Source organism: Pinus tabuliformis, chromosome 8 (assembly GCF_031772625.1).
Source record: "Pinus tabuliformis cultivar Carrire ecotype Pingquan chromosome 8, CPIR1, whole genome shotgun sequence".
In the NCBI taxonomy this organism is placed as follows: Eukaryota; Viridiplantae; Streptophyta; class Pinopsida; order Pinales; family Pinaceae; genus Pinus; species Pinus tabuliformis.
Window position 1 is genome coordinate 902199737 of NC_142294.1, and position 72089 is coordinate 902271825.

Here is a 72089-nt window from a genome sequence, read left to right on the forward strand (position 1 = left end):
TATTTGTTGTTTAAAATATATTTTTGAATGCATAAATGGATTAACACTCTCAAAAACCCCAATGACACTCAAATTTTACAGATTAAACAATTTGAACTTGAATTTTTAAAAATCTTTGCTTGATTTTGGTTAAATTAACTTAAAAAATATTAGAAAAAAATCATTTTACAAATTAAATTAGGCCATTAATTATATCAAATTAAAATTATTCTCATAAATTATAAATTCAAAATTTAATTAAAAACATACCAATTTCATTTTTTAACTATTTAAAAAATAATAATAAAATAATTTTAAAATTTTTTGAATATCTCAAAAAAAGAGAATACTAAATTAATATTAAGTTAAACTCAAGTGAAAACCATTATACCTACGAAAATATAGATAATTTATTCAATTATCATATAAATATAGACTACAGATCCATTCAATAACTTTTATATATATATATATATATATATACACTACAGATCCATTCAATAACTTTGCCTCTTTTTCACGGCATGAACATGCGGTTTCTCAACTTCCGGGCATCTGATTCCGAGATTATCGCAGCGGGCACCCGGCCAGACGCCCACTTTCCCGTAAAATTTGACTCTTTATGGCCGTCTAATAACAATTAGACTGTTTTGTATTTTTAATTATAGAAATTTTGATAAGGTTTTGATAAAATTAAGTTGGGATGTTTGTAAATTTAAATTGCAGTTAATAAAAATTGGAGTTTTCTAACGAGGTGGAGGAATTGTTTGGACGGCCAAAAGTGGCCGGAATCTGAGCAAAAAAAATTTAAAAAAATCTTGTAGAGGCAGTATTTGAATCGTGTTTTTGATGGTGGACATGGATTCAACACCATCAAAAACTTCTAGGACACCTAAAATTTTGAAGTTTAATAACTATAACTTGGATTTACAAAATCTTTGCCGGATTTTCTTTAAATATAACCAGAATTTCCATAACTTTCCCGGCCTCATTAAACTACGTGATAAAAATTAAGATTTTAAATGTTTAAATTTTTTGGTGATATTAAATCTATTTCTATTATTAAAAATATAGTTAAAACACTATTATGATAAAATTTCTTACAATTATTTTTATCCAAATTCCAACTACTTTGGACTATTCAAACAATTGCTCTCGTCAGTAAACACATTCCTTCCCTATAATACACGCAAACTTTATGCTGTGAACATGGGAAAATATAGCTAGTGCCTTTCTCGTGGGGATGTAAGGTGTTTTAAATATTTTTGGTAAGTTTAGGTTTTTCAAAAAGTTATTATTGCAGCAGATATTTTTATTCAAGGATGTATATACTTTTAATACTTCGATTTTTGGTCGAGGATGCTTGTACTTTAATTTTGGGATTTAAATTTGTAATCTTTATGTATATATAATGATGGAATTTAATTAAATATGTATTTAAAAAATTTAAGTTTTATAAAAATAATTTTTTATAAATTTAAAATTAAATATAATTTATATTTTTTTTTTAAAATAAAAATTTTACAAATAAAAAATAAAATGTGAAAGTGATATCCAGAGAATTATGGAGAAAGATTGAGCAAATCCAGAAGCGTTTTATAACTTATAACCTAAAAATTAAAGGTAATAGGCTTTATTCTATTCTTCTTATAGAAGCAGGGCTTTCCCCTATTGAGAGCTTAGCTATGCTTAGATTTCTGTTGTACAAGCACAAACTCAATAACATAGACGATCATAGACTTCCTAAGCTAGCTTTAAATTCCAGCCAAAACCACCTAAGGCTCAATCTAGGATGGCATAAAGACACAAGGGCCTAGTTAAACTACTGGAGATCAACGAGAATGATGCATTGCAAAATATAAATAACATTAAAGATATTGTTACTTCTAAGTTCAAAGAAAAATTGTGGTGTGAGAAAGATTTAGCCACTAAAAGAAAATTAAGTTATTATAAGAAGGTCATCAACCCCACCCTAGAAGATCAAAAGTATCTCTCTATTTTAACTAGCTCAAAGAAGAAAATTAATATAGCAAAGATTAGAACGAATTCTCATGAGCTCCATAGTGAAACAGGTTCCTAAAACGCCATGGATGGAAAGGATCTGCCATATATGTGAGAATAAGAGCATCGAGGATGAAAACCACTTCCTCTTAGAGTGTCCTGCATACAACCACATTAGATCTCAGTTTCACAATCTTTGTTACAATACTGACCTTCCTAGCCTTTTACAATGTCAAAATTATAGTGAGCTCGGGAGGCTTCTCTCCAAGCTTTTTAAGCATAGGAATAAAATCTTAAATCAAAATAAATAATATGTTTATTTAGGTCCGATAGATCATTGTTTGGTCTCACCGGACATCATCCATCATCTCATCATCATCAACAAATTTTGTAAATAAAAATTAAAATGTGAATGTGAGCATGTATTTCCTTGAATATCATATTTTACAAATAAAAATAAAAATATGAATGTGATCTATATTATAAATAAATGTTTGAATATTATACAATCTGAGTCTGCCTAATGGTTAAGAGTATGTGTTTCCTCCTAAGAAATCACAGGTTCAAAACCAGAGAGAATAGAGTATTTATGTCTTTGTAGACTTTAGTATGTATACCTTGTCTCACAAACAAGAAATCTCATACACCAATATGACGAGTGCCTTGTCTCACCATATATAATAATAATCAAAACATGGGACCAATATAATGAGATAGATACTTTCTCTCAAAAATATATAATAATAATATACATATTTTTTATAAATTAATAATATTTAAAAACAATATAAAACATTATAAATTTTTATTTTAATTCCAATTAATTTAAATTTAAATTTAAATGTAAATTACTTAACAAAATAAATAAAAATAAACTACCACATTATCAATTTCCTTATATATATAGATATGGATGGCGTCCACTATTAAAACAAACATAAGGTGCTACGGATTTTAAAAAATTCATCCCATTGCTATCACATCCAAATGAGTGTACACTTAGAGTATAAAGTTGAATGGTATTTAAAAAAGATTTTTTCTAGCATATATTTATATGCTAAACTATCTTCAAATTATTATTATTTATTTATTGAAAATTTAATTTTTAATTTTTATTCATCCCATTGCTATCACATCCAAATGAGTGTACACTTAGAGTATAAAGTTGAATGGTATTTAAAAAAGAATTTTTCTAAGATATATTTATATGCTAAACCATCTTCAAATTATTATTATTTATTTATTGAAAATTTAGTTTTTAATTTTTATTTATTTTTAATTAATTTAGCCAATTATATTATAAATTAGAAATCTACTTATATAAGAAACTATTATGTGGAAACTATTATGTGGTTTCGTCATTAAGATACCTCAGTTCAGTGTTTGTGTCACTTTGCCTAGCCTACTAAAAAGAGTGTAGTGGGGAACAAGCGGCTTCGCACCTTTGCTAACTGGATCCCGCCATAAGAATGCATAGAAGTAGCTACTGGTTGCAGATTTAAGACTACCCAAATCATTAATTTCTTCTTTTAAATAATTAAGACGACTTACCAAAAAAAACAAAGAAAGCTCATTGAAAATGAAACGATTGAAACAATTTGAAGGTTAGAGTGTCCACCACTCTTAAAACAATTTGAATGTTACATAGTCCACCCCTTAACATCCTGGACACCTCCTTTTCACACAACTCGACGTAGATGGTAGGGTGGAGTCATGGGCCGGCTAGTTATTATAGTTATTGTCTCATATAAATTTAACATTTTTTTTTTGGTAAAATCATATTTTTATATTATTTAAATTTATAAATTAATTTAACATCATTAAAATTTCTAAAACATTTTAATTATATAATATTAATATTTAAAAGGTATGATTACAAAATTTTAATAACATTAATATTTTTTAAATTAAAAAATAAAAATATTTAAACTTCACATTATCTCATATTTTATAGGTGTCTAAGATTACAGAGTTATTTTTAGTGTGATTTTTGGATTTTTGGTTGTCAGATTTTCTCTGGAAAAAATTGAGGTGAAAAATTAGTGTTATTTAAATTGGTATTTTGATTGTATATATGGATTTAGTACCCTAAAAAATCTTTAGGGCACTTCAATTGTGCACGGGTTACCATCAAGCTTGTGATTCAATAAATTCCTACCTTATTTTAGAGAAATTAGACCAAAAAAATTTCCAAAAAAATCTCACTAAAAACAACCTCTAAAATTACAATATATATAGATATCTTAAAAAAAGAACAGCAAACCAAAATAGTGCCAGAAAAATTTGCCCACATACATAAATTATAAATAATTTTATATCAATATTCTTAAAAAAAAACTATATTCTGTTTATATTTATGTTGTTATACCTTAATTTTATGCTAGTGTAATGGACCTAATAGTGCTATTGACATTTTTTCCAACTTAAAGAAAGGTTGAGGAGGCCTCTTGAATTCAGCGTTCTGAAAAATTTATAAATACATATATATATTAAGTTAATAAGCTATTTTTTGTTTGTTTGTTTCGATTTGTTTTTTTAGATTTTTTGGAAGTTTTTTCAATCTAATTCTTCTAAATATAATAAGAATTTATTGAAATCACAAGTTTGATAGGTAACTCCTGTGCAATCAAAGTGCCTTAAAAAGTTTTCAAGGTGTTAAATTCATATATATATATATATATATATATATATATCAAAAAATCAGTTCAAATAACACAAATCAAAATTTCACTTCAAAATTTTCTATCAAATTTCAACAATAAAAAATCGAAAAAATGAAAATAAAAACAATTCCTATTTTTTTTTTCCTTCATATATAATAAGTAGTAGAATATTAATTCACTTCCTTCCATTTTGTCCGAAGCGGTTTCCTTCGCTTCTAATATTGAATAATTAATGCTAATATTTACGTTGTGAGATGATTCATGTTTAATTGGGTTTCACAACATTTCTAATATTTATACATGCTTTCAACAATAATTATAATTATTTGTGAAAGTTTTGTTCAGTTCGGTAAGAGATTCGATTAAAGTAGTTGTTGGTCTCCAGAATTGGTAACCATAAAGTATTTATTATATGTATTTATTTAGTATTAGAATCAGAAGAAAATCGAGTGTAAATTTTAACTCATTATTATATTATTGGATTTTTTTTTATGGATCTGTTATTATTTAACATATTTATTGATAACAGAGATTTTATATCATAATTATTAGTTGATGGAATGATCTGGATTGGATCATTATAATGTTTGTTATTTATCTTTATGTTTTTAAAGTGAAAAAAGTGGAATAAGCAATTCATAAGACCATGGCATCATTGTTAAGGATTGCAGATTCAGACAAAGATTATCTGGTTTGTATAGATACCTATAAGGAGGGGCTCGGTGGAGTGTTGATGCAAGAAGGAGAGATAGTTTTCCACGGGTCACGAAAGCTAAATGAACATAAGGCAAACTATGTAACTCATGATTTGGAGTTAGCTTCCATTATTCATGCATTGAAAATGTTGTTATCTCCTCGGCATAAGATTTATGCTTATGACAAATCATGGGGAACTAAAATATTTATTTGATCAACCAAAGTTGAACGCGAGACAAGCTAGGTGGTTGGCCACACTTAGCGAGTTTGAATTTGAAATCAAGTACAACGAGGGCAAAGAAAACAAGGTTGTTGATACACACAGTAAAAAGGATTCAGTTGAATCACCTGACAACCATAAGTTCTTATGGATTGGACCTAGTAGGACAGGTCAAAAGTGCAAGGCATGATGAGAAATATCAACACATAAAGGAAAGGCTACAACAAGATGGTGAGGGTGGAAAAGATGAATAATATCATCTTACAAATGATGGTCTAGTCAAATTCAAGAATATAATTTATGTGTTCAACAATGATGATTTGAAAAGGCTCATAATGAGAGAGTTCATGAGAAACCATATTCTGGTCACCCAAAATACCAAAAGACTCTAATGGCCAGCAAAAAGTTTTATTATTGGCCTAATTTGAAAAGAGAAGTAGCTGATTTTGTTGATAAATGCATAGAATGTCAACAAGTGAAGGTCAAATATAAACATCAATTGGTTTATTACATCCCATTCCTATTCCAGAATGTAAGTGGGAAGTGATATCCATGGATTTCATTACCAGTTTTCCAAGAACCTCCAAACAACATGATGCAATTATGGTGGTCATTGACAAGTTGAGCAAAGTGGCTCATTTTGTAGCAGTCAAGTCCACCAATTCAGCTAGTGAGGTGGCTCAAATCTTCATAAAGGAGATTGTGAGGTTGCATGGAGTTCCCAAGAAAATCATTTCAGATAGAGATGCCAAGTTCACTTCAAGGTTTTGGAAGGAACTATTTCTAGGATTGGGGACATAATTGGCCTTCAATATAGCTTATCATCCATAAATGGATGGAAAAACAGAGAGGACAAATAGAATCCTCAAAGACATGTTGAGGATGTATGTGATGCACCAGCCAAAGAAGTGGGAAGAGTATCTTCCACTTGTAGAGTTTGCATACAACAATGGGTACCAAGAATCTATAAAGATGAGCCCATTTGAGGCACTTTATGGAAGGAGTTTCAATACTCCTATCAACTGGAGTGATCCAATGAACAAAGTCCTTATTGGGGATGATATGCTAAAGGAAATGGAACAAAAAATGCAAATCATCAAACACAACTTAAAGGTAGCTCAAGGCAGGCAGGAAAGATATGAAAATCAACATAGATTGCATAAGGAGTTCCAAGTTGGGGAACATGTTTACTTAAGAGTTAGACCCAAGAAAAGTTCCTTGAAGATTGGGTCATGAGCCAAGTTGGAACCATGGTGTTTTGGACCTTTTGAGATACTTGAAAGAATTGGAATAGTTTCCTATCGGTTGTCCTTACCTCCATTAGTTAAACTCCATGATGTTCTTCATGCTTCTTTACTTAAAAGATATTTACAAGACTCTAATCATGTGATTGACTGGTTGTGCTATAGGTGGAACAAGAGGGAGAGTTTTAGTGGGAGTCACTATGCATCCTAGATTGGAGGAGCCTCATGCTCCAAAATTGAACAATAGAGTAAGTCAAATTGCAGTGGAGGCACTTTGGGCTGAAGGAATCCACTTGGGAAATGGCTAATAAAATGTGGGCATCATATCCTTTTTTGTTTGCTAGATAAAGAAAATGTACATAAAATTGTAAATATTGTACAAAGTTATAAATATAAAGCTCCATGAAATAATATGTTTGTTTTTAAATGTGTTTTCTATGTTGTATATGGACAAAGAACACTAAGGACGGTGTTCCCCCAAGGGGGAGGGGTTTGTGACAACCCCAATTATTTTGTACTTGTGAAGGCATTGTAAATATTTCATGTGTTGTATTTACAAAAAAAAATGGGTTGAGTTAAGGAACACAAATTTCAAAGGCTAAGGAGGGTTACTTTCCTTCCTTGCAATAGGAAATATGAATTGTTTTTACAACCATTGAAGGTTAAGTTGGAGTGCTTTTAATAGACTGGGTTTTTTGAATTTATTGAGTTGAAGCATAAGGATGAAGACCATTATATTTTGGAAAATAGGAAAGGAAAAAGGATAGAAAATTTATGAGAACGGGTTGCACTGACAACAAGGGGGATAGGGGAGGTCAACCATTGTGCATTAAAAAATAGATTTGGGAAAAAAAGGGAGGAGAGGCATTTTTTAACAGAGAGAATGAAAGCACCCAAGGAGAAAAGAGAGAGGGAGCATAAAACACACAAGCATGATCACTCATAACAAAATACAGTAGTCTAAAGGTGAAAGGCGAATGTTGAAGGAAGAAACATTCAACAATACATATAGTTTCTACAAGGGGAGCGACGTGGAGGTGTTTTTCACATCTATAGCACTCAAAGAAGATCTACATATTGGTTGAACATTAGGAGCATGAAAATAATTTCCTGCAGGTGAGGATACGTCTCTAGATTCCTTGGGGGTTGAAAGGTGGAGATGGTCTTCTCTAGATTCCCTTGATAGCTTGGGGTGGAGTCTTAGTCCTTGGATTCTTTGCAAGGGAAAGTTCGTAAGTCTCATTTTCTTGTTTCATTTGGTTTGAGAAGTGAGTTTTGGATTCCCTTTGTTGGGTGGAACCACTGTGTTACATAGAGTGGTGGTGAAGCCTCTAGATCCCTTAGAAAGTATTTGTTGTTAAACAATTAAAGGGTGGAGGAAGTAAGCCTTTGGAATCCCTATGCATTTTGTTAACTTCTAAATAGTTGGTGGGTGGAGGTGAGAGAACCTCTAGAATCCCTATCTCAACCAACAATTGGTGCTTAATCCCTTGAGAAAAACCACCTCGGTCTCTAGAATTTGGCTCGGGGGACGTGACAACTGCCTGCAAGGACTGGTTGTGGCTTCTCTATGGTTGGGTGAAGAGTCGTCGATCCTAACTCAGTTGCCCAAATTCAATCCAAGGTAAGTGTTTTCATATGTATTCCTTGCCATTAAGTTCATGTTGGACTGTTAAATGAATCTGTATTGGTGGCATGAAAGGTTCACGTTTTCCTTGTGGTTATGAGGATAAAGTTCTGACAATCTTCCCTATATGAATGTGAATGAATGGTTCCTTGTGTTAATGGTTTTGCACTAACATTCTTTATGCAGGGCCAGGAGACATGTACATAAACATAAATATTTATGTAATGGTGTATGCAAATAATGGTTATTATTGTGTTCTTTGTGTAAGAAAGCATGAGGCACATGTATACAAGCTTGTAGTAATCTAGTTGATACCATAACTTGACTAATGAACTAAACCATTGATAGTTCAAGGGTACAATAGACCTGTAAAGGAAATCGGTATCATTCTCATGGTACTAGTAATTTCAGTGATATAGTTGTTTCAATGAGATGTATAAACCTCACACAAATGAATGTAATAGTGCATGGAAAATTTTAACTAGTCATTATAATGCAAAAGGAGAATACATATAACCTATAGATAAATATGTGTATAAATATATACATGTGTAAATGGCAATTCAAGTGCTGAGTTGTTTAGGTTTTGGGTTTAATGCGTAAGATATTCAATCATGGTTACATGGTCAGTTGAATCTATTATGTTAATGGTGGAGGGCTCAACACTACAACTGGAATGGCCTTGCAATGTTATTTTAGCCTATAGGATTATGCCGAGAGATAAGGGCTCGTGCACAAGCTTTTTCAATGTATGAGTCCATGTTTATCTCACACAATATATATATATATATATATATATATATATATATATATATATATATATATATATATATATATATATAACAAGTGTTGAAGGTCTAAGGGGCACTAGGGGTTGAGGTCAAGGCCAAACTTGTGTTTGTGCCGGGATGGAGACTTAAGCCTTGAGGGTCGGGCTTTTACACCATATCACCATGTACACACCGAGTCAGAGGTTGGAGCCTTTCCCTTGTATCACACTATGATCGAGAGTAGAAGCTATTTTGAATGAATGAAAGATATTTGCTAAGGAAAATCAACAGTAGATAAAGAGAGCGAAACCCCCCTTGTGACATCGGTGGGGGTAGAGGTGGGGGAGGGTGGGTAGTGTTATTGAACATTGACTGTCGAATGAGATGAAGGGTATAGGACTATTGGATCACATGCTAGAACCATGAAGTGAAATATTGATAGTGCGACCCTTCGCCCCCTTGTGATGTCAGTGGGAGGGGGGGTGGTGTTATTGGTTATTAGTCATCGATTGTCTTGTTGGATGTGGACCGTTAAATGGCAGGGGATCACAAGGGGGTTATGCCTTAGATTATTGACCGTATATTGATTTCATGTAATGTGGGTTGTCAGATGGCATGAAGTGGAGTTAAGGCCCAACATTAGGTCGGGGTTCGAGGATCGACCCTTGTTGACAATATTTAAGCTTCGGGGGTTGGGAATAGGCCAACCTCCAATTGCTCAAAGGAACATGCCTGCTCACATGGATTGTCCACGATGGTGGGGGTAGGCAAGTATATCTATATCTATATATATAATATCGTAAGGGGTGCGCCGCCCTAAGGTATGGTTGGTTATATATTTAAATATATATGTTTTGATATAGGAGGAAGATACACAACATGCAATGGTGTGGTGTAAAACAAGAAATGAGGAAATGAGACATGCCACGTGGGCACCACATGGAAGTAAGGAGAGGTGGTGCTATTTAAATTAATCAAATCATAAGGGATATAACTTGTGACCCAGGAGTCCAAATTGGACAAACATTATGTCGTTGGAATAGTCTCACCAAGACAAATAGGTTGATGACATCCAAAATTAGGTTTTGGAATCTGGGAAGAAAGTAGAAAAAAATTATTATTATTATCACCCCATTTCTCTAACTGTACTAGGGAATTTGGGTTATCAGCGTGAGCACATCCCTTAGGGTAAGGGGGTGTGTTTACATGTAATTTTCTTTCTAGTTTTACATCTTTTAATATTTCTTCCATTTGTATATTTAGCAATCAAGAGCAGACTTATTAGTGAATGTAGCTTCTATATTGATTCCTATTGAAGGCTTTGGACCTAAATCTTTTTCTGTTGAGTTGATTTATAGACTGTCCATTCCTTTTAACATTACTAATTGGTGTGTCTTTGATAATGAATGGTATATCATTGACTTCTTCCACATGGAAGATAACTTCTAATATGCATTGATTAATGAGCTTACGCATGACAAAAATATTTGAAACTTCTCGCAAGACCAAAAATGTAGTAAACTTGACCCCTAAAAATGTTCTGAGATTGGAAAATTTTTATGATTTCCATCATAAATTTAAAAGGGTGGTAAATTCCAAGGCTAACAGTTCCGACATGAAATATGAAATCATTAATTTAGGAAGTCAATCTAACACCTAGAACATTAATTTAGGGACAGACTGTATCCCAAAACAAAGATCATATTTTATTCATCTTTTCAGGGAATACAAGGATGTATTCGCTTAGACACACAATGACATGAAGGCTTTTGATCCCAATGTCAGGCTACATGTCATCCCATTGAAACCAAAAACCAAGCCTTTCCAACATAAATTAAGGAGGATGAACCCTAATTAGAACTTGTTGTGAATGTTGAATTGAATAAACTGCTTGTAGCCTGAATAGTCTTACATGTTCGTCATACCTAATGAGTTGCCAATTTGGTACCCATGAGGAAGAAGAACATATGTATTCGGTTGTGTGTCGATTTCCAAAATATGATTAAAGACTTTGATAAGGATAATTAGTTTGTTCCACTATAACAACCCAGGTTAAAAGTTCATGTAATAAAGTTAATAAAGGAAAAATAAGACCAAGGTCATGGGACACTTATTCATTGAAGTTGAATGTTGGGCAAAACATCCTAGCGGGCATCACTTGTTGTTTATTATGGCTAAGGAAATTGGACAAATCAATGGCAAAGCCATTGAAAAGGCAAAGAGGCATTATTGGCATTTATTTATGAAAATAAAGGAAAATAGGAAAAAAGGGAGATTAAATGTCACAGGTTTGAATGAGCAAAATTGAAGGAAAATAGAGGGAAAATGAAGAAATTAGAGGCATCAATAATAAAAAGGCTTCTGAGGAGTAGGTCAAAACATTTTGTCAGCCATTTTATCAATTTAGCTTTGGAATTGGTTTCAGAGAGGAGACGTGCACCAAGAGGAGGAAGCAAATGAAGGACAAGGAAGAAAAGGAAAGAATGGATCAAGCAAGGAAGAGTTGGATCAAGCGATTACAAAGGGATCGCATTACAAGTATCACATTACATGTATGATTTCCTTTCTAGTTTTGGAATGCATGGTACTTGCATGTGTGTATCTAGTTCATTTGATGTCATGGGCATGGGTTTTGTTGGGTTTGATAGTGGTTTCAACCTTGCCTTGCCAATTCTTGGATAGTCATGGTGTGATGGGATTCATTCTTGGTTGAGCTTTGGGTTGCCATAAGGATTTAGATCCGGGTGAGGTGGTTTCAGGAAAATCACAAGGGTTGGGTGTGGAGATGGTTTTCCTCGGGAATCCCTCAACAGGTGGGTGGAGAGTAGAAAATTACTCAAGGGATGGTGGAGGAATTCTAAGGCGTCCAAGCTTGGTTTGGTTTTATGATCTCGGGACCATTTTAGGTGAGATCATGGTAGTGTGAGGGTGGAGGTGGTTTAACCTTTGGATTCACTTGGTTGTTTATGAATTGATTTATCCCATGAGATCCCACATTCATGCTTGGAATATGGCACGTGGGTGATTGGCTGAAAGAAAGATTTAGTTCAATCCAATCTATGGTTGGGTGGTACATGGAAGTCCCTGACTTGGTCGGATTTTTCATATGTTAATAAGAGTTCATTTCCTCTTGTATTTTATGAGTAAATGTACTAGTTATGATGTGGGTTTGATGGATGTTCTATCATAATTATGCTAGTTATAAGCATGGTTTTATGACAGATTCTAGTCATGGATCTTACCATGTTTTGATTGGTAAATGAATGGTTATTGAATGCATGACCTAATAGTGTTATTGCATCTATTGTGAGAGGGTTTTAGATCTTCTTGATGATTCTCAGATAAGTATTAGACCCCTATGTTCAGATATGCATCCATGACATGTATATTACATGTTTGCCATATGTTTGATGAAATGCTTATCTTGGTCAAGCTTTGTTAGGTCAAGTCCTTGATCAAGTTTTGTTTCAGAGGCCTTTTATTTGTGTCATTTATTGTTCTGGAAAGTATCATCAAGTTATGGGCAATGGTCTGGAGACTAGCCCTGAAAAAGTGGTTTAGATTCTAAGGTTGCATGCTCATACTGGGAAATTTGGACTGTAGTCTCTAGGAGACAAAGTTATCCATGTGACTAGAGGGTTACAACTAATGGATTGCCTTGTTATGCAAGCAAATGGAAGACCAGATCACTAAAAAGGAAATTTAGCTAAGGTTTTGGGTACCTGGAGTGGTTGTTTAGCTCCTTGGGGTCCTATAATTTCTGAGGAAGGTCAGTAAAGTTTTAATTTGTCGATTCCACTTCCTTAATTTCACTTAGGAGGTTGAGTCATGTCATTGTAGCCCTCAACTCATGTTTACCCCAACAAGCTTGTGAAAGTGGGTAAGTGTGGGAGGGGAAGTTACAAATTGGTATTATAGGAGGTTGCGCTCTCTTTGGGTAATGTATAATATCACAGATTCGTATCAGAGCATGGTTTAGACACTTGGAATGGATGGGCTAGATGCATGTTGGTATGCATGCATTGTTATGGTTGCCATGCATGAGGTCATGGTATGCAGTTGGTATTGTCATGCATGATGTCGGTATATTGATATGATTATGATTATACAATTATCTACTAATGTGGACTGATTTTGTAGATGAGATAAGCCTCCCCTGAATGTCATTGAGGTATGGTTTTGATTATGTTATCTATTTGGTTTACCTGACATGGTATGGTTGCAAGAAGAAGAGGATCAAAGATGACAAGAAAAATGGCAGCTACAATTCAAGTGACTCTCCTTACAGATAAGTTAAACAACAAGGAGATGTGTATTTTGTTGATATATCAGATACGTTGAGGAGTTTAAAGGCAAAGATCAAAAGTTTCAACGCAGAAAATCATGAGTTGGTTGACACTCTGGAAAGACTTATAAGGGCTCAGGAAAAGTAGGCAGAGGTCAATATAGTCATCCTTCAGAGTTTTTCAGAATTACAAAGATAGGGATAGTTGAGGATTAGTCAAGAATGGGAAGAGAAGAGTAATGGGGCATATGGAAGCAGGTCTCAGTCAAGATAAAGGTTAGATAGAGGGGACATAGTCAGAGGTGGAAGATCATTGGGTACACCTGAAAGGAGGAATGGTATGTATGGGTTTCATTCTAGTTCCTCGTATAGGAGACATCATCACCATCATCACCACCATCATCCTTATAGGAGGAGTGAGTACTTTCCTGAGAATTTCAAGAAAGTCAAGCCCCCTACATATGATGGAGATATGAAGAAGTCAGAAGATGCAAAGGCATGGTTTCTTGGGATGAAGAAATTATTTAAATCGCACAACTATTCAGAGAACATGAAATCCAAAATAAGTACCTTTAGTCTTAAAGGGAAAGTGTATATTTGGTGGGAAGATGTGAAGAATGTCAGAGGCATTCAAGAGGAGGAGCTGATTTGGGATGAATTCAAGAGACTCTTCAAGAAGAAGTACATATCTGAGAGATATTACAATGATAGAGCTAAGGTGTTTTATGAGCTGCAGATGGGTTCTATGATAGATGATGAGTATACTAGTAGGTTCTTGGAACTACTGACATATGTGCCTTACCTCAAGGATGAGAAAGAAAGGATTCAAAGGTTCATCTGTGGGTTTCCAACAACATATAGAGACCGGATTGAGTTTGATGAGCCTCGGTTGTTGGAGGAAGCCATAAGGAAACTGAAGCATTGTTATGAGAAATCAAAGTGTAAAGCTGAGCCTAAGCGTGATTTGAAGAGGAATGAGAAGGTTACAGGGAAGTGGCTACCGAAGCGAGGAAGACCTCGAGATGTAGGAGAGAAATAAAATGTTTCTCCTTACAAGAAGTTTAATGTAATTGAGAAGGGACATGTGTCACAATCTAGAGAGAAGCATAATAGAGGTGATGGTAGGGTACTGTTGCAGTATTAGATTTGTGCAAATATCATTGCAAGAAGGAATGTCCATTGCACCAAGGTGTCATGCCTACACTCTACAGTGCTCAAGAGGCAAAGAAAGTTGGTGATGTTGGCGATAACATTCCTCAGATTTGTGCAGTTGTGGATAACAAGAAAGCAGATCACCAGGCATCCATTATTGAGATGGAAGGTAAGCTCTGTAATCGAGTTGTTTATGTTTTGATTGACCTTGGATCCAATTATAGTTATGTTAATCCTGACCTGGTGGATAAGTGTGGTTTGCGAAATAAGTGCATGCAGAGTCTTGGTTGGTGCAGTTGGATACATTTAGTAAGAAGGGAGTTCATAATTGGGTAAGAGCTTTTTCATTTGAGTTGAATGGTATGCCTACATCAACACATCTAAATATTCTTCCTTTGGGATCGTATAATATGCTTTTGGGTATGGATTGTTAGGACTAAGGTGGATTGTTATGACAAGGCTATTAAATGCCTGGGTGATAATAGGGAAAAGAGAATATTGCAGGGAATGAAGAAGCCTACATAAGCTAGAATGGTTATAATAATGCAAGTGAAGCGTAGCAGCATGAAACGATGTGTGTTATTTACAATTCATATCTCCAGCGATAAAGGTAATGACGTTGATGGTGCAAAAGTCTTGAAGAGGTACTTGGTCTTGCAACAGTTTCAGGATTTATTTACAACAGAGATTTCAAAGGTGCCTCCCCATAGGGAAGTGGAATTTTCTATTGAGTTGGTACCAAAAGAAGCTCCAACATCAAAGGCACCTTACAGGATGAGCACTCTAGAGTTAGAGGAATTGAAGTTGTAGTTGAAGGAAATGCTTGATAAGGGATACATTAGGCCAAGTGTATCACCTTGGGGTGCACCACTTTTGTTTGTGAAGAAGAAGGATGGTACCCTTAGATTTTGCATTGATTACAGGTAGTTGAACACAGTAACCATCAAGAATAAGTATCCATTTCCAAGGATCAATAACTTGTTTGATCAGTTTTAGGGAGAAATAGTGTTCTTGAAGATTGATTTGATATTAGGATATCATTAGGTATGCATCAAGGAAGAGGATATCTACAAGAGTTCTTTTCAGACTAGGTATAGACATTATGAGTTTGTTGTGGTTCCTTTTAGTTTGACTAATGCTCCAACAAATTTCATGTGCTTGATGAATAGTGTGTTGCATCCTTATTTGGTCAAGTTTGTGATTATATTCATTGATGATATATTGGTATATTCTAAGAATGAGGAAGAGCATATCGAAAACTTAGTCATAGTGTTGAGATTGCTTAGAGAGCATCAGCTGTATGCCAAGCTTAGTAAGTGCATTTTCTTTTAGAAAAAGGTGCAGGGACATGTTGTTTCCAAGGAAGGTATAATAGTGGACTCGAAAATATTAGAGCTATCATGGAATGGGCAGCTCCTAAGAATGTGGATGAGGTCAAATCATTCATGGGGCTAGCAAGTTACTATAGGTGGTTCATCAAGAACTGCTCATGGATTTCCTACCCTATTATGTCATTGTGGAGGAAAGGAAAGAGATTTCAATGGATAAAGGAATGTGCAACGAGTTTTGAGCAATTGCTTACAAATGCTCTAGTTTTAAAGATTGCAGATCCAGACAAAGAGTTCGTGGTGTGTGCATATGGTTGCAAGAGGGTAATTGGTGGAGTCTTGATGCAGGAGGGATAAGTGGTGTGCTATGAGTCAAAGAAACTGAATGAGCATGCGCAAGACTATGTGATTCATGACCTTAAGTTGGTAGATATTATTCATGCTTTAAATATGTGGAGGCATTATCTTCTTGGTAGGAGGTTTATTTTGATGAGTGACCATAGGGGACTGAGGTATCTATTTGACCAACCTAATTTGAATTCTAGACAATCTAGATGGTTGGCTACCCTCAGTGAGTTTTAATTTGAGATAACATACATTAAAGGAAAGGAGAACATGGTTGTAGATGTTCTTAGTAGAAGAGTACAGGTAAATCACATATCAGCTATGAGTTCATATGGGACAAATTTACAAGATCAAATCTTACAGGTTGGACAACAAGATGATAGGTACATGGAGCTTACACACGGGTTATAACAACAGGGTACAGGTGATCAGGATGTGGATTATCATCTCACAACAGATGGTTTGGTGAGATTTAGGGACATGGTCTATGTTTCAGACAACAGTGAGCTCAAGAAGCTTATCTTGCAGGAATTTCATGTTAAGCCATATTCAGGCCATCTAAGATATCATAAGACTCTAACAGATGTGAATAAGTTCTACTATTGGTTGAATCTGAAGAAAGAGGTAGTTGAGTTCGTCATAAGATGTTTGGATTGTTAATATGTAAAAGTATAATGTAAGCATCCTGGTGGTTTAGTACAGCTGATTCCAATTCCGAAGTGGAAATGGGAGGTCATTTCCATGGATTTCATTATAGGTTTTCCGAGGACATCGAAGCAGCATGATTCCATCATGGTTGTGTTTGATAGGTTGAGTAAGGTAACTCACTTTATTATAGTGAAGACTACTAATTCAGCTAGTGAGGTAGCTCAGATATTCATTAGGGAAATAGTGAGATTGCATGGTATTCCTAAGAAGATCATATCAGATAGAGATGCCAAGTTCAATTCTAGGTTTTGGAAGGAGTTGTTTGTAGATTTAGGTATATAGTTGGCCTTCAGTACAACTTATCATCCGTAGTCAGATGTATAAACACAGAGGGTCAACAAGATACTAGAGGATATGTTGAGGATGTATGTCATGCACCAGTAGAGGAGGTAGGAGGAGTATCTTCTACTGGTGGAGTTTTCTTACAACAATGGTTATCAGGAGTCACTAAGAATTGAATCTGATTGAGGTACTCTATGGGTAGAGTTGTAATACTCCCATCAACTGGAGTGCTTCAGTGAACAGGGTACTTATAGGACCAGATATGTTGGCACAGATGGAACAGGTAATGCAGGTTATCAAGAAGAATCTAAAGGCAACATATGATATACAAAAGATTTATGTAGATCAGCAAAGGGAATTTAAGGAGTTTCAGGTTGAGGAGCATGTGTATTTGTGCATCAAGCCCAAGAAGAGCTCCTCGAGGATTGGATCATGTGCCAAGTTGGCACTATGGTATTGTGAGCCTTTCGAGATCCTTGAGAGGATTGGACTAGTGGCCTACAAACTTGCATTGCCTATGATAGTGAAATTCCATGATTGTAATGCCCTACTTAATCTTATCATGCTAATTTTCATTAGTGTTTAATTTATCTGAAAATATTGACTTATAATTATCAAGAAATATTGGTATATACCTACATTTGTGAAACTATAATTTATTTTACTGATATAAATTTTATTATTGTTATTATTCAATTCCCAACTTGTCTTATCAAATTTAATTTTGGATAGGATATGGTCTCCTCCAATTTATTCCAAGTTAAATATCCATATCCCAAGGTGTCTTATCAAATCTACTTGGGAGAAGATATGGTCTTCTCCAATTAATTTCCAAATTAAATATCCATATCCCAAGGTGTCTTTTCAAATCTAGTTTTGAGAAGATATGGTTTTTCCAATTAATTTCCAAATTAAATATCCATATCCCAAGGTGTATTTTCAAATCTAGTTTTGAGAAGATATGGTCTCTCCAATTAATTTCCAAATTAAATATCCATATCCCAAGGTGTCTTTTCAAATCTACATGGGAGAAGACATGGTCTTCTTCAATTTAATTCTAAATTAAATATCCATATTTTATTTCCAAATTCTCTTCTCAAATCTACTTTGAAAAACATATGGTAAGAAAAGTCAAGGATACTAAATGAAAGGATGAGGGGGTAATCATGAAATTAATGATAGGTGGTTGAGGTGGATGGGAGTAAGAGACATAAAAGGGGAAGGATGATGAGAGGAGAGGAGGGAATCCTTAGTCTTGGTTTTGGTTTTGGTTTTGGAGGATTTGGTTTTGGGAAGAATGTGGAGAAAGATAAGGGAGAGTGTTGGCTTAACTTGGACACACTATAGCTGGTTGGACTTGGGCTCGGAGGGCTAGGGAATGTGTGGAGGTTCCCTAGGCTAGGAAACTATTCATGGTTAGCTAGGAGGTAAATTCAGTTGGGCAGTCGAGAGAAGCATCTCAACCAAGCTATTGGAATATGTATTCTTCCATTTATTGATTACTTATGTAAATGGTTTCAATGAAATTCTTACTTGTTTAATATGTTGTAAATAAATTTTAATTGTATATTATCATAAAATAAATGTTGAGTTATAAAAAAGTTATTTCCCTTCTTATTGTGTTTAAATTAAATAAATTTAGTTTGTAGTTAGAGGACCCTAGGATGGATCCTCACAATGATGTTTTCCATGTTTCATTTCATAAACAATATGTGAAATATGTTGATCATGTTATTGATTGGTCTGTATTGCAGGTAGAACCAGAAGGAGAATTATAGCCACACGCTCAGTGCATATTGCATTGGAAACAACTCATGCTCCAGAACTGAGAAAGTGAGAAAGTTAAAGTGCAATGGAAACACCTTGGGCCCGATGAAGCTACATAGGAGATGGCTAATATGATTTCGGATATGTATCCTTCATTATTTACTGGTGGAGTCAAATGATTTTTTGGTATATGTACATATTTATGTATGGTTGTTATTGTAAATACCGCAATGAGTTTTGTTATAAAACTCCAATAGGCGGTATGGTTTTCATGTTGTTATGTTTGTCATGATGGTTTTTCTTTTGAGCAGGTGGTTTATTGTAAATACTGCATCGAGCTAAGTTATAAAGCTCCATGGGCAGTATGTTTTGATTTTCAACGGTATTTCTGGTCAAAGGTGTCATTGAACATTGATGACAGTGTTCTCCTAAGGTGGGGGGGGGGGGGTTTGTGACAACCCCGAGTTAAAAGTTCATGTAATAAAGTTAATAAAGGAAAATAAGACCAAGGTCATGATGTTAAAATAGGAAAGTACGGTCAAATTCCACTTTGGACAACTCATTTCATGGAGATGATGATTGCATTGAATTAGTCTTTTCGATCGGAACAAAATCAACCCAAATATCACTCAAATCGGATAAGGGAAAGTGTCCTTATGAAGAAAAGCCCACATATGCACATTCAGAAAGATAGGCCATAAATCAAAGTGGATCCCCTTGGAAGGCTATAAATATAAGTGACCTCAACCTCATTTGGAGATCATCATGACATATTCTTCTATTCTATTTCTTGGCTTTTGGCTCGCACATGTTATAGCTCCAAATCTCACTCTTATGGTTTGTGATGCTGCACTCATGGCCTAGGGCAACCTCTCCTTCCATACCTGGTCCTAAAATTTAAAAAACAGTGTTTTATTCCCTATACGCGACATTGCCCTGAGTTAAACGCGTGTACACGCGGGTCTGTGTATACCCAACCCGCGTGTATGTATTAAAACACTTAAAAAAATAAATAATTCCTCATTTTCGGGCAGAGATCGTGGGTTTTACCTGCTGATCACCTGTTAGTGCCCGTGGCCCAACTGTTCCCAACCAACTCCTAACTAAAAAACTACTTTGGAGATGGTATAAAAAGACATCAAAGGGAAGGCCTAAGAGAGAGAGAAAAGAAGAGCAAGATTATTATGCTGAGATTTTCCCCATAGACCAGGTCTGAAGTCCTTGGTGCCTTCTGCACTTCCCCCATTTTGCATAGGAAACCCTTGTTTCCATGTGTATCGGTGATCATTCATCCTTTATATCACCATTGAGTAAGACTTGGAAGGAGCTCTTGTTGGAGGCTTGAGGCTGGAACGAATCCAGGAGGAAGCTTTGCTTGGAGCTTGCTGAAGGTGTTTCAGGTGAAATCTTTCTGTTATATGTACTTTACTTGCCTTTATATAAAGAAACACGTCTTGGTTCCCGAAACAATCTTTCTTTATGCTTATGAGATTCTTGTCTTGAATTCTTATGCAAGTAGTTACTTAAAGATTTTTATAACTAACTTTATAGCATGAAGATGGTTTTCATATAAGTATTTGTCCATGTACTGTTGTGTTCTTTGATTTTCTTGTTTTACAGGTCAAAGAAGAAGAAGGGAACTCCAAGAAGGGTTTGGACCCTAAAGGCCTTCTCGAATGTAGGACCTTAGGTACGTACCCTAAACATTAGAATTTGCTTATGGTAAATGTAATGGCTGTGTGTGTGTTTCTTTGAATAAGCATTTTCAGTCTGGTAGAGTCTCAACCCAAAGGACCCTAGGGGTACTTTCCCGTCAACCAGAATTGGCGACTCTGCTGGGGAACAACACTCTTGTTGTTCCTAGTTTGGGTAGTCTTCAAGCCAATCAAGGCTCAGCCTCTCTGTTTGCTGGTTCTGACTGACTAATCTATTCTTGAACTCTAAGCTTTTCCAGTTTTTCAGTCTGTGTTTTTTTTATTTTTCTTGAAAATCTTCAGATATGCTGTTTTGCTGGATTACAGAAGTGTATATACGCAGGTTGTACTAAGTGAACCCACGTATACACAGGTTTCCTCAGTTACAGTCGCGTGTACACGCACTCTGCACATCACTGCAGGCGCGTATATTATCTAATTTTCAAGATTTATAAATTTTCTTTTTGCTGAATGTTTGTCTAGTAGTTTGGATCAGTTTGAAGCAGTCATTTTCCAGTAATAGTCCTTTGTTTAATAGGGGGCATCTTGTTCTGAACTCTTTCTAGTTATAAGGAGTATCAGTCTTGTTTTCGTTAATTGCAAGCGTCATTGTTTTTTGACACACAAGATTTCTGATTAAGAATCTTGACTGCTTTGTTTTGGCAGAGTAGGAAGATTGGATTCAATCTTTGTGTTCATTTTGTTTTGGTGACCTTTCATTTGCTTAACGAAACCATTTTTCTGACCATTTGCTCCTTCGTTTCGGGAAAGTTGTTTGTTACCATTTTCTTGAAACTTGTCTTTTGATCTTTTGGACTTTCATTGCCGCTTTTGATTGTCATGAGCAATTTCAAACGCATTTATTTTTGTTGGGTTTTCATCATTTAAAAGGTATCAATTCACAAAAGTGTTTGGTTGCCTATTCATCAATCATTAGTGTCAGTATTTTTGAGAGCATTCTTTGAAAAAAAGACTTCTTGGCTTCATTGAAAGAAAATCTTTTGAAAGTTTTGAGTTTCGCTTTCTTAAACTTGCTTTTCATTTGATTTCCTTTTTTGCGAAGTGAAAGTGCTTTGTGTTTATCTTCGAACTTGTTTTTATTGTTTGGACGAAATGATTGGTAACATATTATCTTCTATCTAAGCATTTTAGTGGCAAGACAAATTTGATAAGACAACAACTTTCCTTCTTTGATTTTAGAGTAGTCTTTAAATCTTGCATCCACATATAGTTCTTGCATTAGGATAGATTTGCATCTCTTTTTTAGGCATATATAGTTTTGTTAGTTTTTGTGAGTGTGGAGTCTGAAAAGAAAAGGAAAATTTGTTTATATTAAAAGTACCTCTGAACCTCATAGAAATTGCTCTTCATCAAAAACAAAAAGTGCATGTGCATGTAGCTAAGTTTTATTAATTTCTTTTGCGTCCATAAAAACACCACAAGTTTCATCTCCATTACCCTGTGACTTAAAGAACAGCCTAATAAAATCAAGAGCTAATTAAAATCCACTAGAACTTTTTGTTTTAGTCAGTTACACCAACAAGTTTAGGATTTTAGGGCCTTGGATTAGGCGAGTGGAGAGTTAACTCTCCAAGGCCACATAAAACGTCAAACATAAGAGTCTGATTAACGAGAGAAAATCCAATAGCGTTAGGAAGACCAGGAAAGCTCCGGATCTGGGAGTTAAGCATGAGGGTCTGTGAAGACAGGGAAGAGAGATACCCCCTCTCCTACTTGTACGAACTTACCTCACGACTGTTCCGCCTGGCTTCTGCAATGAGTTGGTACCCATAGTTGCCTCTCCTAGGGATCTACACAGGTGGCTGCGGAGGGGAATCCCGTGGCACCTGAGGTTAACGTTGTATCACTCTCGACAGTACTACTGGAGGGCACCCTTGCGAAGCTTGGGGGCTTGCACCGGTGCAGGCTGTTGTTAGGAGGTCAGCGTAACTTCCTCTGATACCTTCGCTGATAGGACTGGGCCCTCATCATCCCAGACTATCTACGGAAGGCCCCTTGATTCACTTTCTCGTATTTTCGTGTCCGGTCCTAATCACCCAGAGCGGAAATACTTGGAAGTTGTTTGACTGGCTGTATCTTTAGGGACTTTATAGTGTGTGCTCTGTGCTCCTAGTTGGCCTAGCTTTCAATTTTTTGAGTCTTTAGTTAGATCATAACAAAAAATTCAAAGTGGCTGACCGATCTCCAAGACGGTCTCGAAGACTTCGTGGTCTTTCACTGCCAAGTTTAGAGCCTTCTCCGAGAAGGCGCAGAGGGAGTACCACCGGTGGGGTTCGTCCTACGCCGGTTGATGCATCGGAGATTGATCCTCCTAGCGGAGGCATTATTGCCCAAGCAAGGCCTGGTACTTCTGAACAAGAGAGGGATAATCCAGTCCTTTCTCGAGTTCTTTTTCAAGCGGAGAATAATGTAGAGGTAGAAGAATTCTCAGAGTCGTTAGGGGCTCCGAATTCTCCCCTACCATTTAGTCATCCAGACGTATTGCAATACGTTGGGACTCCATCACATAGGCCAGCAAGTCCAGGTTACGCTATGCGCTTACCATTCATGACCACTACTGGAAGCATGGCTTCTACGAGTGCTCGGACTATGCAAACCCCTACATCGGTGCAAGGGGGAGGAACCATTTCCATTCCCTCCACTTCCTTGTTTGGATCTTTTGCGAGCACATCTCTACTTGGGTCTACCTCCATTCCGTCTATGAGTGGAAATGCCCAAACCAATGCTTTTAGTACTGGACTCTTCTCTTTTGTCACCCAATCACAGGGTATTCCATCGGTTCCGTTTAGTGCCGCTACGTCCATGATGGGCGGGTTGGCTTCATTCCAGGGTTTTCCTTTCGGAAGTGGTCATATACCACATTCCAACCCGACGGTAGGATCCATGCCTTTTTCTTCTATAGGACAAAGCAGCAATCCTTTCCAAGGTTGGAATAACCCTGGGGTTAGTAGTGCAGGAACTGGGAATCCATTTATCGGCCAATAAGGGAATAGGCCGTACACCACGGTTAGTTCGTTTCAAAGTATTCCTCCCCTTGCTTCGGCTTGGAATCCATATCAGGGGTTATCAACTCCTTACCATTCTTTGGGAGGAAACTTTGCGGGTTATGGAGGTTATACGGCAGGATTTGGTCAAACTCCAAATTTTGCTGGACCACAAGGCTTGCCTTTTGGTTCAGCCGGTTCTACTGGTCACTTCGGGCAGCCTGGTGCCTCCCAAATTCCAGGACAATCTTTTCAGAGCTTTGGGAGTTCTGCCCAGCCCGGGTGGAATCCCCTAGGTCCTCCTAGGCTTTCGTTTCTGGCAACGTTAAACTTGCCAGATCTCACAAAGTTAACAAATGACCCAATCAGGTATAATCCGGCCTGGCCTCCGGTCCCAACCAAACTCCCTTCGAACATTCCAAAATTCGAAGGGAAGAGTGGTGAGGACCCGGGCGACCACGTAACCACATTCCATCTTTGGTGCTCATCCAACTCCCTCATCGAGGATTCGATTAGGTTGAGACTCTTTCAGCGCACCTTGACTGGTAATGCGGCCAAGTGGTATATAGAGTTGCCAGGGGGCAGCTTTACATCGTTTGCCGACTTAGCCAATATTTTCTTAAATCACTTTCAGTTGCCTGTCCGCTATGACGCCGGAACTGAACTTCTGGCCACCTTTCATCAGGATAAGGCTACTCACATTTCCGATCACATTCAGGAATGGAGACGGAGAAAGAGGCTCATTAAAGCCGAAATTCCCCCAGAATACCGTCTTGAGTGGTTTTTGAAGTCTTTACAACCCGAGATCTCCAAGGATGTCTCCATGTCTGGGGTCTATTCTGAGGAGCAAGCCATTTTTAGGGCCCAACAATTGGAATTGATCTACTCTCAGTCTGGGATCCTACAAAAGTACTTGCCAGATGCTCCTGGATCTAAGGTTGATTTAGCTAAGCCGAAGCCAGGTCCACACGCGGACAGTATCGTTGGGTCAGTAGACACATCTATAGTGAACTTGTTGAATCAATTGCAACAGTTGTCTTTGCAAACTGCTTCTAACAACCAAGTCACAGTGTCTAATCCTCCCGCTTCCCAAACTTCTTCAATTAATGCCGTCCAATCCGATAACCCCAAAGGAAATCAAAATTCCAATGGGAAGAAGAAAGGACGTGGTAAGAATAAGAACTCGGATGGGAAGCCCGATGCAAATAAATCCGGTAACAACGCTGGTGGTGGTAAAGGTGAGTCGAGAAAGAAAGTTAAGTTTCCTTGCAAGTTATGCAAAGGAGACCATCTAACTCATCTTTGCCCTAGGATTGAAGACGCTCAGCGCTTGTTAGGACAGCAAGGGACTTCTAGTTCGCAAGCTGTGTTAACTAACCTATTTCCCCAAGGGCAACAACTTCTTGCTGGCGCGAGTTCGAATCCTGGGACCTCCTCAGGGGGCAACCAGGAAGGGGAAAAAGCATCAAATGTTTTTATGATGGGTTCAAATGTCCATGTGGCTACTCGGTCACGTGATTATGGTGAAGCGGAAACATCCAAGGATAAAACCATTCCCGGAGGTACTGACCTTCATATTGAGCGACCCCCTGTTGAGACTATACCGCGGATACCGAAAGGTTCCGCCAAACGCGTGACGATTAACCCTAATGCTAGGGCCGCCCAGAATTACTCCATTGTGGAGGATCTGGCTCAAAGCCTGTGTGCTATGTCTGCTTTAGAGGTTCTCCAGTCGTGTCCAGCTCAGAGAAGTGCTTTACTCTCCGCAATTGGAGAAGTTGATCCGGCTAACTCTTTAGTGCTCACTTTTGACATGTTAAATGTCAAAAAGCGACTCCCTCATCATATGGCTTTTCAGATAAAGTCTACATACCGGAAAATCAATATTTTCCGCACCGTTATAGATGAAGGAGCTTCCACATGTGTCATGTCGATGTCATGTTGGAAGGCTATTGGCTCACCTTCAGCTGTTCCTTCACCAACCATTTTAACTGCATTTGATGGTCATTCTCACAAGCCGCATGGGATTATCCCGGCCTTTCCTATATGTGTTGGAGGGAAGGTCGTTAATATCGAAGTTTAAGTCGTAGATGCTAACCTAGACTATAATCTCCTATTAGGAAGGAACTGGGTATACGAAATGGAAGCCGTTGTATCGACTCTGTTTCGTGTCATTTGCTTTCCTCATGAGGGGAAAATCGTTAAGGTTGATCAATTGGACTATTCCCCAATCGATCCTCAAGCAACCTCCGACTCTACTGTTCCTTTGGTGGATAACCCTCGCCCGCCGACTGAGAATTTAGGAGTAGGGATGTATTCCTCATTGATGGGTACGTTTGATCTTCCCTCTCCTTTTGCAAAAATCAATGCTATTTCATCATCCAAGGAGTCTCCTCGAGAAGAGTTCTTCCGAACTCATTATTTTTCTGACCCTTGGACCTTGCCTTCACCTACGACCACATTAGTTGAAGGACAAGTAAATGGAATGGCATTTCCTATATCTGCAGCTGAGCTTAGATACCAGTCTATCGTAGACTCTGCAGATAACCATTCCACTCCTTTTTCTGAAGAAGAGTTGGATGGTCATGTGGCCCCAGCCTGGAGCCTAGACTCTATTTCTACCTTAGATTGCTTGGATTCAATTTTACCTTCTAGAGAAGCAATCCTTGAAGCAATGATGGGTATAGATCAACCGTGGGAATATTTACACCATCGTTCGTACTTTCTTCCTCCTTTGCAGGAAGTGGAATCTAGGTTTTCCGAGCTCTATACTAGTGATGTTGATATGGTGTCGAACCCTTTGGCTCCAGCACACATTCGTGCCGAAGGTAATATGTCGGTAATTTCAAAAACGATATCCATCAACATCTCTAGGGACCCTAACATCATTGAGAATATCTTCATTGGGATCGAGTGTTCCCCTGAAGAAATTCGAGTCTACACCGACCTCTTTAAGGAATATCGTGACGTATTTGCTTGGTCTTATGAGGAAATGCCTGGCATTGATCCTTCTATAGTTCAACATGAGATCAAGACATATGAAAACGTGAAATCTGTTCGTCAAAGACTTCGTCCGGTTAACCCTAGGAAAGCAGCAGCTATCAAAGCTGAAGTGCAGAAGCTGCTAAAGGCGGGTTTTATATACCCTGTTCCTCTTACCGATTGGGTTTCTAATCCAGTCCCCGTAGATAAAAAGCAAGGAACAATCCGTGTATGCATCGATTTTAGGGATCTAAACAAGGCTTGTCCTAAAGACAATTACCCCATGCCATTTATTGATCAAATTATTGATGAGTGTGCGGGTAACGAGATTTTCTCCTTCATGGATGGTTTTTCAGGTTATAATCAAATCTCTATCCATCCTGAGGATCAGCATAAGACAGCCTTCATATGTCCCTGGGGTACCTTTGCATATTGAAAGATGCCTTTTGGTCTTAAAAATGCTGGAGCCACGTTTCAGCGGGCCATGTCATACGCTTTCCACGACATCAAACATGTCATCGAGGCATACTTAGATGATCTCGCTGCTCGTTCTCGAAAGAGAACAGATCACCCTAGTCATCTTCGATTAGTCTTTGAGAGATGTCGTTTTTATAAAATCCGGTTGAATCCCAACAAGTGCGTTTTCGCGGTTACATCCGGTCGACTGTTAGGGTTTATTGTGTCCAATGAAGGGATTCGGGTTGATCCCTTCAAGGTTGAGGCAATAATTCAGTTGCCTCCCCCGTCTTCACTTCGGCAACTTCAAAGTCTTCAAGGGAAGGCTAACTTCTTAAGACGGTTTATAGCAAATTACGCCGAGATCACTAAAGGGTTCATGCGTCTACTACGGAAAGGAGTTCCATTTATATGGGATGACTTCGCGCAGCGGTCGTTTGATGCTTTGAAAAAAGCATTAGTCTCTGCCCCACTTTTGAGTCCACCGGATTATGGTAGAGACTTCCTTTTATATCTCGCTGCGACAGAATCAACCATTGGTATGGTTCTAGTTCAGGAGGATGATGCTCTCGCCGAGCACGTCATTTATTATTTGAGCCGAGGCTTAATAGGCCCTGAGCTTCGCTATTCTCCGGTTGAGAAGTTGGCCTTGGCAGCTGTCCATGCTGTCCAACGGCTCCGTCATTATATTTTGCTACGTAAAACTTTTGTCTTAGCGACAGTCAATCCGTTTCAATTTGTCCTCAGTAGGCGAGTGATTGGGGGCAAATATAATAGATGGATAGTTATTTTGCAAGAATTCGATCTCGTGTTCTTATCTGCCAAATCTAAGAAATCCATGGTTTTTGCGGAACTTATCTTGGAGCTACCTTGTGGAGATGATATTGTTTACGAGGAAAGTTTACTCGACGAACATATATTCCTCATCTCTGCAAAAGACCCTTGGTATGGAGATATCATTGTTTATCTCCAAACTTCGAAGTGCCCCTCTACTTTCTCCAAGGATGAACGTTGTAAATTACGTCACCTGGCAAAAAACTATGTTATTGTTGGTGACACATTATATCGTCGAGGGGTTGATTCAATCCTCCGGCATTGTTTAACCTTAGAGGAAGCAGAGTCCGTGCTCAATGATTGCCACAGTGGAGCTTGTGGTGGTCATCTATCAGGGCTTGCTACAGCCCAACGCATCTTACGTGCCGGCTATTTTTGGCCTTGACTTTTTAAGGACTGTGTGGAAGCGGTCAAACACTGCCACCCATGTCAAATTTTTACTCGCAAGATGCATGCGCATCCAACTCCTATTTTTCCCGTTGTCACTGTCGGTCCCTTTACTAAGTGGGGCATTGACTTTACGACTTGTAATCCGCCTTCAGCGGCGAATCACAAGTACATCATCGTGGCTGTAGACTACTTCACGAAGTGGGCTGAGGCCATGCCTACTTATAAGAACGATAGTGACACGGCAGCTTTGTTTCTTTTCAATCAGATCATCTCAAGGTTCGGTATCCCAAAGGAGATTGTCACTGACCATGGCAGTCATTTCCAGAACCAACTGATGTCCGAATTGGCTCGTAAATTAGGCTTCCGTCAGGAGCATTCGTCCCCTTATTATCCTCAGGCCAATGGGTAGGTCGAGGCAGTTAACAAAATTTTAAGACGATACTCCAACGGACAATCGATAAAAATCAATCCAATTGGCACATTATGTTGTATCCAGCTCTATGGGCATACCGAACCTCCATCAAAATGGCTACTGGTTTTACTCCTTTCCAGTTGGTTTATGGGATGGAATCCATCTTCCCGGTTGAATGTGAAATTCCATCTCTTAAGTTGGCTGTCGAACTCCTTCCAAAGACTTCGAGTCTCGAAGAGCGCCTAGTTCACTTGGAACATCTCAATGAGCAGCGTCGAGACGCCGCCATGATGAATGAGGCTCATAAGAGAAGGGTAAAAACGCAGTATGATAAGTCTGTCCATCCTCGAGTCTTTTCTGAAGGTGACCTTGTCTTGGTCTACGACCAAGATAAAGACACCTTGGGGGCAGGCAAATTTAGGCCTATGTGGTACGGTCCTTTCATTGTTAAACGAGTTTTAGAAAAAGGGTCGTATGAGTTAATCGACTTTGAAGGGAACAAGCTGGTGGAGCCCCGAAATGGGCTCTACCTAAAGAAGTACTTTTCTTAGTTCAGGCTGGGTAATGACTTCTTTGTACTTTATGTATATATTTATACATATATCGTCGAGCGTTTTCTGATATCAGTGCTTTTTGATCTGCTGTGGCAGGTGCTGATGGATGATTTGGTCTATTTTGGGTTCGCCGATGGTGCTAGTCGACACACCCGGAATCTTGCTTCCGCAGCTTGGGTACTTTATTATCCAACTGGTCAATTGATGGTATCGAGAGGTGTGTGTATCAGTCCTGCTTCAAACAATATGGCCGAGTATACAGCTGTTATCAATTTATTATCCGAGGCAATCTCTTATGGGATCGACTCGTTGATAGTATATCTTGATTCTCAATTGATAGTGTCTCAATTAAATAACATTTATCGGGTTAGGGATCCTTTATTATATCGCCAATATTTAAGGGTGAGGTTGTTGCAAAGATAATTTATTTACATTAATTATTTGCACATTCCAAGATCTCAAAATTGGTTAGTTGATTCTATTGCTAATCAAGCATTAGACTGGCATATCAATCATTCATCATCATAAAATCATACATCAAAAAGTCAAACTGTATATATATATCTATATATATATATATATATATATATATATATATCATAAAACGCCTCGAGTGTACATATGTGTGTCCAAAAATATACGAAATTGGGACTCAAATGCCCATAATCATGTCAGGCATATCTAACGCCTCGGCTCAGGATGAGTGTCTAAGTATGTCACTATAGCGTGAGCCACGCGCCGAAAGATGCGAACCCAGTCACGTGGCATGCCAACCACATGATGCTGCATATCCGGAGGAAGGTCCTCTATCTCGGCCATCGGTACTCGGCAGCTCAGTCTCGCCAAGTGTCGTTGGACGTTGTTCAGGGTCCGTTCCGTATCTGCAGCCGCCTCTTCTGCTCCTTGGCCACGCCGTCCATGCCGCGGGAATCCATCTGGTCGTACAGGCCCAATGTCTGGAACATGATCATAATATTAGTCATTTGAATCTCATCAAAAAATATTTTTCAAAATTTATCATTATATTTAAAAAATCCAAAAAAAAAAAAAAAAATCATAAAACAATAAAAAATTCTTACCGATCTCGCCCCATGCTGCATCCGGTGGTAACACTAGATTGGGATCTCCTCGGAAATCCAGCCCAGCATAGGGGTAGTCATCCACGACGATGATCTGTTGCTCCCACCAAGCAAAGAAGTCGTCGTCAAATGCATTCCCTGGGACTTCCCCACCCCCCAGATGTTTCATCAAGTCAGCCCACCGGCCCATGCGTGGATCACGTGGACTACTGATGGCAACTGCTACCCTGGGACGGAGTGCGGGAACCTTCTCGAAGAAAAAAGTGCACAAAATGGTTCCGAACCCAAAGTTCTTGGTCTGTCCCGTCCTGATAGAAGCGAGTTGTTCCTTCATGTTAGCAAGGAGAGGAGTACACCAGTCAAACACAGTAGTGAGACAGCCCACTGCCACGCTCATGTTTACCCGTGACGCCTGATGTAGTGAGGATGATCCGTTCACTCGAGCTATGGTGAACAAGATTATCCTGAGTGACAAACTCTCCACATGTGCGATAGAGATCTGGCTCCCGACCTTCCGATGACCCGGGCAGTAAAGCTGTACATAGTCATCTACACTGAGGCTATTCCATGTCCTGCCCCAGGAATGTACTACCTCTCCCCTTCGGGAAAGGCCCGTGATAAAATATATGTCTTCCACTTCTACCCTGAGTGGCATCTAATCAATCACAAATGCTTCCTCATCGACATCCCAATAATCAATGAGTCTCTCGAGCAGACGCGTGTTTACTTTCATATTTGGCAATTTGAAGAATTTTAGCAACCCGCATCCCCGTAGGGCATCTAATGCCTCATCATTGCCCATAACTTCATTATCCACGGCTGAGTGCTCTCTTTCACGCCATGTGATAGTCATCCTGGAAAAAAAAATCATTTTCATCCGTTAGTTTTGTTTATAAAATTAGTTCGTTGCGCACACGCGGGTTCATATATACACAGTCGCATGTAGGGTCGTCGTATACGCGAGTTCAATATTGCCAACCCGCGTGTACGCCGCAAAAGAATTTTTTGCAAAAATCCAACGGTAAAACATCAAATAAAATCCCTAAAAACTATCACAATTAATTGCAAGACAAGTTTGAGGCTTACCTGGAAGTTTTCGACAAGTTTGAACGGTTGAATTGATCACAGGGAAGTTTGCTCCTTTTGCTCCACAACTTTTGCTCTCCAAGTCAAACGGTGAAAATGGTAAGTCAAAAATGCCTTTTATAAGTTTTGAAAATGCAAAATTTTTTCAAAATTTTATTTTGTTTGACCTCATGTCACTTTTAACTTGGGAGCTTGGAATGCCGAGTTTGGTTTGTTTTCAGGACATTTTGGACATTTTTCGACAGTTCGAGACGGTTCCATGACCGCTGACCCGTCATGGCAGGTATCGTGTTTTCACTGGCATATAGGTTAGGGACACCATTTTTTCCGTTGCATTATGCATACTAGCCTCCATCTGACCGATACATCTGCCGTAGGGTCCACCCCATCATGTTATGGTTAGTAATCCATTTTCACTCGCCGATTCTTTAAATCATGACACGATGGTAGAGCCATTCCTTTACATGGGCTTCGTAGTTAGCACCTCACTGACATTTGTTGCCCATGCTGCTTCGTTTTGAGTAGGCTCGGGAGTCCTCTGTAGTCCCGCCATGAATTATGCGATGAAGACTCATTCCTCTTTGCTTCTTCGCTTCGTTCTGGCCTTATACCCTAGAGGCTCCTATGTGTGTTGAGTTGTACTTCTGCATTGCATGTTGACCATTTGCACCTTTTTGCCTAGAGCCGGCTTCACTTGGACTCGTGTTTAAGCCAACTTTTGACCATGACGTCTGCAAAATCAACCTTGCATACCTTTGACTTCTGCAGCTTGACATACCTTGATCCGTGGAAGGAACATACCTCTAAGTGTCACTGACCAGTTTTCACCTCCCTGCATTGAGCATAGGAACGTTCCTTCCCCAGGAACTAGATCATCTATTTCACTGACACTCGTTCTTTCCACTGTACCATAGCATTCTTTTATTCTTTTTCCGGCTTAATAGAAAAAGACAAAAAAATTAAATATTCCAAAAAGAGCGGGAAGAGGGACATTATTTCCATTTATTGTTGGCAGCTAGAGTCAGTCGTGTCGCCCTTAAACAAAGCACTCAAAACAAAGTCTCCTCCGCACGGGTGGGATTTAGTTTGACTTAGGTATGCCATAACCTTGTTATTGAGTCAGTTCTCCCCCGATTGGTTATCTCTTCCAATCATATGGAGGGTTCGTTCGTGCCTCCTGCATGGCGAACTTATACAGAGTCATCATATGCTGCCACATAGTCACATTGAGTCATGCTTTAGTTAAAGTGAAGTTAGCCTGAGTCGGCCTCTCTGCGGTGTCTCTTGACACATTTTCAGTCAGCCATCCCTGGTTGTCAGTATCATGTCTATCATCACATCAATTATATTGGTCCTTTACTCGTGCCGGTTTGAGAAGGTCCCCATTGACTTCTTGCTGGTGGGTCTTGTCCTTATCGACGACGACACCTTGCTCTGAGGACAGGCCTAGAGCCGCACCCTGGCCCTATTTTCATTATTGATAGGTCACCTTGTGCTCAGCATCGATCAGTATCATGGGTCTTTGACTGAGTGGTTTCCCTTGTGTTCGACATCAGCATACATTATCACACATTGGGATTCGTGTAGTACCTTGGTTTCCATTTGACCCTATTGGTGGATACCTCGCCTCTGTGTCAGCTTTCATTATTGGTTGGTTCAGAGGGTTTCTGCCGTGCGCTAGCCACATCTTGTGTACGCCGGAAACGTACTTCGGTTGGGTTACTACATCTTTTTTGTCCGATTCCTTCCACATTATTGGCCTACGGGTTACACTCGCGCTAGATTGATGGAGGATGCCTTAATGCCTTCCTTCTAGCGGATCTTTCCCTATCGACTCCGACTCATTGCTCTGGGGCAAAGATCTAGAGTCCATTTGGCAGTACCTTGGGGTTTGCAGTCATTAGTGGCAGATCCTTCGCTATCGACAGTGGGAAACCATCATTGTCTCCTGATCGATAGATTCTTACAGGTGTTCGACTTCAGCTCATCTATTCACACTTGTTAGATTGTACTGGGTACCTTGACGCTCATTATCATTATCGGTGAGTAGTCTCGCGTTTGTTAACGGTATACATCAATGACCGGTAATCAAACGATTTCTCACATGGTCGACTTCAGATCATTTATTCCCATGGTGTAGAAATGTACCACGGCGGTCGGTGAAGACCTTAGGTTGTATCAGCATTCATTGGTTCACTTGACAGTTGCTCCTGTTGCTGCTAGTTGATACCACTCCACCTTATATGTTGCAGTCAGTCACAACGACATTCTATATGATGGCACCTGAGTTTGCAGTGTAGTACCATCCTATTCCATCATGTTCAGTTGGTACCTTTTGGGATCAGTCTTTGATATCAGTGATCCGTTGCATCTTTCCGCATCATTGACAGTCTTATATGTGATATTCAGACATGTACTTGCTCCTTATGATCATATGATCCATTATGTATCTTCCAGTCATTTATACTTGTATACTTAGTGGATCCGCTTGTACTTGATATGCGGACATGCTTTACTTTTTCTGAGCATGGGTATGCCCGCCTCAGACAGTGTTTCTTTCTGATCTCCTTTTGGTGGCTTGGCAGGCTGAATTCCGGTGAAGTCCTCCTCGGTTTTTCGACAAGACTTCCTTCCCATGTTCTTACATAATATATTTCGGCCATCATGTTCCCCTTCTGACCTCATACATTAGGGGGCATCTGTTATAGCTCCAAATCTCACTCTTATGGTTTGTGATGCTGCACTCATGGCCTAGGGAAACCCCTCCTTCCAGACCTGGTCCTAAAATTTAAAAAAACAGTGTTTTATTCCCTATACGCGACATTGCCCTGAGTTAAACGCGTGTACACGCGGGTCTGTGTATACCCAACCCGCGTGTATGTATTAAAACACTTAAAAAAATAAATAATTCCTCGTTTTCGGGCGGAGATCGCGGGTTTTACCTGCTGATCACCTGTTAGTGCCCGTGGCCCAACTGTTCCCAACCAACTCCTAACTAAAAAACTACTTTGGAGATGGTATAAAAAGACATCAAAGGGAAGGCCTAAGAGAGAGAGAAAAGAAGAGCAAGATTATTATGCTGAGATTTTCCCCATAGACCAAATCTGAAGTCCTTGGTGCCTTCTGCACTTCCCCCATTTTGCATAGGAAACCCTTGTTTCCATGTGTATCGGTGATCATTCATCCTTTATATCACCATTGAGTAAGACTTGGAAGGAGCTCTTGTTGGAGGCTTGAGGCTGGAACGAATCCGGGAGGAAGCTTTGCTTGGAGCCTGCTGAAGGTGTTTCAGGTGAAATCTTTCCGTTATATGTACTTTACTTGCCTTTATATAAAGAAACACGTCTTGTTTCCCGAAACAATCTTTCTTTATGCATATGAGATTCTTGTCTTGAATTCTTATGCAAGTAGTTACTTAAAGATTTTTATAACTAACTTTATAGCATGAAGATGGTTTTCATATAAGTATTTGTCCATGTACTGTTGTGTTCTTTGATTTGCTTGTTTTACAGGTCAAAGAAGAAGAAGGGAACTCCAAGAAGGGTTTGGACCCTAAAGGCCTTCTCGAACGTAGGACCTTAGGTACGTACCCTAAACATTAGAATTTGCTTATGGTAAATGTAATGGCTGTGTGTGTGTTTCTTTGAATAAGCATTTTCAGTCTGGTAGAGTCTCAACCCAAAGGACCCTAGGGGTACTTTCCCCTCAACCAGGCACGTCTGAGGAGGAATGGGTTCGCTCAAAGATGAAATTGAAGGGTCTGAAGCTCACATATTTGTTTTAGGTTTTTGGTTCTCAGTCGCCGACATGACACAGGAAGATATCAATAATAGTCACATGCTAACCAGATCATCTGTGTGATTGAAGGTTTCCATTCGCATGCTCAACGCCTCCTCCACGTGACTAGCATCTAGGGTTTCTGAGTCTCAGTTGCAGATTGTAGTCGCTAGCTTATAGGCTCCAGGGAGCGTTTGGAACCTTCCCAATCGCACACATGACTCCTCCTCTGTGCAACTAGGACCTAAATGATGAAATTTCAGTTGTCCAAAAATTTCGCTCAGTGACCGCAGTGTTCGATAGTTTACTACAGATAGGGAAAATTCATTACATGCTTTAGAATCATAATTTTGAGTATAACCATTGTTGGGCTCATTTCATGGATATTGTGTAGTTGTTTTTATTGGATATTTGTATGGATGGAGATATGGATCATTGTACTCTCTTTTTCTGAATCATTCGATGAAAATATAATAAGAAGAAGAATTTAAAAAGGTTTTCCTCATAGTGGGTTTTTCCCTAGTCTCCGACCAATCCTGGTGTTTCTATGTGTAAATGCTTTTCTTCTATTGTTCCTTTATGTTCTGTTGCATTGATGATGATGATATTGTTATTTCTATATAGTTGCATATGTTGCTGAATAATGATGTAAAAATTAAAAATGTTATGGGGTGAACTTAATGTGTTAATGAATAAATGCATTTATCAAAGAAAAGAAAAATATAGCCCTAAGAAAAAATTAACAGTTGGGACACTTATTCCAAGATGAATGTTGGGAAAAACATCCTAGTGGGAATCACTTGTTGTTTATGATGGCTAAGGAAATTAGCAAAGGCATTGAAAAGGAAAAGAGTCATTATTGGCATTTATTTATGAAAATAAAGGAAAATATGAAAAAAAAGAGAGATGAAAGGTCACATGTTTGCATGAGGAGGAAATTGAAGGAAAACAGAGGGAAAATGAAGAAATTAGAGACATCAATAATACAAAATCTTATGAGGATCAATTCATAACATTTTGTCACCCTTTTTTACAATTTAGCTTTGGAATTGGTTTTAGATAGGAGAAGAGAACCAAGAAGAGGAAGGACAAGAAATCAAAGGAAAGTAAGGATCAAAAAAGGAAGAGTTGGATCAAGTGGCTACAATGGGAATACTTTGCAGGTACCGAATTGCATGTATGATTTTCTTGCTAGTTTTGGAATGTGTGGTACATGCATGTGTGTATTTGGTTCATTTGTTGTCATGGGCATGGGTATTTTCGGGTTTGATAGTGGTTTCATCCTTGCCTTGCAAATTCTTGGATTGCCATGGTGTGATGGAATTCATTCTTGGTTGAGCTTTGGATTGTCGGAAGGCTTTGAATCTAGGTGAGGTGGTCTCAAGAAAATCCCAAGGGTTGGGGATGGATATGGTTTTCTCCATGAATCCCTCAACAAGTGGGCGGAGACAAGAAAATTCTACAAGGGATGGTGAAGTAATTATGAGGCATCCAAACTTTCTTTGGTTTTGTGATCTCGGGACCAATTTAGGTGAGATCATGGTAGTGTGAAGGTAGAGGAGGTTTAACCTCTATATTACCTTGGTTGTTTATGCATTGGTTTATCCCATGAGATCCAATATTTATGCTTGGAATATGGAACCAGGGTGATTGGTTGAAAAAAAGATTTGGTTCATCCCAATCTATGGTCGGGTGGTACGTGAAAGTCCTTGACTTGGTTGGATTTTGCATATGTTAATAAGAGATAATTTCCTCTTGTATTTTATGAATAAATGTACTTGTTATGATGTGGCTTTGATGACTATTCTATCATTATTATTATTCTGGCTATATGTTGGTTATAGGCATGGTTTTATGAAAAACTCCAGTTATCGCTCTTACCATGTTTTGATTGGTAAATGAATGGTTATTGAATGCATGACATAATAGATGTTATTGCAACTATTGTGAGAGGGTATTAGATCTTCTTGATGATTCTCAGATAAGTATCATAACACTATGTTCAAATATTCATTCATGACTTGTAAATTACATGTTCGCCATATATTTGACAAAATGACTTTCGTGGTTAGGCCTAATTAGGTAAAGTTCTTGATCAAGTTTTGTGTTAGAGACTTTGTCTTTATGTCATTTATTGTTCTGGAAAAACGCATCAAATTCTGGTGGAGGTATTCTAAATTAATATTAATCATTTCACTAAAAGCTACCTCCAAATTGAAAAGTATAACAAGAAGCCAATTTTATATATATTGTTACTAGTTCTACACAAAACTTGTTGACTATATTCCAAACACCAGATTTACGCACAAAAAAATTCACTATCCCAAACATGGGCATCTCTGTAAAATGTGCAACATGAATTAGATAAGCAGTCTATCCTAAAGTGCGATTTGAGGCATGTGATACTAGCTTTTGGGAATTATGTGGTAGATTATTATAAAATTGTTAGTTTTGTTTCTAAAAAAATAGTGTAATATAAAAATAACTTTTTAGGAAGTTGTTTTATGTGAACTTTATATGAAAATTAAAAATGGAAAATATATATAAGTTTATTATTTTAATTAATTATTTTAATTAATAATTTTGTTTTATTAAATGTTAAATTACCTTGTAAAACTATCGAGATATGGATTTGATAGCTATGTTAGATTCTTTAATTTTATATGCTAAATATATTTAACATATAAGGAAAAATCTACATTATAAATAATTGTAACCAGATTAAATAATGGAGAGTATATAGATAGTTTTCATGATTTTCACATAAAGCTATATAGACATAAAATGCTAAAAACAATATTTTAAGTTCATTCGTAATGGTATCCTTTTAGAATTTCCTATTGATATATATTTTAAAGACATGTAATATTTTTATCATTCTACGTAACATAAAGGCTAATGAAAAGCATGTTTATTGATGGCTTATATTTTCAAATGTTGAAGAATGAGAATCTTGGTTGCCCATATTCATATCCTTAGTAATTTCATGAACGATGTCTTTGACTTTAATGTCTTCTTGAGTTGAATTCTTTGACATTCTAGAGGCCAAGGCATGAGAACCTTTGTTTAGGTTGTAAGTCATATTTCTTAGCATGGATCATTTTTTTCTTCGAAGATGTTAATTTTCCTTTTTTGTCATATTAAGTTGTTTATAACCATTACATTCTGAGATATGCATTGGTGTTCAATTTCATGGAATTTTGTGGTCATAAAAAATATTGAAATTTTGTTGCTACTTGTAGATTCCTTGTCTCTTTGGATCACCCTACAAAGTTCCTATCCCTCTCTATAATCCATAATTGAGGAATGATGTCCATGCAATGAAAATACATGCTATAAGTTCCAATATAAAATTTGAGATTGTTTATTAGACAAACTATACCCCCAAAAGATGAACCAAGAGGGGTAGAACTGGGAAAATATGAGCCAAAAGTTCAACTTCTAGAACCAAGATAAAATTTCCAACTTGAAGTGCCAAATACTAGAATATTAGAAACCGCTAATCACCACCAATGTGAAGGCTAGAACACCAAACACCAACGAATAAAGGTCATCAAATTCTAGAGTTCCAATATAGCAAACATCAAGAAGAAACACTAGTTTCAAAAACACTATGACAACAAACACCATATAGACTTCGGATTTCTAGAATACAGGAGTGAGAAAGCATTAGACATCCATTGAGATCTTTTTCGTCATATACAAGTTCTAATATGGAGATCAAAAATAAAGAGAATATCTTTCTAGGAAAAAAAGTTCCCCGTGTAGCCCACCACTAGACAATGTCGCTCAACCCATGATCCATAAACTATCGTGGATATCCCACTGGATAGTTCGTCACAATAGATATGATAAAATTATATTTAAAATCTGAAATTATACACTATTACAGTTTTATTAATTTTTTTAGATTTCTGGACCTATAGAATATTTTTAATAGTTCATGCATGTGAATTATATATTATACAAAAAATAGAGAATGGTGAAATAAAATCTCACAAACAAATATGACACAAGATATGACTTGGGAAACCATTTCGGGAGAAAAATCGTGGAAGGTGAGGTTGCTTCACTCTCTTTATTTGAATGGAAATATTGTTGTGAATACAAAGAAGTATGGTATGTGGCGTGTGGGCTATTACAATGCACAAATCACCTCTGTGTGATCTACCTCGTATCCCTCTTGGCCATTTTTTCTCAACTATGGAACAAATGCACTCGAAATAAATGGAACCCTTTTTCCTCCTAATGACATGGTTATAACACAATCTTATAGCCTACTAGTGGTTAGGTTTGACTGCCTCAACTCTAAATCAAGGTTACAATATAGACTCTTATAGAGTCTTCTACATATTAATCACGTGGCTAGCCTATTTTCTGTGAATAATGGGGGCTAGTGTGGCATCCTCTCGAATTATGGTGGTGGAGATAGGAAGGTCAACTTATGATTGGCATAACTTTCACATACAAACTTTGATTTATGCAATTATTATATCGTTGGAAATGTCTCTATGTGAAAAATAGGAAAAAAAAAGGTTTCGTGCTAAAGAGGAAAAATTTTACCCCCCAAAAACATCATTTGATGCCTCAAAATGCTCCCAGAAGGTTTTAGACCTTATTTTACCAAACTAGGTCCCACTAGTAAAAATGGTCCCGTGAATTGATTCCTCCAATTTTTCGACTATGAAATAATCAATATGGATGAAAAAAAATATAATTATCCAATTCGGATCACACCTCCCCATTTTGGGAGGCTTTTGGTCCCCAAAATCTTCTACTTAATGAGGTGAGGAAAGGTTTCCTCCACCTTGTCTCTGGTGCACCATTTAGATTTTCCTGAAAGTTGTTCTTTCTGTAGGTTTTAACCCCATACAGAAATTATCTGCATACAAATTCTAAAAACACAGAAAATAAACAATGCGAGAGCATAACACATAAAACACATATACGCAAAGATTTTCCTCTGGATCACAAAACCGGGACTACGAGCTTGATTTTTTTCATTATGTTCCTTTCAATGTTATAATACATATTTATACATGTCGAAGCATCCAATACCATGGACCAAAAACCATCGCGTCCAAAACCATGGACCGAAAACCATCGCGTCCAAAACCATGTATGAAAAACATGCACAAAACCATAGGTAGGTCCGCCCAACCTAATATAGGGTCCAAAAAACAAAATTTTCTAGGGCGCTGCCCCAGACCCCATAGAGTGGGGTTACCTACACCCCTCAAAACCCCTATGAGCCCCCCACTACACAATCGGCGCAACGAATGGGGGGGCTCTGCCCCCCTTCTAACCCCCCGGTTAACTACATGGGCTAGTCGTGGAAAGAATATAACACAACCCAAGATTATCCCACTTGTTTTCTTTCCACAGGGGGACACAAGAGAGCTTAGTCATTTATCCAGCCCTGCAATGCCCATTGTTTCTCTAAACTAAGAGAACTTCTAAGAGCTCACAGATTTTGTCAATGCATTTGTAGTATTCTTCAAGGTGTCCAACTTTACCAGCAACACCTTTTTGTCTTCTATCGTATCCCTCTCAAAGTGATACTGAACATCAATGTGCTTTGTCTTTGAATGATATGTAGGGTTCTTTGCCAAGAAAATGCACTTTGGCTGTCACAATCTATCCTTATAGCTCCCTGTACTAACCCCATACTTGAACAAAATCTCTGCAACCAAACTGCTTCCTTGCTTGCATGATGGCTGCCATGCATTCCGCCTCTGTAGTTGATAGTGCCACTACAGATTGTTTCTTACTCATCCAACAGACTGCACCTCCAAATAGGTTAAACACATACCCACTTGTAGATCTTATTTGATCCAGATCTAGCCTAGTCTGCATCAACAAAGCCACGAATATCCAACACTCTGTCCAATCCTGGTCTTCCTTGGTAGCACAAACCATAATCACTAGTGCCACGCAAATACCTGAAAACCCTCTTCACTTCTGTCCAGTGCTCCTTCCTTGGTTTTGACATAAACGTGCTCAATACTCCTACTGCATGTGCAATGTCTGGTCTAGTATAGACCATTGCATACATCAGGCTACCGACTGCACTTGCATATGGAACACGGGACATGTCCTCTTCCTCTTCTTGTGTCTTGGGACACTGTTCAGCAGATAACACCTACAGGAATAGGAACCTTCACCGATTTACTATCATGCATATTAAACCTCTGCAGTATTGTCTCGACATACTTCCTCTGGTTTAACTAGAGCTTCCTCTTTTCCTGGTCCCTTTTAATTTCCATGCCCAAAATATAGTTTGCAACACCAAGATCTTTCATGTCGAACTTGAAGGAAAATTGGGTCTTCAAATCTTGGATAATTTCTTTTTCATTTCCAACCAGCGACATATCATCCACATACAAGACCAGATAAATAACACGGTCACCAATTAATTTAAAATACACACAGTGATCTGATTTGCTTCTGGTCAAGCCAAGTCCCCATATAAATGTATCAAATATCTGATACCACATCCTTGGCGACTGTTTTAACCCATATAGAGACTTATTTAACTTGCATACCATTTCTTTATTACCCTTCACTGCAAAACTTTCAGGTTGCTTCATGTAGATCTCCTTTTCCAGATCCTTGTGAAAAATTTTTGTCTTCACATCCATCTGTTCTACCTCAAAATCAAAAGCAGCAGCAACAGATAAAAGTAATCTAATAGAAGCTACCTTGGCAGCAGGAGAAAAAATATCACCAAAATCAATTCCTAGCACTTGGGAATAACCTTTTGCTACCAACCGAGCTTTGTATTTCTCCACCTTTCCTTCTGCATTTGTCTTCATCTTGAACACCCATTTGCTGCCAATGGGTTTCCTTCCAGCCGGCAACTCCACCAGATCCCAAGCCTCATTTTTGTGCAAAGATGCCATTTCATCAACCATGGCCTCTTTCTAGAGCTTTCCATCCTTTGAATCTACTACTTCCTTCACAGTTCTGGGATCATCATCAGTAATAAATAAAGAAAAATTTGAACAAAAAGCAGATGGACTATACCTTTCTAGCTTCCTTCTTTCTCGAACTGATCTTCTCACACCTGGAGTTTGTGGCTCTTCATCTTCTGATTCCTCCTTTGCTGTAGAGTCTGATTCTTCCTCCTTTAGCTCAAACTCTATCTTCTCAGGTTCCTTTGGTTGGACTTCATGTTTAATAACATCTTTCACCTCTTTGAACACCACATCTTAGCTATACACAACCTTCCTTGTTACTGGGTTCCAAAGCTTATAACCCTTTAAACCATCCTTGTACCCAATAAAGATGCACTTTTTAGATTTACTATCCAACTTGGTTCTTTTCTCCTTTGGAACATGTACATATGCATCACATCCAAATACCCTCAGATGTGACAGAGAGGGTTTTTTACCAGTCCATACCTCTTATGAAGTCTTATCCTTCAACGTTGATGAAGGTGATCTGTTGACCAGGTAACATGTTGTCTCCACCGCCTCTACCCAAAATTGTTGTCCTAACCTGGCACCACTGAGCATGCTTCTTGCCCTTTTCATCAACGTATTATTCATTCTTTCTGCAACTTCATTTTGCTCAGGTGTTTATAGAGTAGTTTTCTGCCATGCTATACCACACTTCTTACAGAATTCTTCAAATTCCTTACTACAAAATTCTCCAGCGTTATCTGTCCTCAACACCTTTATCTTCTTCTCTATCTGGTTTTCCACTAGAGCCTTAAATTCTTTAAACCTGTCAAATACTTCATATTTCTTCTTAAGGAAATATATCCATGTATTCCTTGAGAAGTCATCTATAAATGATAAATAGTGCACAGACTTACCCAGTGATGGAACCTTCACAGGTCCAAACACATCACTGTGCACAAGTTCTAATATATGTTTCATCCTCTTACCACCAGAGGGGAAATTCACCCGATTCTTCTTCCCATATACACAATTTTCATAGAAATCAAAATCCAGAGAGCTATTACTCATACCTTCTACCATACCTTTACGATGAAGTATTCGAATGCCCTTTTCTCCAATATGTCCAAGCCTTTGATGCCACAACATGGTATTCTCTCCAGAGACCACTAGATTTTCTGCTCCACTTTCAAGAACCACAGAGCTGTTGCACCCATCAACAACAATGATACCTTGCAACTTGTACAGAGTTCCAATCTGAACTCCCCACATCAATACCGGTGCTCCCCGAACCATCTTGTAGGTATCCTTCTCAAACACTATTTTTACACCTGCATCATCCAGCTTGCTTACAGAAATCAGATTTCTGGCCAATGTAGGAATATGCAGAATACCCAGAAGTGTTCTAACCCTTCCACCTGTTAGGTTCCTATACCAATAGGTTTAATTTTTCATGATTGACCTGGGAAGTGCCAAATATGTTCATCTTTTCATGCTGCAAAGGTTCCATATTTTGTAAAAAAGCATTAGAGGAAAGTTAAAAAATGTAAAGAGGGTATGCCCTAAAAGAATTATCAAAGGGCAAAAAGAGTAAAATGGTCATAAAGAAAAATGAAAATGAAGCCCAAAGAATGACCAGGAAAGTGGCTAGCCAAAATGCCACTACTAGCTTGATGGATGGCCCAACAGTTCAATCTGGATCATGCCATGTTTACATTGATGTCGTAGAATAGTGAAAGAATGTCTGTCCAAATAGCTTAAGCTTGGCAAATGAGTAGCTAGGTAGAGAAGTTAAGGAGCCCAACTGCTTAATCTGGGCCCTTGGAAGAAATAAGGGTAGATTTAGATAGGAGGACAGTCAAAAGAAAAGAGGATAATCAGGGTTTGCAAGTCTAAGTGCACCCATTCAAAAGGAAGAAAAAATGTTAGGTGTATTAGGCTGGGTAGGTAGTTTGAGGTTGCAGAGGCAAGGTTTGGATCACCTGATGTATTATCAATCAGGGCTCATCTCATCAATCACATAAATGTCAAAGCAGTTGTCTAATGGCAGAACTATGGAAGCATGTCTAACTCCCTTTCACCTCCCCCTCAAAGTTTCTTACTAACACCCCCTTGAGGACTTTGGGATCTTCCCAACAAGTCCTGATTTCAGTTCATTTTTGTAAAATATCAAGTCAAGTTTTGACTTCCTTCAATGAAAAGAAGCCACATTTCTTGTGTAAAATCACTCCTCCACATTCCATGCACTTCTTATGTCTAAGTTTCAGTCCATAAACTTAGCCTCTGCCCTACTCTTTCACCTCACAAACTCATATTAACTTCTAATTCTATTATATAGCTCCCTAACTACTTTCCCATCCCTATTGCTACAAAAAACTATATAAAATTCCAAAAAATATTACATATCCTACCCCATAGCATTATAGGTATGTAAATATAGTTTGGGAAATAATAGCCCATCTGGGACTATTATGAACCATTCTGCATCCTAAACCCGGAGTTACTTTAGCCTCTGGTTAAAGTAATAACCATAATCCCCCCTCCCTTGTCTATAAACCTAACCCCTCTCCCATTTGCCTCATTGTCAAGGTTTGGTGTTTAAATATTTTAATTAAACATTAAATTATTGTTTCCCCTTGCATAAACCCAACCCATAAAACCCACATTTCCAAAGTTTTTGAACCCCTTGGCAAGTATTTATTTTAATATAGTGGGCGGGTCCCGTCCCTAACCCCCTATCACCTCGCCTACCTCGTCCGCCATCCGATTCCCCACACCACAGATCAACGGTGGGCGGTCATTATCGTATGCCGATATGCCGGAGGTTAACGTCCGGGGGATGGGCGGTTTCCCTGCCGTACCCCCGCCACGTGTCGTCCTCCTGGCATGATCGGAGGCCCCTCCCCCAATACCGCCTATGCTGAAAAGCAGTGCGGGAGGAAACCGAATACTGCTCCCCTGCCTCCGATGTCAGCGCCACATCCTCGTGACATCACCTCTGCGTCCCCGCCGCTGCTCCATGTCATTGCCACTTAATCCGCCCACGTCCCCACCTTGCCACCGTGTCCTATGCCACGTCGTCACCCAGTCAACGGCCACGTCATCCTGCCGTACCCGGGACCCACTGATGATGTCATGCTGATGTCATCGCGAAAAAGCTCCAAAAGCGCAAATATCCCAAATTTTTATAAAAAATATGCGTTTTCGACCGTTTTGTAGTCATTTTCATTGGTCATAGTGGAGAGCTGCTTGTGCCATTTTCATTCGTTTGCGTCCAGAATTCAAATTCGACCAATTGCGCCATTCCTGTCTCCAAATTCACCACCATTATTCACCATTGGACCAGTCCAGTTGCCCTCAGCGCTATTTTAACCAGGTATTTGCCAAATTTTGCCTGTTTGCCCCTGTTCTTACCATTTTTCTCTGTTTTACATGCTTAAAACCTGCCAATTCCTAAATTCAAATCACTCACACGCCTAGTTACTACCTAAACTCACTCATTACTCTCCCCCATTAGAAGAAAACCCTGCAAACCCCCGTCCATTCACAATTTCACCGTGGAAAACCGTTTTTCAAGCTCGGGCTCCCGACAAAATTCCACAGCAGCTCGGCATTGTCCTATTTTGCCACATTCCACTCAAAAACTACAGTAGATTCAGCTGGGATAAACCTCATTTCTTTTCCAAGTTGCCCTTACAGTCTGTTAATCCAGAGAGTTTATCAAAAATAAAAGGCCCTTCCAAACTCTGCAAATTGTCCTCGTTATCATAATCATAAATATTGGAGCTTATTGCCTCAGCTGAACTCATTTTGCAACCCCTTTACAAATCCACAGAAATAGTTATCTTCAATCTGTTACTACTGTCAACTTCACTCCACATACAACATCAGAGAAAGTTTTATAATGGCTACTCCAACAGCTCTAAATATCACTCCTATGAATCCACCAAACAAAGAGCTTGAAGCCTTGCCCCTAGCTGATAGAGATTACCTCATTCAAGATTTGGTTGGGGACAGGAATCACTTGTAAACCTTCTGCCAGTTGAGAAACAGTTTTTTGAGCAACTGTGACATGTATGGCATATGGGAGTCTAATTTACCTTTTTACTTCCTCCCCTCTGTTAATGTCTTTCCTGAGATTATCCGTCTGTGTGCTGAGAACTATGAGCCAACCCAGAGAGCTGTCAAGTCTCCATCTGGGAGCATACTTTTTCATATTACTCCTGACTCCATCAACCAGATGTTAAACTTCAAACAGACTCAGCTATTGTTTCCTTTCTCTATGAACTACTTTCTAGATGAAGGCTCCAAACTCTCCAGCTCTGAGATTGCAAGGATTGCCAAGACATTCATGAGGGCAGACCGCCAACCTATTGAGCCACCTCCATTCCTATACGTCAACTTCAATGAGGTGGGCAAGCTGCTTGTAGATATGATCTCTTATGTGCTAGGTTTTAAAACAAGTGAGCACATTGATGAAACAGTGTTGGTTCTGTTGTCTGCATATAGCCCAGGACAACCCCCTGCTGTCAAGTATAACTATGCCAAGTTCATAGCCAATAAAATGCATGACCAACTAGTGAAGCTGGATAGGGAGGGAATCTTTAAATATTCATCATATATCTATCATTTGTTCATGTTTTACCAGTCTGAATGCTTCCAATGCCCCATCAAGAAGTTGGATTCTAAGGATGAAAGAAGGTTTGTCATCTTTTGGTCATCAGTTTTACATGAGGTTCAAAACTCTCCATTTTCCTACTATGAGTTCATTGACCAATTTATATACCCAGTCTCTTGTCTCCTAATAAGAACTCCTCCTCCTAGATTATCATATGACATGCAAAAGATCTTGCAGCTGTCCAAGACTTACAAAATTGGTGATTGGTATCTCTACCAAAATCACACTGTCATCAGAATCTATGGCTGTGAGCTCTGTCCTTACAGGCTCCCAAGATATGTACCAATGAGACTTTTTGCCTTAGAATACTTACAGGCAACTCATCAATTCAGACCTCACTCATTTTCATAGTGCCAAGAAGAAAGCTCGCCTAAAATTTAGAGACCATCTAGGCCCCTTCATTATGAACAAGAAAGAGGGTTGGCAAGAAGCTGACCAAATATTGGGGCAGAGGCTCAAGTTGAAAAGGAGTTTCTGGTGGGTTCCTTATGACCCAGATGGCTTTATCAGTGCCTGAAGAGTTAAATATATGCTGACAACATATGAGCATTGTAGATTCCCATAAATTGAACAATATTCCAACCAATATGAGTGGCTGGTAGGGACACTAGCTGAGGGGTTTACTCAAGAAGAAATTAAGGAGCAAAATGTCAAAGATCTAGAAAAAACTCTTGACTTGGATTCTTTTATCCAGGTAACTTTGAAAACACCACAGCAAGTCAGAGAAGGTCCATCTACAGTTGTAGCTTCACAAGCTACCCAGCAACAGTCTACACCAACAACAGGTACATCAAAAGGAAAAGAGCCAATGGATGCAGAGCAAGAAATGGTTGTAGAACAACCTACCACCCCAAAGGATCAGGGTCAAGGGCAGGCCCCTCCACAATAGACTAAGGCACTACAAGTACCAGCTCTACAAACTCCTGCCAATGAGGAAAGAGGTAAGAAGCGAGACAGAGAATACTCCACACCTGCTAGTGGGTCTACACAGCAGCCTGAAGCCAAGAGGCAAAGAGTTGATCCTCCAATTGAGGAGGAAACTAGTGAAGAGGTACTAGAAAGTCTAAGGAGAGAGAGGGAAGCAGGCTAGCACACACCTACTAGCTCTTTCTAGCAAGAGCAAGAGAGGCAGCATGGCATGGAGGTATCATCCTCAACACAACAGAGCAAGCGGCCACCTAGTATCAAAACTCATTTCATGGAAATCAAGGCTGAAAATGAGCTATTAAGAGTACATTTATATGATCAGTTTCTTAAGGCAACACCTGCCAAACAGCAGAGGTTGATGGCAGCATATGACCTCAAGGAGGAAAAGATGATTCTAAGTCATTTTAAACCCAAGATACCGCAGCCACAGTCAGCTGCAGATTATGTGAAGACTAATCTAGAGGTCCTTGCCAAGGACATTCACCCGATGGATCAAATAGAGCTACATAAACAAACGGGTGAGATGGTCTATGCTACTTTAGCAGATAAGGCCATGCTGGCCCATGAAATGAAGGAGTCTTTAAAGAACACAAATACTCAGCTAGATTTGGAAAGATTGTCCTCCTCAGCCAAAGACAACAGAATTAAAACATTGGAGGACATTATTGTGGACCTAGGACATGATCCCAAGGACCCCAAGGCTGTCAAGGCCCTTATGAAGAAAAAAGAAGATGATATTGCTGCCCTTAGAAAACAATTGGGGTTGGCTCCTACTATGCACCCGCAAACTGCAGAGTTGGCGCAAGAAAAAGATGCTGAGGATACAATGGATCTACTGATGAGAATGAATGAAAGAATAATTCAGATGGAGAAAGAATTGGAAAGAGCAGTGCAAGGCAAGCAGGGAGAGTCGACCTCCCAGCCGCCTCAAACAATTCCAACTGATGTCCCTGTTTCTCTCACACAAGCAGCAGTAATCCCTCCTATCATTCTAGCATCTACAACAACTTCATCCACCACAGATGCTACAGTGGCAGCAACAACAACAACACCTGAATCTAGCATGAGCATGGATGAAATGATGAAAGCTGTCAAGGAGCTAGAACTTTAGGCAACAGAGATAAAAGAGGCCAAGGAAAAGCTGGCCAAACTAGAAGTGAGCTACGATACGTTCAAGGTGACAGTAGCTGAGAAAACAAGGGAAATTAAGGCCCTCAACGACAAAATAAAGGCCTTGGAGAAAGAGATGAATTTGGAAAAGACTCTAGCTGAAATAAAAAAGATTTTGTGGGCCAAAATTGGCCAATCAATCACTAGACAATGGAAATCAATCCAAACCATCCATGAACAGATAGAATTGATAGGCCGGGCTCAATTTGAGAATCAGAGGGCTAGAGCAGCATTAGGGAATATGCCTGAGCAGGCCAGCAAAATGATTCATTTCTTGAACACTCACACCAAGGAAGAGTTGGTAGCATTAGACATTAGCAACAGGACAGATACTATTCTGACAGCAAAAAAGGTGCTAACTTTAAGAAATTTTGTCCAAAGTCTAGAAAGAAAGTGTCAGGAAATGCAGGCAGAAGTAGATGAATTCAAGCTAAAGCTTGAAGCATTGCAGAGCAGAGGATTGCCCAACTTGCTAACCAGTGCTGGGAGACTACTGACCCGGGAACAATATGCCACCAGAATGAATAATTTTATTACAAATCAGATTACAGCATCTTCAAGTTCCTCAGAAGAAGCAGGCCCTTCCTCCGGACAATCTCTATATGATAAATTAGAAAACTTGTTTTACATTGAGCATGAAATCAATCATCTTTTTGAGGTCATGCCCACTTTTTACATATATACCGAGGCAGATGAGACATTAATAAAGATACAAAGACATCAGCTGCCTAGAGAAGATTGGTGGCAAGCAATGCTGGAAATTTTGCCCAAGTAATCTCGGCCTTTTCCTCTTAGTTCAGCTTCAGATTTTGGTCAGCTACATATCAACTACAGGTCAGCAGAGTTGAGTACGCAGGCACTAGACATATCAGTTAGACAACAGGTGGAGTGGGTCAAGCCAATGACTCACCAAAGTGTTGGGACAGCAAGCCAGGAAAACGCAAATTTGAAAGCACAGCCCCAGTCGACTCAGTTGGTCCCAAAAGTCAAAATTCTCTGACAAAATGGACAACTAATCCACTAATATTTATTACAACATTTACTTTCTTCATTTACCTCCTTGGAAGAGTTGGTGATGTAATTTATTACATGAAGACTCATCATCTAGATATTTTCTATCTTATTTTTGTATATATACCCCCCGATAGAATGTATTTGGGGTTGGTTGATGATTCTCGCTCTAAGAGCTGCACTGTAACTTTTAGATTTTCTAATACAAAGAGCTGGTGAAGTTTATGATTTCTGCACTGTCTGGATGTGAAAGCAATGAGCTACGTTCTACTACAGAATTCCTGTGTTGTTTAATGGAACAATAAGTTTTCCTAAACCATGTTTTGTCTTTCTGTGTTTGCAAAATTCACATGTATGTTTCATGATCTTAGCAATAGAGAAGAAGAATAGCTCAGGACTTGTTTGAATGCATCCTTTGCTCAATCTCTGTTTCTAACTGTGTTTTCTTCAGAATTGGTCATAAATATGAATTCTTAGTTGCTCATGTTTGCACTAATTCTTTCATTATGAATGCTGTTTAGGAATTCTTAATTGCTCCTAGATAATATTCTCACACTTTCCCTCTATCAGCTGAGTGAAAGATCCTTGACTGCCTTTCATTCCCTGATTTCATGCCATCGATTCCCAGATTTGAAGATTTGTTTCATGGATACCTTTCTGGCTTTGTAGCATTACCTCCTCCCCAACAAGCACTTTCAGGAGTACACAATCATTGACTCCATTGCCTAATGGTCCAAGCTATTATGAAAGCTGCATATCAATTCTATTTGAAATCATCATCCAACTAAATTTAAAACAAAACCTTGTACATCATAACTATCCTAAAATTACTTCAAAAGAAAGCTAAAATATAAAGAGAGAGCCCTCTTTGGTTGCAGGTAGGCTAGGACCTGTAGCTAAAAGATTGGTTAGTGGTTACCTCGGCCGTATTCCCTTAGGAGCCAGGGAACAACCTGAGTGATAACATCATTGGCGACTCTGCTGGGGAAGAACGAATTTTTCCAATTGCTGTCTATTCCTTAAAACTACAGATGAAGCCTGAATGTCAGCCAGAAAGCCTTTTGAACTGTTCTTGCTTTGCATTTACAGGATTAAATAAAAGTTGCTTCAGTCAATCTTTATTCTAGTTTTAAGCTCTAAACAGCTGTTCCAAAAATTTGATCAGTTCCTTCCTAAAACTAGAAATATTCCCAGAAAAATACCAAAAACAAATTTGGAAGTTGGCTCCAAGGAAGAAAACTCGGTATACTAGGTCAAACCCTGACCAAGACCCCCTAGCTATTTTTGACAATCCCAACTTAATCCCAAAGATCCTTAGGAAAAAAGAGGAACAAGAAGATATTGCTGATTCTAGCCCTGAAGTAGTTCAGCAAAGTTATATCCCAACCCCTGCTAAACCTTCAGTCCGTCCTCACATTGCACCTTCTTCTCCTTCTTCCTCATTCACCTCTCAAAGTACTTTCTCTACACCGCCATCTACTACCCATATTTCTACCACCGTTACTGTTGTTCCAGCTGTCCCATTCCTTCCTGTTGTCCCATTTGTCCCTATAAATATGGCAAATAGATATGCCCCTTTATAGTTACCTGGAAATCCTGGGGCCATGCCTCAGGATTATCAAAGTAAGATCACTTATTTTGATGGAACAGGTACATATACTGCTCTACAACATACAAAGAAAATGCAAGACTATTTTGAGAATTATGAGATAGACGATGATGATGTGAGAATGAAAATTTTTGTCCAAAGTTTAACAGGAGAAGTAAGAACTTGGTTTAGAGTAGTTGCTGCAAATTCCATAGCCAATCTGGATGCTCTTTACCACACATTTCTCAACAGATGGGAAAATAAAAAAGATCCACTGCACATTTTATCTGAGTATGACACTATAAAAAGAGGCCCACAAGAAACTGTCCTAGACTATTGTGCAAGATTCAACAATGTCTACAATGCCATTCCTCAAAACCTTAGACCTCCACCTGATTTAGATTTGATGAAATTCCCCGATGGATTTGATTCCGACATGGCATATCAACTGAGGGAAAGAGCCCCTCCAACCTTAGCAGACATGCAGAATATAGTTGTTAGTGTGGAGGCAAACCTGATTGCTAAAAGAAATAGGGCAAGAGCTGAAAGAAGAACTACTTTTAAAGAAGAACCTTCAGCATTTGAACAAAAACTGGATGCAATTATCAAAGGAATGGACAGACTAGGAGATAGAGTGGAAACCATCGAAAGAAAGTCATCATGGGAATGTCAACCAAGTACTGCTAGAAACCCAAACTTTAGAAAGAATCAAAATCCAAATGTTGGAAGGGCTGGTCCTGACCAGAACATCAGACCTCCTTTCCAAGAAAATTATGCCGAAGCCTCGACATCTAGTGAACCAACAGAGGACCCTCACATCAACTTGATGGGTTTGGACAGTGAACAACAAGTCTTTTTAACACAAGAAGATCAAGAGGCCCATAATTCCAATCAATTTCAAACCAAATCAGGAGAGTCATTTGATTTTAGGGAAGGCTATGATGCGGCAGTCTATGAGGTTCATAAACAATACAAATTAAGAAGTAGAACCATAGATGTGCCTGAAAATATCAAACCAAAGGATGCTAAATAGCCAAAGAAAGTAAAAGATAAAGCTGCTCTCACAGAATTCTCTGATAAAACAAACCCAAACCCAAGACAAGTTACTGTGGAAGACATATCAGATGTACAACCCTCTAAAAATCAGCCATTCTCATCCGTTCTGCTCAAAAGAAAATTCAAATAGTGTTCCTGAAAATATTTTTAAAAATAGGTACTTCAAAACAACAGCCAAAATGAAGAAAAGGTCGTTGAAAATTCAGCTGAAAAAGAAAAGATTGCTGTCCCCAACACAAAGCTGCAGACAAAAAACCCTTTAACTTGGAAACAGAAATAGGTAAGCTGAAAATAGCTATTCCCCTTTTTGAATTGGCCCAACATGAAGTGTATAGACAACAAATCAATAGGTCACTCCAAATACCAGACAATAGGGATGCTGTAAATGTTTTAGATGATCAACCTGAATTACTTTTTGGTCCTGAAGTTAATGGAAAAACAACAAATGGAGGAGTTCCACCTTTTTATGTCAGTTTAAACATTCATGACAAAGTGTTACACAATGCAATGTTTGATTTTGGGGCCTGACATAACCTAATGCCTAAATCTGTGATGGAAAAAATAGACCTAGATATCATAAGACCATACAATGATTTGTTCTCATTTGGTTCCAGCCAAGTCAAGTGTCTAGGCCTAATTAAAGACCTTTGTGTATCCTTAGTCCAATACCCAACCAAAACAATTCTGATGGATGTGGTGGTAGCTGATATTCCACCCATGTATGGTATGCTTTTGTCCAGACCTTGGGGTGCCAAACTCCAAGGATCTTTGCAATTAGACATGTCCTATGCCACTATTTCAGTATTTGGGCAGCCAAAGAGATTGTACCGTGAAACACTAATGAAATATGTGGTGAGTATTCAAGAAAAGCCCCAAAACTTCCCCATCTATTCAATACATTCCGACATGGATTCATTCATTTTGTATAATGCTGACATGTGCCCCAAAACTGATGCCAAACTCCTGATAATAGCACAACCAGAAAGTATGAATGAACAATCTGCTGATCCAGATCAAAAAATTGCCAATACGACTAATGCAATAAAGAGAAATGACACATCAAATGACTTATAAGAACCCAATATGCCCATGGTGCAACTTTCTAAAAATCTCAATACTAATCATGACCATGAAACCTTATGGTATCTGGAGTTTTATGGCTCAGTAAACAAATTAGGAGCAGGGGCAGGGGTTTGGGTACACAATATGCAGAATAAACATGCAGAAGGTCATGCATATAGATTAAATTTCAGGTGCACAAACAATATGGCCGAGTATGAAGCCCATTTTCTAGGACTCAAGCTAATAAAAAACCTGGGTGCAACCAAAGTCTCAATTTTAGGGGATTCAGATCTAATCATACAGGAGATGAAGGGAAATTTTGTCAGAAATGATCCTAGGTTGAGGGCTTATAGAGGTGCAGCCATTGAAATACTTAACACTTTCTTAGAATTTCAGCTCACCAAAATCTCAAGAAAGCATAATTTACATGCACATAGCTTGGAAACTTTTGCCAGCACATGCAAGCTACCTTTTGAACCCAACCACAATTTCATTGCTGAAATCAAACATAGACCTGCAGTCCCGGATAATATCAAAAATTGGCAAGTCTTTGAAAATGACACACAGATAAATAATTTCCTGACTCTGAAGGGGGAATTCTCTAACATCAACATTGATACTAGCACTGTGGATGACCAACAACAGACATACAGAATTGAACAAAATATATCAGCTGAAACAGCAAGTCTGATTTTGCATCCAACTAATTTTAATGACAAGAATGTACAACAGCTGGAGAAAACAGATTTTGATGAAATAGCTGAGGCAGAAGCTAAAGTAATTGATTTAAAAGACAGTTTTCTGCCCACAGGTTTAACTCCTTTGGAGGATTTATTCGATTCAAATGATATTTCTAGGAAGCCCAAAATGCAACCACTGAATGCTGAAATTGAGGACTGTAACATTGGAACAACACAAAATCCCAGAATGGTAAAACTATCCAAAGCATTGCCTGCTAATCAGAAATTGAAATACATTGACTTGTTTAAGGAGTTCCAAGATGTGTTTGCTTGGGGTTATGAAGACCTCAAATCTTATGATACCTCAGTAATCCAACATACTATACCATTGAAAGAGAATCAAAAGTCGTTTGAAAAAAAGCTTAGAAGGGTGAGCCCAGTCCTTCTTCCTTTGATTGAAAAAGAAGTTAAACGAATGTATGAGGCAGGAATCATTGCTCCAATTAGGTTCTCAGGGTGGATTTCAAATCTAGTGCCTACTAGGAAGAAAACGGGAGAGATAAGACTGTGTGTTGATTTAAGAAATTTGAACAAAGTCTCTCTTAAAGACCATTACCCCTTACCAAAAATGGACCATATCCTACAAAGGGTAGTAGGAGCCTCTAGGATCTCATTGTTAGATGGATTCTCAGGATTCAATCAGATTTTAGTACACTCGGATGATCAAGACAAAACTGCCTTTACAACACCTTGGGGAACCTTCAAATATGTGAAAATTCTTTTGGGCTCAAAAATGTAGGGGCCACTTTTCAAAGAGCAATGGATATAGCCTTCGCCAAAGAAATCCATGATTTCCTAGTAGTCTACCTTGATGATCTCACTGCCTTTTCAAAATCAGACCAAGAACACCTAGAACATCTAAGGCAAGTTTTCCTAATTTGCAGAAAATATGGCATATCCTTAAACCCAAAGAAATCATTGTTTGGCCTAGAGGAAGACAAGCTCCTAGGTCACATCATTTCAAAAGATGGCATTAGGATCGACCCGAGTAGAATTCAAGCTATCCTTCAAGTGCCTCATCCAAGAAACATCAAAGAACTACAAGCTTTTCTAGGGAAGATTAACTTTTTGAGAAGATTCATTCCTAATTTGGCCAAGCTCATAAGACTGTTAAACAATATGCTGAAGAAAGACTCTAAAGTAAAATGGACCCTGGAAGCCAAACAAGCCTTTGAGGACATCAAAAGAGCTTTGACAAATACACCAGTTCTCACAAGTCCCAGGTTTGATAGAGATTTCTTTATCTTTTCCTTCGCATCTGAGCATACAATTGCTGCTGTCCTATTGCAAAAAGATGACCAAGGGTGTGAAAAACCCATTGCTTTCTTCAACAAAGCTCTTAGAGATGCTCCCTTAAAATATCAGATCATGGAAAAGCAAGCTTATGCCCTGGTAAAGGCCATCAAGGATTTCAGAATTTACATTCTATACTCTCATGTGATTGCCTATGTCCCAAATGTTGTGGTTAAAGACATTTTAACTCAAGAAGGAATTGAAGGAAAAAGGGGCAAATGGATTGCCAATATCTTAGAATATGACATTGAAATCAAGCCTACAAAACTGATAAAAGGACAAGGGCTAGCCAAACTGATGACTGAAACCAATTTCCAAGCCCTTGATATCAATGAACTGGACAACGAATAGGAGATGGCAACTCCACAGATCAAACAAGCCTTTTTACAATCCCCTTGGTATGCTGATATATGTTTTTTATTGCTAAACCTGCAAGCTCCTCCAGGGTTGTCCAGAACTAAGAAAAGGTTCTTGAAAATGAAAGCATCAAAGTTTTGTATCATAGACAATGTCTTGTTTTAGAAAAATCATGAAGGAATTTTACTTAATTGCCTAACATTGGATGAAACTGACAATGTCCTCAAGGAATTTCATGCAGGTGACTGTGGAGGACACTTATACTGGAAGTCTGCAGCTGATAAAATCCTAAGGGCTAGATTTTATTGGCCCTCCCTGTTTGCTTATGTGAAAAAGTTTGTAATCTCCTGCCATAAATGCCAGATCTTTGAAGGCAAAAGAAAGTTGTTACCTTTACCCCTCAAACCTATTTCAACTGAAAGACCTTTTCAACAATGGGGTCTAGATTTCATTGGTGAAATCCACCCTTCATCCTTTGGCCAACATAGGTGGATTTTGACTGCCACAGACTATTTTACCAAGTGGATAGAAGCCATCCCTTGTAGACAAGCCAATGACTCGATCATCATGCAATTTTTAGAAACCAGGATCTTGTCCAGATTTGGCTGTCCAGATAAAATTATTACAGACAATGCTGCTGCTTTCAAATCCAAAAAAATGATCAACTTTTGCCACAAATACCACATGACCTTGGGCCATTCCAGAGCCTATTACCCTCAAGGCAATGGCCTAGCTGAGTCCTCCAACAAAAGTCTCATCAACATCATCAAAAAGGTCTTGGAGGAGAACAAAAAGAATTGGCATAAGAAGTTGGTAAATGCATTATGGGTAGACAGATTGACCACTAAAAGATCCATTGGTACAAGTCCCTATGAATTGGTTTATGGAATGGAGGCAAGGTTCCTTCATCTTTTGGAATCCCTGTAATCAAATTGCTGCAAGAAATACGAGCAGAACCTAATGATGTGCAGAGAAGGATTAATCAAACTATTCACTTACAGCAAACAAGAGAAGAAGTATATCACAAAACCCAAGTGCTACAAGATAAAATCAAGTAGATATTTGATAAAAGAATGAAGGTTGAAGATTTCGTCATAGGAAACAAAGTACTTAGATGGGATTCTAAGAGAGAGGACAAAGGGAAACATGGCAAGTTTGATTTCCTATGGAAGGGACCTTATGTCATTCATGTTGTACAAGGTAATAACACATATTTTCTGAAGAGTTTGGATGGCACAAACACTGAGGAAGGCCCAGTCAATGGGAGAATGCTCAAACATTATTTTGATCCCCTTTGATGAGCATAACACCACTGTATATTGTACATAAATATTTGTATTTCCAACAATTTTTTTTTACAGCAATTAGATAAGTAACAAATGCAGCAAATTTTGAGGAAAATCAGGGAATTGCACTATTTTATATATATATTTTGAAGTCTATCATAAGAAATCAAGAAAAGCACTTGGGAAGTATGAAGATGATGATCAATACTCAGAGAAACCAGTAAAGACAGAGCTATAATTTTGCACAGATTAGCTCATAAGGACTGCATACAGGATACAAAGGTTCAAATCATTGATCTACAAAATATGGAAATTTCAGGCTACAACAATAGTTGAAAAACAAGGCAATCTGACCTACTGTTCTTGGCCTTTCACAAGGAAAAGGCCATCCCCAAGTGAAGCCACTGTTAGGTTCCTATACCAATAGGTTTCATTTTTCATGATTGACCTGGGAAGTGCCAAATATGTTCATCTTTTCATGGTGCAAAGGTTCCATATTTTGTAAAAAAGCATTAGAGGAAAGTTAAAAAATGTAAAGAGGGTATGCCCTAAAAGAATTATCAAAGGGAAAAAAGAGTAAATTGGTCATAAAGAAAAATGAAAATGAACCCCAAAGAATGACCAGGAAAGTGGCTAGCCAAAATGCCACTACTAGCTTGATGGATGGCACAACAATTCAATCTGGACCATGCCATGTTTAAATTGATGTTGTAGAATAGTGAAAGAATGTCTGTCCAAACAGCTTAAGCTTGGCAGATGAGTAGCTAGGTAGAGAAGTTAAGGAACCCAACTGCTTAATCTGGGCCCTTGGAAGAAATAAGGGTAGATTTAGATAGGAGGACAGTCAAAAGAAAAGAGGATAATCAGGGTTTGCAAGTCTAAGTGAACCCATTCAAAAGGAAGAAAAAATGTTAGATGTATTAGGCTGGGTAGGTAGTTTGAGGTTGCAGAGGCAAGGTTTGGATCACCTGATGTATTATCAATCAAGGCTCATCTCATCAATCACAGAAATTTCAAAGCAGTTGTCTAATGGCAGAACTATGGAAGCATGTCTAACTCCCTTTCACCTCCCCCTCAAAGTTTCTTACTAACACCCCCTTGAGGACTTTGGGATCTTCCCAACAAATCCTGCTTTCAGTTCATTTTTGTAAAATATCAAGTCAAGTTTTGACTTCCTTCAATGAAAAGAAGCCACATTTCTTGTGTAAAATCACTCCTCCACATTCCATGCACTTCTTATGTCTAAGTTTCAGTCCATAAACTTAGCCTCTGCCCTACTCTTTCACCTCACAAACTCATATTAACTTCTAATTCTATTATATAGCTCCCTAACTACTTTCACATCCCTATTGCTACAAAAAACTATATAAAATTCCAAAAAATATTACATATCCTACCTTATAGCATTATAGCTATGTAAATATAGTTTGGGAAATAATAGCCCATCTGGGACTATTATGAACCCTTCTGCGTCCTAAACCCGGAGTTACTTTAGCCTCTGGTTAAAGTAATAACCATAGTCCCCCCTCCCTTGTCTATAAACCTAACCCCTCTCCCATTTGCCCTCATTGTCAAGGTTTGGTGTTTAAATATTTTAATTAAACATTAAATTATCGTTTCCCCTTGCATAAACCCAACCCATAAAACCCACATTTCCAAAGTTTTTGAACCCCCTTGGCGCGTAATTATTTTAATATAGTGGGCGGGTCCTGTCCCTAACCCCCTATCACCTCGCCTACCCCGTCCGCTGTCCAATTCCCCACACCACAGATCAAGGGTGGGCGGTCATTATCGTATGCCGATATGCTGGAGGTTAACGTCCGGGGGATGGGCGGTTTCCCTGCCGTACCCCCGCCATGTGTCGTCCTCCTGGCATGATCGAAGGCCCTCCTCCAATACCACCTATGCTGAAAAGCAGTGTGGGAGGAAACCGGATACCGCTCCCCCGCCTCTGATGTCAGCGCCACGTCCTCGTGACGTCACCTCCGCATCCCCGCCGCTGCTCCATGTCATTGCCACTTCATCCGCCCGCGTCCCCAACTTGCCACCGTGTCCTATGCCACATCGTCACCCAGTCAACTGCCACGTCATCCTGCTGTACCCAGGACCCACTGATATCGTCATGCTGACGTCATCACAGAAAAGCGCCAAAAGCGCAAATATGCCAAATTTTTATAAAAAATATGCGTTTTCGACCATTTTGTAGTCATTTTCATTGGTCATAGTGGAGAGCTGCTTGTGCCAGTTTCATCCATTTTCGTCCAGAATTAAAATTAGACCAATTGCACCGTTGTTGTCTCCAAATTCACCACCATTATTCACCATTGGACCAGTCCAGTTGCCCTCAGCGCTATTTTAACCAGGTATTTGCCAAATTTTGCCTGTTTGCCCCTGTTCTTACCATTTTTCTCTGTTTTACATGCTTAAAACCTGCCAATTCCTAAATTCAAATCACTCACACGTCTAGTTACTACCTAAACTCACTCATTACTCTCCCCCATTAGAAGAAAACCCTGCAAACCCCCGTCCATTCACAATTTCACCGTGGAAAACCGTTTTTCAAGCTCGGGCTCCTGACAAAATTCCACAACAACTCGACATTGTCCTATTTTGCCACATTCCACTCAAAAACTATAGTAGATTCAGCTGGGATAAACCTCATTTCTTTTCTAAGTTGCCCTTACAGTCTGTTAATCCAGAGATTTTATCAAAAAGAAAAGGCCCTTCCAAACTCTGCAAATTGTCCTCGTTGTCATAATCATAAATATTGGAGCTTATTGCCTCAGCTGAACTCATTTTGCAACCCCTTTACAAATCCACAGAAACAGTTATCTTCAATCTGTTACTACTGTCAACTTCACTTCACATACAACATCAGAGAAAGTTTTATAATGGCTACTCCAACAGCTCTAAATATCACTCCTATGAATCCACCAAACAAAGAGCTTGAAGCCATGCCCCTAGCTGATAGAGATTACCTCATTCAAGATTTGGTTGGGGACAGGAATCACTTGCAAACCTTCTGCCAATTGAGAAACAGTTTTTTGAGCAACTGTGACATGTATGGCATATGGGAGTCTAATTTACCTTTTTACTTCCTCCCCTCTATTAATATCTTTCCTGAGATTATCCGTCTATGCGCTGAGAACTATGAGCCAACCCAGAGAGCTGTCAAGTCTCCATCTGGGAGCATACTTTTTCATATTACTCCTGACTCCGTCAACCAGATGTTAAAATTCAAATTGAGTCAGCTGTTGTTTCCTTTCTCTATGAACTACTTGCTGGATGAAGGCTCCAAACTCTCCAGCTCTGAGATTGCAAGGATTGCCAAGACATTCATGAGGGCAGACCGCCAACCTACTGAGCCACCTCCATTCCTATATGTCAACTTCAATGAGGTGGGCAAGCTGCTTGTAGATATGATCTCTTATGTGTTGGGCTTTAAAACAAGTGAGCACATTGATGAAACAGTGCTGGTTCTGCTATCTGCATACAGCCAAGGACATCACCCTGCTGTCAAGTATAACTATGCCAAGTTCATAGCCAATAAAATGCATGACAACCTAGTGAAGCTGGATAGGGAGGGAATATTTAAATATTCATCATATATCTATCATTTGTTCATGTTTTACCAGTCTGAATGCTTCCAATGCCCCATCAAGAAGTTGGATTCTAAGGGTGAAAGACGGTCTGTCATCTTTTGGTCATCAGTTTTCCATGAGGTTCAAAACTCTCCATTTTCCTACTGTGAGTTCATTGACCAATTTGTATACCCAGTCTCTTGTCTCCTAATGAGAACTCCTCCTCCTAGATTATCATATGACATGCAGAAGATCTTGCAGCTGTCCAAGACTTACAAAATAGGTGATTGGTATCTCTAACAAAATCACACTGTCATCAAAATCTATGGCTGTGAGCTCTGTCCTTATAGGCTCCCAAGATATGTACCAATGAGACTTTTTGCCTTAGAATATTACAGGCAACTCATCAATTCATACCTCACTCATTTTCATAGTGCCAAGAAGAAAGCTCGCTTGAAATTTAGAGACCATCTAGGCCCCTTCATTGTGAACAAGAAAGAGGGTTGGCGAGAAGCTGACCAAATATTGGGGCAGAGGCTCAAGTTGAAAAGGAGTTTCTGGTGGGTTCCTGACCCATATGGCTTTATCTGTGCCCGAAGAGTTAAATATAGGCTGACAGCATATGAGCACTGTAGATTCCCACAAATTGAACAATATGCCAACCAAGATGAGTGGTTAGCAGGGACACTAGCTGAGGAGTTTACTCAAGAAGAAATTATGGAGCAAAATGTCAGATCTAGAAAAAACTCTTGACTTGGATTCTTTTGACCAGGTAACTTTCAAACTACCACAACAAGTCGGAGAAGGTCCATCTACAGCTGCAGCTTCACAAGCTGCCCAACAACAGTCTACACCAACAACAGGTACATCAAAAGGAAAAGAGCCAATGGATGGAGAGCAAGAAATGGTTGCAGAACAACCTACCACCTCAAAGGAGCAGGGTCAAGGGCAGGCCCCTCCACAGCAGACTAAGGCACTGCAAGTACCAGCTCTACAAACTCCTGCCAATGAGGAAAGAGGTAAGAAGCGAGACAGAGAAGACTCCACACCTGCTAGTGGGTCTACACAACAGCCTGAAGCCAAGAGGCAAAGAGCTGATCCTCCAATTGAAGAGGAAACTAGTGAAGAGGTACTAGAAAGTCCAAGGACAGAAAGGGAAGCAGGCCAGCACACACCTATTAGCTCTTTCCAGCAAGAGCAAGAGAGGCATCATGGCATGGAGGTATCATCCTCAACACAACAGAGCAAGCGGCCACCTAGTATCAAAACGGCTTTCATGGAAATCAAGGCTCAAAATGAGCTATTAAGAGTACAATTATATGATTAGTTTCTTAAGGCAACACCTGCCAAACAACAGAGATTGATGGCAGCATATGACCTCAAGGAGGAAAAGATGATTCTAAGTCATTTTAAGCCCAAGATACCGCAGCCACAATCAGCTGCAGATTATGTGAAGACTAATCTAGAGGTCCTTGCCAAGGACATTCACCCGATGGATCAAATAGAGCTGCATAAACAAACGGGTGAGATGGTCTATGCTACTTTAGCAGATAAGGCCATGCTGGCCCATGAATTGAAGGAGTCTTTAAAGAACACAAATACTTAGCTAGATTTGGAAAGACTGTCCTCCTTAGCCAAAGACAACAAAATTAAAACATTGGAGGACATTATTGTGGACCTAGGACATGATCCCAAGGACCCCAAGACTGTCAGGGCCGTTATGAAGAAAAAAGAAGATGATATTTCTGCCCTTAGAAAACAATTGGGGTTGCCTCCTACTATGCACCCGCAAACTGCAGAGCTGGCACAAGAAAAAGATGCTGAGGATACAATGGATCTAATGATGAGAATGAACGAAAGAATAATTCAGATGGAGAAAGAATTGGAAAGAGCAGTGCAAGGCAAGCAGGGAGAGTCGACCTCCCAGCTGCCTCAAACAGTTCCAAATGATGTCCCTATTTCTCTCACACAAGCAGTAGTAATCCCTCCTATCATCCCAGCATCTACAATAGCTTCATCCACCACAGATGCTACAGCGGCATCAACAACAACAACAAGGCATCACCATTATGGCTCTCCATATTTTTATGTCTCATCTCCTCCATCAACAAGGATGAGACTATTTCATCAAACTGCAAGGTAGTTGTATTGCTACCTATTGCAATAATCAGACTATCCCATGAATCTGGTAGAGAACACAACAAACTGATGCACTTATCTTCATCTTAAATTTTAATATCAACAGATAATAACTGACTTACCATAGTATTAAATGTGTTCATATGCTCTGTCACCGAGTCTCCATCTTTCATCCTTAGGTTATACAACTTTTTTCGCAGGAACAGTTCATTCACCAAAGACTTAGATTGGTATGACGTCCCTAACTTGTCCCACAAAGCCTTCACCATAGCTTCCCCTGATAGATTCAGCAATACTGAATCTGAAACACACAATCGTATTGTGTTCTTTGCCTTCCGATCCAACTTCTTCCATTCTTCATCAGACATTGTTGTTGGTTTATTACCCGGATCTACCGCGATCCGCTGATCTTTATCCACTAACAAATCCTCCATCTTGATTTTCCACAACTCAAAACTTTGACCATTAAATTTCTCGATCTCTATCTTTCCACTGCTCACCATCTTCTTTCACCTCTAGAATTGATCTCGCAGATATCCCACTGAACAGGGTCTACCACAGCCGTGAGCGAAACCCCTAAGCAACAAAGGCGTCCCCTTGAAGCCAAAACAACTTTGATACAAAATGTAGGTTTTAACCCCGTACAAAAATTACCTACATACGAATTCTAAAAACACAGAAAGTAAACAATACGAGAGCATAACACATAAAACACATATACACAGAGATTTTCCTTTGGATCCCAAAACTGGGACTACCAGCTTGATTTTTTTCATTATGTTCCTTTCAATGTTACAATACATATTTACACATGTCAAAGCATCCAATACCATGGACCAAAAACCATCACGTCCAAAACCATGGACCGAAAACCATCGCATCCAAAACCATGTGCAAAAAACATGCACAAAGCCATAGGTAGGTCTACCCAACCTAATATAGGGTCCAAAAAACAAAACTTTTTGGGGCGCTGCCCCAGACCCCATAGAGTGGGGTTACCTGCACCCTTCAAAGCCCCTGTGACCCCCTCGCTACGCAATCGGTGCAACGAAAGGGGGGGGCTCCGCCCGCCTTCTAACCCCCCGGTTAACTACATGGGCTAGTCATGGAAAGAATATAACACAACCCAACACTTTCAACCCAATCTACCGAGGTCATCTTGCCCTTGTCTTGTAGTTTTGGAAGATTCTGCTTCCTTACCACCAATAGGACTTTTACTTCCATAATATTGCGATCGCATCGGAATCCTAACATGGGACATCATCATTATGGGTTCTTTTGAGGCATTTGAGGAAGAACTGATCATCTTACTATCTTGGCTAAGAAAAGGATCCTTCAAGACAACAGGCGTTTGAGAACCTTTCGCGATTTTTGAAACCTCAGCTCAGTCTCTTATAAAATGCTCCTCATCACAAATGAGACAACGATAGCAAGGTTTACGTTTCTCGTCAGTAGATTCATTTTTATCTGATTCTCTTTTGAGTTTTTTTTTTATTTTTCTTCCTCCCCTTCTTTTTACCACCGGATTTTGATTTGGCCATAGATGATTCTATGACATGGATATCGGCAGGAATTTCAACGGAAGAGTCTCCTGTTGGGGAATCTGGTAAAGTTATAATAGGAGAAGAATTCTTTGAAGATTTGTTCTTTCTTTTGGTACTAACTGAACCAATCATACCATCAGCGGCATGAGACCCTAAAGGAGCTGCAGTTATTTGATTGTGTTTCGGAAGGTCGGGGATTTTTTCATGTAAAGTACCCAACTGCATATAAACGAGGTCAAGGTACTGAGCCTGAGAAATTACTTGCTCTTCAGTAACAACTCCTATCTTAGCTACATCTTCAGTGATTTTAGGTAATAATGATTTAATGAACCATTCTGCTAAAATTTGATCTGGAATAAAAACTTTCACTAAACGTCGTCTACGTCGCCATTCATGAATATGATCTGAAATATATGTGGACATTGATTGTTTTAATGAAGTTAATAATTCTGTGCCATAATAACCTCTGGGCATAGGATGAAAAGGAATTCAAGGTGGTGAAAAACTAAGACCCGGATTTTCTAAAAATTTTGTCAATGATACGTACCAAGCGTCACTCCTAAAAGGACAGTAGAAAATTGATTCACGCTCCCTAAGTTCTAAAGTTGGTTGATTTTCAGGGAGAGTTATATCTTCGTCCGGACTAACAAGTTCTTCAATAGAAATGAGTCCAGAAGGAAGATTTTGGGTAATGATACTTCCTACCCTGGGTGAACCAGGACCACAAAAAGTTGGAGAAGCAAATCCTGAAGATGGAGTAGCAGCAGGCTCGGTTTTAGGTTCAAAAATTTCAGGTTCTTCAGCTAATTCACTGGTAGGAGAAATACTACCATTAACTTCGGAAAATGAAATTGGTTTAGAAATATACTCTGTTGCTTGAACTTGATAATCAGGATGAACAATTAAAGATGACTCTCCAACTTCCGGTGACCCAACTCTACTCTCACTGGGTGATACAAGAGCTGGTATCCCTTCAAGATGGCTTGGTGTATACTCGGGAGGTTGCCCCCGAAGTCTACGGGATTGTCTTGGTAATTCAACCACGATTAAATATTTAATTACTCACACGCAAACAAAGAAAATCTCAATAAAACCACCTAAAGTCTCTAAAGAACCAAACAATTGAATCACATGCCTAAAAAATCTAAGAGTTCAAACCACACACAAACAGTAACTTTCCGTACCAAAAACACTAGTTGGTGATGAAATCCAACGTCGTAGAATTCAATACAGAAAGGGCGGTTGGAACAGTTACCCCGACAACATGCTTAATGAAACAAACTGGCACAAGTTTCTTCACAAAACCATCTCAAGTGAAGATAACCCCCCAGAGAGTCCAAGTGAGTCTAGTCGATGTATGTTCTAGGTACAGTGAGACCCGTCCTTCATCGTCACCTTAGGAAATAATCTTAAGTTTATGGACACTAAGGTTACCAACAACAACAAATACAACTGGGGGAACAGTCTACGATCCAATCTACGCGCAAGGGTAGAGTAACAAAGCTCAATCCCCTTGAAGGCTCCTCGACATGATCAATTTGAGGTTTACCAGCAAGTGACCCCAGGCTCCTTGACAATGGTTAATCCGAGGTTTACCGTTTATAATACGCGCAAATCTTCTATCTTTCTCAATGAGACAGACTTGATTGTCTCAAAGGTTCGAACATGATCTCGTGATTGACTCCTTTAAGAGAAGCTTCCCAGATTATATCAATTACAATTGGATTTATTTCCTACCGAAAGATATAGCTACTTGTTTGTTTTAACTATCTTGGAGAGTTAATTACTCCCTACTCCAAGATACTAGCCTAAGCTATATTGGTGATAAGAGCCCTAGAAATTAAAAAGATTGCTAGATCAATTTTAATTAAACGTTACTTTTATGGGTTGTTTCTTAATTCAATAGGTATGGAAATGAAACTTTGATGGTGTGAAGACTCGACTCCAAAAACACTAAAAAAAATGCACCTAAAATGATAAACAATTCATTTTTCCTTTAATGAATTTCTAGCTAAAAGAAAGAGTTTGAGAATGAAATTCTTTGAAAAGCAAATATTTCTTTCAACATGTAAGTGAAAAGAAAATATTTTTGTCTTTTTCAATAAGAACTCAAAACGAGACTATTAATTATGCTCACAATAAATCCCTTTCCTTTTCAAAACTCGAAAACTACAAAAAAATGATTCTTTCAAAAGAGATTCAACAATTTCTAGAAAACACTCAAAACTACAAAAACTAATCTTGAGATCTAAAAACTTCTAAAAACCTAATCGAAATAAAAGCTTCAAATATTTTTGAGGATGTTTTACTTAGTTATTCAGTAAACTAAGGATTAATTCGTTTAGAATAACAAATCAATCAAAAAACATCCAGCTATGTTTTCTTTTATAAAAATGAAATTCAAAACTTATAACCAAGTTAGTTCAAAGATTTGCAAAGAGAAAAATAAATCTATTTCTCACCAAAGGCAGATTTCAAAAACCAGTCAGACTCATCAAGAAGACAAAAGACACCAGGGTAATCTAAGGTTTCTTAGGCTTCTAACCTTTGAGTCACTACATAGACCAAGTGAAAACCAATCCAGGCATGCAAAACTTCAATAAAATAATCTAAAACAGAAATACCAATGGAACTTACTCACAAGAGATTTTTGACAGAATACATGCAGATTTGGGTAGACATTAAAAGCCGTAAATGAAACCTAAACTTAACTGGAAGAAAATATTTTAGGTTTTTCAAAAAATTTCACAAGGTCCGCAGGCTTTCAAAAGAACCAGATGCGGTACCACTCAAAGGAAAAGTGCAGAGATGCCCGCACTGTCTATAAAAAGAAAGTGCGGTCCTCAGAAAACTTTGAAAAACAAAAAATAATATGGATCCTAAAAAGTACCCAATCCCACACACATCAAGCAAAAACCAGAAACAAGAACAAGTTTCTCAAGTCAAAGAAAAAGGAAAACCAAAAACCAAATTCAGTTCCCCAGTGGATTTGTCAATTTGCTGGCCGGATAAATCAATCTTGCAGACAAGGCCAATCTCCCTAGTATCAAAATATATCTAGCAACAAGCAGGACACGCAAATCTACCTTTCTATACACATATTGCGATTCATTAATAAAAACTATAGAGGTGTTTAGACCCTACCTTAAGTCCAACGCTAGTTTGTAGCAACCATCCTTCAACCGTCCGAAAGAGTTTCCTTTTGAGAACCTGCAATCACAAACAAGCACACATCAAATAACACCTGCATAGATAATATCATAAATCATGTTCATTATGGTGATCAAGGAATCCATAAAATAAACCATAAAACATAGCTTATTGAGAAAAATAAACTTATTTGTATTAACTTTGAAATAGAAGAACCTTACAACCTTTGTTGCCTTGATGTTGTACAAGCTCTTCCAAGGGTCCGAAACAGGAATCTCCTTTACTTTGACAAGTCTCACACTCTTTCCAAATGAGATCAAAGAGGTATGTAATCTCTCCTCACAAAAGCTCAATTAGGAAGACTAAGTTCCAGTAGTATTTCACCTCAAAAATATTCATGTTTTAACCTCCCAGTAACCAGCCCAATGCTTCATTTTATAGTGCAAAGGAAGGAGGTTACAAGTCCACCTATGAAGGGATAGAGTCCTCCTTCAAAGGGATAAGCTCCTCACATCAAGGGGTTAGCTCCTTAAGGTATGGGATGCATGAACCTTAAAGGAGTGAACCTGCCACCTCAAGATTCCTTCCAGAAGGTTCTAGAAATGACTCAAAGTGAGTTTTTAAGAATATACTTGTGCCTTTTTTACTTTTACAGGGGTTCGCACCCATAACATAGAGACAAAGCGGTCAGGTGCGTAGGCGACATGACCTTTAGGTGCGGGACCGCAGGTAATGCTAAGAGAAAGTGCGGAACCATAGTTTTAGAGACTTTTGAGGGTTTTCTCTTATTTTCAAGGCTTGATATGAAGAAATGAGGCTTAAGACTTGCAAGGGAGGAAAGTATGAGTGGTAATGGACTCATATAGATTGCAGAATGTCAAGGTGACAATTCTTTTGCAACAGCTCAGGAGGCACAGACAACTAGGGATGTTGGTCATAACATTTGTCAGATTTATGCAGCGGTGGAAAACAAGTAGGAAGATCACCGGACATCCATTATTAAGATGAAACGTAAGCTCTATGGTTTGATTGAACTTGGATCTAATTATAGTTATGTTAATCCTAACCTCGTGGATAAGTGTGGTTTGAGAAAAGAAGTGCATGTAGAGTCTTGGTTGGTGTAGTTGGCTACAAGTACTAAGAAGAGATTTCATCATTGGGTAAGAGCTTGTGCATTTGAGATGAATGGTATGCCTACAACAACACATCTAAATGTACTTCCATTGGGATCATATAGTATGATTTTTGGTATGGATTGACTGTATCTTCATAGGACCAAAGTAAATTTTTATGACAAGGCTATTGAGTTCCTGGATGATAATGGGGAAAAGAGAATTTTGAAAGGAAAGAATAAGCCTACATCAGTGAGGATGGTCGCCACTATGTAGGCTAAGCACAATTACAGGAAGGGGTGTACTATTTGCAATTCATATTTCCAGTGACAGGGGTAAAGATGTTGAGGATGCATGAATCTTCAAGAGATACTATGTATTACAATAGTTTCAAGGTCTATTTTGCACAGAGGTTCCAGAGTTTCCTCCCCACATGGAAGTGGAGTTTTCTATTGAGTTGGTACCATGGGCAGAACCAACATCATGGGCACCTTACAGGATGACAACACCAAAATTAGTAGAGTTGAAGTTGTAGTTGAAGGAAATGATTGATAAGGGATATATTAGGCCAAGTGTATCACCTTGGGGTGAAACAATGTTGTTCGTGAAGAAGAAGGATGGTAACCTCAAGTTGTGCATTAATTACAAGAAGTTAAAAAAGGTGAAGATCAAGAAGAAGTACCCATTGTCGAGGATTGATGACTTGTTTGATCAGTTGAAGGGAGTAGTAGTGTTCTTGAAGATTGATTTGAGATCAGGATACCATCAGATATGCACCAAAGAAGATGACATCTAAAAGACTACTTTTAGGACCAGGGATGGGAACTATGGGTTTGTTGTGGCTCCTTTTAGTTTGAGTAATGCCCCAACTACTTTGATGTGCTTGATGAATACTGTATTATGTTCTTATCTAGACAAGTTTGTGTTTGTATTCATTGATAATATATTGATATATTCTAAGAATGAAGAAGATCATGCCAAACACTTAGCAACAATATTGAGATTTCTAAGAGATAATCAATCGTATGCTAAGCTTAGAAAATGTAGCTTCTTTCAAAGAGAGGTACATTACTTGGGATATGTTGTCTCCAAGGAAGGCATAGCAGTGATTTTGGAAAAGATAAGGGTTATCATGGAGAGGGAAGATCCTATGAATGTGGACGAATTTAGATCATTCATGGGGCTAGAAGGTTAATATAGGAGGTTCATTAGGAACTTCTCACACATTGCATATCCTATTAGTACATCATTGCAAAGGAAAGGTAATAAATTTTAATAGGCAGAGGAGTTTGTGACTAGTTTTGATTATTGAAGCAGTTGTTGACCAATGGTTTAGTTCTTAAGATTATAGATCTAGACAAAGAGTTCATGGTGTGTACATATGCCTACAAGAGAGGACTTGGTAGGGTCTTGATACAGGAGGGACATGTGGCACGTTATGAGTCTAAGAAGAAGAATGAGCACCAACAGAACTATGTGACTTATGATCTTGAGTTGGCATATATTATTCATGCCTTGAAGATATGGAGGCATTATCTTCTTCGCAGGCAGTTTTCATTGATGATCAATCATAGTGGGTTGAGATATATGTTTGACCAACTGAATCAAAATTCCAGGTAGGATGGATGGTTGGCAATGACTAGTGAGTTTGAATTTGAGATCAGATACATCAAGGGTAAGGAGAATAGGGTTGAATATGCTCTCAGTAGGAGAGTGCATATGAACTATGTTGTAGTAGTGATATCTTATGGGATAGATTTATAGGATCATATCTTACAAGAAGGCCAATAGGATGACAAGTACATGGATCTTAGACATAGGTTACAACAGGGTATAGGTTATTAAGATGCATACTATCATCTCATGACAGATTGTTTTGTGAGATTCAGGGATAGGATCTATGTGCCAGATGACAGTGGGAACAAGAAGTTTATCTTGAGGGAGTTTCATGTCAAGCCATATTCAGGTCACCCGAGACATTAGATGACGTTGACAGTAGTGAAGAATTTCTACTACTAGCCAATTCTGAAGAAGGAAGTGGTAGAGTTTGTGGTTAGATGCTTGAATTGTTAGCAGGTGAACGCAGAGTTTAAGAATCCAGGTGGGTTGCTCTAGCCTATTCCGATTCCAAAATGAAAATGGGAGGTCATTTCCATGGATTTCATTATAGGTCTTCTAAGGATATCGAGGAAGCATGATTCTATCATGGCTATGATCAATAGGTTGATCAAGGTAGATCACTTCATTCTAGTGAAGACTACTTACTCATTTAGTGAAGTGGCATAGGTCTTCATTAGGGAGATCATAAGATTGCATGGTGTTCCAAAGAAGATTGTATAAGATAGGGATGCTAAGTTCACTTTCAAGTTTTGGAAGGAGTTGTTCATAGCTTTGGGGATAGAGTTGGCCTTTAGTACAACTTAACATCCTCAGAAAGATGGACAGGCAAAGAGGGTCAACATGATTCTTGAGGATATGCTGAGGATGTATGTAATGCATCAACAAAGGAACCAAAAGGAGAATTCTAGTCGAAACCTTAGTGCACATTTCAATGGAAAGAGATCGTGCTCAGGAATTGAGCAATCGAGAAAGTTAAAGTGCAGTGGAAGAACTTTGGGCCCGATGAAGCTACATTGGAGGTGTTTGATTATATGCAGGCTATGTGTCCTTCTATATTCTCTAGTTGAGCAAATTTTTTTGGTATATACTTTGGTGTGATGTTTTGGTATATCTATATCTATATATGTATATGTATATGTATATGTATATGTATATGTATATGTATATGCATATGTATATATATGTATCTATGTGTGTGTGTGTGTACACGGATGTAAAGACTACCATGAGTTGTGTTATAAGGCTCCAATAAGTGGTATGGTTGTCATGTTATCATGACGGTTTTTCTTTTGAGCAGGATGTTTATTGTAAATGCTGCAACGAGTTGGGTTATAAAGATCCATGGGAAGTATGTTTTGGATTTCAATAGTTTTCCTAGTTGTAGGTGTCATAGAACTCTGAGAATGGTGTTCTCCTAAGTGGGAGGGGTCTATAACAGCCCCAGTTTAAAAGCTCATGTAATAAAAGTTAATAAAGGAAAAATAAGAACAAGGTCATGAGACACTTATTCCAAGATGAATGTTGGGATAAATATCCT